At 37.7% G+C, this 72,089-nt stretch overlaps 1 long non-coding RNA gene across 1 annotated transcript; it reads right to left on the bottom strand.

The window, feature by feature from the left end:
- Positions 1-15,642: 15,642 nt before the first annotated feature.
- On the bottom strand, positions 15,643-43,695 carry LOC112674910 (uncharacterized). The gene is made up of 3 exons (XR_003145658.3): positions 43,564-43,695; positions 42,966-43,139; positions 15,643-15,715 (listed from the first exon to the last, which is right to left on the bottom strand). It is a non-coding gene; the product is annotated as an uncharacterized LOC112674910 (long non-coding RNA).
- Positions 43,696-72,089: the final 28,394 nt, after the last annotated feature.

The raw sequence follows: 72,089 nt of genomic DNA, 5'->3' as shown, positions 1-72,089 counted from the left end.
TAAACTACTCTGCCAGGATCATCTCCCACTGTGCTTCATCATTTACCCTGCACCTCACTGACATAGTTCTGGTTCTGTAAACATAACACACATTTCCACATCTTTTTATATTTGCTTATGCTGTTCCCTCTGCTAAGAATGTTTCCCTGTTATTTTTCTGTCGAATTCTTACTAATCCTTCAAAACCAAATTAAAATTTTTTCTCATGAAGTAATTAATGAAGAATTGCCCCCACCCCCATCTTAAATTTGGGATTAGTGACCCTTTTCAATGTCCTTTATGTATAACTCTATAGCAGTACCTCACTCTGCATGCATTTGTCAGTTCCCCTCTATATGCCAGGCACTGTTGTAGATGTGCAAGGTAAACTGTACAAAGACCCTGCCCCCAAGGAGCTTATACACTTACCTTTTGGCCTGAGTAACTAGAATAACAGATTTGCCATTTACTGGACAATGACAGTGAGATGAGTAAGTTTGAGAATAAAATCAATAATTTGGTTTTGGATTTGTTGGGTTTGAAACACTATTGGATATATACATGGAGGCATGTTGTAAGTAAATGAATATATGAGTCTAATATACAGAGGGAAATGTATATATTGGAAATTGCCACCTTAAATTAAGACACCTTAAATTCCTTAATATGGAGTGAGACCAGAAAAGGGAAGAGGTTTAAGAACTGACCCCTGGGGATACTTGATGTTGCAGAGATGAGAAACTAGCACATGAGACTGGAGGAGCAACCAGTGAGAGGGAAGGAAACCCAAAAGTCAGAGCTAAATGAATAGGATGTTTCAGGAAGGAAGGTATTATCCAACTATGCCAATGTTGCAGACTAAGAATTTGCCTTTGGATCAGCAATGATCTGATCACTGGAGACTCCACCACTGGTGGATTCATGGGTTCAAAAGCATGACAGGAGTGAGATGAATGAGAGGAGAAGAATTGGAGGCAGCAAATACAGACAAATTTTTCTAATGTCGTAGGATATGGAGAGGCAGAGAACTCAGAAAGTGGCAAGAAGAGATGTGAGTGGGCGTTTCGTGATGATGCACTGACCCAGTAGAGACAGAAACCATGATGTCACATATGAGAAAGAGGACAACTACAGTAGTGGTGTCGTCAACAGGTAAGAGGGGGCTGGTCTTAGATAGGACCATTTATCCACTGTAATGGGAAGAAAGTCAGAGTAGATGGGCCCAGATGCCAGTATCTTGGTAGATGGTGATAAAAAGGTGGCGGTGTTAGTGCTTGTGGAAATTTGATTCTCATTTCCTGTTATTTTTTCCACCTGAATGAAATGAGAAGTTAGTTCAGTTGAGAGTGAGAGATTGGGAAGGTAGGTAGAGAGTTGAGGAAAAGGCAGAAAGAATGAAATAGTGATCTAGGAAAAAAGAAGGAATTCTTCTTGCTTCTATTCTTCTATTGGTTTTTGTTGATCTTTTCCAAATGAACTCCTTTCATTGACCTTCCAGCAGGAGGTCTTCCCCAGAGAAAGGGCTTGAAAAATGTTGGCCTCATTAATTGACTGGAAACTCTTTTCTTTATAGCCTTGGCAAAGGAGGTCATGGCTCAAGGCCATTTCAGAGGTTTTAACTAATGAGACTACTCTCCCTTTTCAAATTTACCCACAACCCCTTCCATTTCTCTGTATTTTAAACTAGGAATTCAGCATACTTGCACATGAGCCACATTCTGCAAAAATATGTTTCTGTTGACATCAGATAAAAGTTGAGTTGTGAAATACATCTCTTTAGAGGATTAACCAAGCTTCCAAAAAGGCTCTTTGTTGTGGGATTTGCTACCAGATGGGAAACTCTAGGCTCTGGATGTTAACAGTATTCCGGTGATTGCAGAAAAATAGCTTCATTTTGTGTAAGCAAAATGAACATATATATGTAAAACACGATGACATTGTAAGTAGATATGCAAATAAGAGTGGAAAAACATAGTTAAATTGCTTATGGTTTAGAGAAATGGAAATGGAAAAAGATTGCTTGTTAATTAACCACAGCATACCTAGAAAATACTCTCTACTACTTACTTTTGTCAAATGGTTTTGGGCACTGGGCTGGCACGTATAAGAATATTTGATGCAGACCCAACTCTCAAAGATGTTAGTCTTGAAGAGAAGTAGTCTTTGTTTTAAAGCATTGGAAAACTGCTAAGTGAATAAGGTGTGGCAACAAGAAGGAAAGCAATACAAACCCAGTTTGGACTAGATCAGTTAGGGAAGGCTTGCTGGAGGAGGCAAGCCTTGTACTCCAGAGAATTCATTTCTCTGAGTGTGACTTTTGCTTTGAGGGCTTAGATTAAGTGGGGAGGCTCTGGTTTTCAACTCCTTTCACGCTGGGCTGGCTCTCCAGTTGATTTTATATGTGTGTTAATCATGTCTATGTGTGTAAATAATTGACTAGAAGCTCTTTTCTTTATAGCCTTGGCCAAGGGGGTCGTGGTTCAAGGCCATTTCAAAGGCTTTAACTAATGAGACTACTTTCCCTTTGGTTGACCTTGCCTAATGATTTCAGTCAAGATTCTGGTGGGTAAAAGTAGGCAAGCAATATCCTTAAAGAACTCTACCTTACAAAGTGTTATTTCTGTCTGGGTTCTACATTCTATCTTCCAGGTTTGAGCAATTGACCTATTTCTATTCCAACGGAGAGGAATAATCTGGTTCAGAATATTTTTATTTTAATGTCTAACTCTAGTATGTCTGAATGAATTAATGCAGACCCACTGTGGAATTGCTTGGGGAAAAGGTACTGGCATTTTGAAGCTGTGAGACTCAGATTTTGTTTAAACGAAGCATTGTTCAGACATTCATCATATGACAATATGAGGAATGATTGCTGCAGCCTCTGCTGTCAGGTGGCCTGATTCCTGATTCACTGAGATATGAAGGGGGGTGGGGAAGGCTACACCTATGCGGAAAGAATTGAACTATGAATGCACTGGTTTCTCTAGAATCAGGTGAAAAAATGAACTCTGATTTTGTGTTTATTCAGTCACTGAGAAAGAAGACAGCTGTAACATAATCCATTAGAGATAGACATTTGACTTGAATACTTTCTCACTTCTGTGAGCTGTGACTCGAAGGGAGGACTTCTCTCTGGTCTGTCTCCTTGCCCCAGGCCTCTTTCCCTTTGGAGGTGGGGGGGGGTCAATTGACTGGCAGGTGCCCAGGCTTTCACCAGCAGAGATGGGAGAGGAACAGAGCCCAGGAGAAGACGGTGGTCTGCTTTAAAAGTATGTGAGAGGAAACAAATTGCAATTCATCTTTCAATTATCCTATTGACAGGAAAAATTGCTACATTAGAAAATCACCTGTTTGTAAATACCAAGATGAATGTAAAATAACTTATGAAGACAAGCAGAGCTTCTGTTTCAGTGCAGGTAAATAGCTACGCAGAGAACACAGATATCGTCAACTGTAACTCTTTCGCCTGCATATTATAAAGATGAGAACAGCCATTTAATCAGCTCTAGGAAAAAACTACAACAACAAACAATAATAGAAGCCACAGGATCTGATTCTTTCTTTCTTTCTTTCTTTCTTTCTTTCTTTCTTTCTTTCTTTCTTTCTTCTTTCTTTCTTTCTTTTTCTTTCTTTCTTTCTTTTTCTTTCTTTCTCTTTTTTTCTTTCTTTTTGAGTGAAAGCTCTTCAGCTTCTCACTACTCTTGCCAAATGGTGTTTAAGCTTAAATGAAAGTTTTGTCATTATCATAGCTCAATTTTTGTTAACCCTAGGGCCTTCCCTCCTCATCTATTGCTGTAGATTACTGTACTATCTGATATGGTAGCCAGTGGCCACATGTGGCTATTTAAATTTAAATTAATTAAAATTTAATAGAATTAAAAATTCATTTGCTTTTAACACTATCCCCATTGTAAGTGCACTAGAGCCCCAAATGGCTACTGGCTATTGTACTGAACAAGGCAGATACAGAATATTTCTGTTATCACTAAAAATTTTATTGGAGTGGCACTGCTTGAGAAACTAAGGGCATATGTTGGAAGGAAGTGTAATATAGAAGACTTTTTCAATGTTTTTTTTTTTTTAGCAAAAAAATAATTTCTTAAACCAAGCTATGTATGAAATGTCAATATATACAAATGATCGTTGTATAGAGCTGTTCTTGCTGAAGCTAGAGTGGAAGGTTCTAGATCCCTACTCATTTGCCATTTCCATCTCCACCCCAATACCTTGCAGGTGACCACAGAGCACAGGTTGAAAATCATTAGTACAGAATGTTAACCTTGATGGTGAGCTGAACTGAATTTTGAATTTTGCCCTCCCCCCCCCCCCCCCCCCCCCCCCCCCCCCGTTTTTTACTAGCTTTGTGAACTTTGCAGTTCTTGGAACTTTCTGAGAGTTAAATGTTCTTGTCTGTAACATATACTGACTATCTCAGAAGGTTGTGAGAGTAGGTTTAGTTTTCTCATTTTCTGATGGGGAACTGCAACTTGGCAAGGCCACATGCCCACTAGGCGGCTACTCTACCAGCAAAGACCAGACCCAGAGCAAACTCAGTCCCTTCTCAGTGATATTTTACTCTACTGCTGTATAATTTCCTGTCCAGATTGAAAGTTTTCAAGCCAAACCACTTTTTAAAAACCAGTTATCTAGATGTCACTTGTGATTTTTTATTTCTTGGATCAATATGTGTGAATACTTCTGAAAGCATTTAAGCAGAAGTGGCCACCCTTGAACTAGCAAACACTGTTTGAGTAAGTGAGATCTCCTATGATGCCCTTCATACTTCTTTATATGCTTCATGCTCTTCTCTCTGCAGAGGGTGGAAAGTAAAACTAGCAGCCAAATAAAACTCCTTAAGTTTTCACACTCACTAAAAAGAGAAGGGATATTTTTCAAAAATCCTCATTTTTGGTGGTGGAATTAGGAACCAACCTGAATAAAAGTTTGGAGAACAGGCTCCTGTTTCCTAGGGTGGAGAACAAACTGAGGCTGTCTGTGACCTCAACCATCCCTAACCACGGATATCTACGTAGAGGAAGTTTTGACAGATACAGCCTAAAGGTTAGTGGCTTGCTTGCTTGCTTTCTTTCTTTCTTTCTTTCTTTCTTTCTTTCTTTCTTTTTTTTTTTTTTGTTAGTGGCTTTCAATATTGAAATGATTATGACATGATTTTAGCATAGGATATCCAGGAATTGCAGGAACTTCACGTTATCAGAAAAATCTGTGTAGTAACTGAGACACTGATGGACTACCGCTTGATACCCTTGAGTTCCTCCTTCCCTTATCTGAAGGTGAGAATCTCTGTCCCAAAAGGACGTTAGAAACTTTTGTCACTGGAAAAGTGCAACTTGCTGGCAGGAAGAAGCTCTGGGTGGAAGCCTGAAAATGGCCCTCAAGGGAAGCCAGGAGGCTTAGGCTTCTTGTTCTTTGCATTGTGTGACTTTGGACAAGGCTTTCTATATCTCAGTGACTCAGTTACCTCCTCTGTACTTTGAGGACAATGGCTCAAATAATTGCTTAGGTCTTTCACTTACCATTTTGTCCTTTTGTTTATTATGATCCAATTATGTCACTGTGAGCAGAAATTGGTAAATAGTAAAAAAAAAAAAAAAAAAAAAAAAAAAAAAAGCTTCTCTGTTGGAGCTGAGATCTTCACATTTCCCATGTGTCTCCTGGGCCTGCTTGGCAATACTTTTGAGGTCTACCTGTTTCTGAGGCAGACCAAGCAAAAATAAGTGCAGGAAACAGAGATAGTAGGAGTAGCAAATACCGGAAGAACACAGATTCAGAGAGATGCCTATATCACACTCATTTCTGCTGTACTCCATAACCACCAATCTGTTCAGGGTTCCATGCTATCTTTGAACCAGGTGGAGAGGGCAGAGGCAAAGCTAACTTGTCTTCCTACTTCCATGCTCCTAAATACAACTCATTTTGTACTCCACTCCTGGATACCTTCCCTAGATTATAACTCTTGGTGATAAACTCTTCTCAACCAAGCCTTCAGCTATTCGCCTGTGACCACAAAATGAAGCTCCAACTGTGTTGTATACATTTAACATGCATTCTACTTTGCTTATGCTTTAAATGCCTAGAATTCTTTGGCTTTTCCTCAATGTGGAAAAAGTCTGTGTTCCTTGCCACATTTCCCCCTCCAAGTCTTCAAGAAGAGGAGGCTAGAATTATAGCCTTCTTTAATTTGATCCAATGCTCCTTTCTCTATACCCTCAGCCTCCAAACAACAACTGTTTTTGAATCAATTAAATAAGTATAAATCTTTACCACCTTAGTATAAAATATTTTATTAAATTATATAGCCTGGCCCCAAAATGTCTCAGGATAGGAGACGGGAACAAGAATCTTTGACAGGGCACTGCCAAGAAGTGTACAGCCAGCAAGACACTTGCGTAGATGGATCCTGTGTGTCCCAGGTATGTGCATATAGTTGGAGGACAGGATGTGGCACTCAATATGAGTAGAATAGTTCAGGAAGGAAAGAAAGGACACAAGCTATGTTTCCTTATGAGATTTTTCTCCTATGTGGAACACTGCATGCCCAAGACATTTTAAATGTTGCTGTTTTGCTGAGTATAGCTAGAAAAGGGAATTTCCAGGTACAGAAGCAGAAGAATTGGGGAAAGTCCTTGCAATCATATATATAAGACAATTTTGATGCAGTGTCATCTGCTGGGGTCCTAAAGGAAAAGAAGTGTCTGTTTCCATGATTAAAATCAAATGAGTCTTTATAAGTTTCTCAGAAGCTTATGTTGGTTCAAAATCTAGAAAGAACAAAGAGCTAGAACTTTCCCAGGACTGAGCAGAGAAATGGGTGCATGGAGTTGCGAGTTATTCTGGGAAAAGATTAGGGAAGTTTACTCTTCTAAAACATAAGGATTATTTAACTTCTTTTTCTATCAGCTGGCTGTGTAGATATTACACATTATATGGAGGGTTATTCTTTATTTTTTTAAGATTTATTTATTTTAGAGATAGAAAAGAGAGAGCACAAGCCAGAGAGGGAGAGAAAATCCCAAGCAAACTCTGCACTGAGCACAGAGCTTGATGCAGGGCTTGATTCCACATCCCCAAGATCACAACCTGAGCCTAAGCCAAGAGTCGGATGCTTAACCAACTGTGCCACCCAGAGATACTTCCCAGTATGGATAGAAGGAGTAAATACTTTTAAAGTCTTTGTTATCTCTGTCATGAGGACTACTCAGGTATAAAAAGGAATTCTTCACAATGTGAATTAGGGGACTTGGGCTTCACAGTATAAGCAAAACAAAAATCAAAGTTCTACCATGAACAAATTGTCCTACCAGTGGGTGGCACCATTATCCACATCCTTTGTTAAGTGATGGGGTTCAGGGCAGTTCATCCTAGAATGTGCCACTTTGGTATGTGGATTATTTTGAGCTGAGGATGATCAAGGCCCAAGAGACTCAAGAAGAGTTTTTTTATCTCCCCATTAACTGCCTAAAAGAATTTAGATGAGGAGACTATATCAGGAAGAGAGCTACTACCAGAAATAACTTTTTTTTTTTTTAACATAAGAAAGACTCTTCCCTTGGCATAGCAAACATTTGTTTACCAAACATTTACTCTTCCCATCTTCCTATAAATTGGAAGCCCCAGACGACTACCCCCTTCTGTTTCACTCAAGATGCCATATGGACCTCAATTGACTGACTGTCAGGAGCCTCTCATGTCTTTGTGGGGCACATGTACATAGGTAATTAAATTGGCTTTTCTCTCATTAATCTGTTTTATAAAAAATTAATTATTAGGCCAGGCAAAGAACCTAGAAGAGAAGGGAAAATTTGCTTCCCATATATCTCTAGGGCAATATTGATAATAATGCAAAATTTAGTGAAATTTGGTGAAAGTGAATATTTTGGGGCTTTTTAAAAAATATTTATTCATTTGAAACAGAGAGTACATGTGCACAAATGAGTGCATACAAGTGAGGGTGATGGGGGGGCAGAGGGAAAGCAAGACAAGTAGACTCCCTGCTGAATGGGGAGCCTGACATAGAGCTCAATCCCAGGACCCCAAGATCATGACCTGAGCCAAAATCTAGAGTTGGATGTGTAACTGACTGAGCCACTGAGGCCCTCACCCTGTTTTGGGGCTCTTTATAAACTACTCTTACCCTTTAGTTTGTTTTTAGGTCGTAGTAGTCATATAGAGCTTTAAAGCTAAAGAGTTCTTGTCTTCTTACATAATTATTTCCAGTAGTGGTAGTGGTAGTTATCATAGTGGTGGCAGTACTGATAGCAATAACTACTCTTGTACTTCTGCTGTGACTCTACTAAATCTACTATTGCCACTTCCTTCCACTGCTAGTTTTGTTATATCATTGATTGTGCTGGTATGGTATACCAGAGGCTTTAGATACGTACATATGCTTACAAAAATTCCATAAGGTCAGTCTCATTTTGTAGAAGAGGAAACCAGAGCTCAGAAAAGTTTATACATCCAAGCTAGTGAGTTCCTGACTTGAAATTTGATCTTAGATGAATCTGTCTCCAAAACCCACACTTCTGCATCATTCTTTGTCCCTCATTTACTACTCACAGTATGGCCATAGCTCCACAATGCCTACCTATATAGAATATACATTAAGATATGCATAGCACAGGGAGTGTGAACTTCAAAAAGCTACACAGGAAGTCCAGATGGTTGCCCAAAAATGGTCTGTTTCCTTTGTGTTCACTGACTCTGGCTTGTCTCAAATGCTTCAAAGTTATCTTAATGTCATTTCAAAGGCAATTGAGGGAGCATCCATGGAGATAAATTGCGTCTGCAGCCTGTTGCTGAATGCATATTAAGTTCTATTCATGGATTTCCTAGCAACCAGAGCCTGATGACGCACGGAGTCAGTGAGCTTGCGTTATACTCATCTAGAGAAATTAAATCACTTGGATTTTATTATTAATATTTTTAGAAAGCTTCACTAGATTAGCTGTTTGAAACACATTGTTATCTGAGTTACTATCAGCAGCTGGTCCCAGTCACATCGGAAGTCACTGAGGACTCTGTAATTTTCACAAATGCTCCAGTGAGAGATTATCTCCATTTTAATATTTTTGACAATTAAGAATTTAGTTGGGGAAAGAAGGAAATTAAAAAGAGAAAGGTTGTTCTAGCAGCTTGTGATCTTGGCAAAGTTCTCAAACTCGAGACAAACATATTAGAAATAAGCAGTAGGCCTCCTGGTGAGAAGAGACAAGAGGCTACGTAGTCAGGCTCATTTGCATGAAAGGGACATATTGAAACCAAAGAACATAATTTTAACAAACTTGGCTCTCCACAAGACATTCTATAAGGTTAAGGGCATAATATTTTCATATTAGGGTTCCCTGAATACACTGTTTTGTAGACTCAAGGAACATTTGGGTTTGTTTTTCATAGTTCTAAACAGCCTGGAGTGATGAAGGCTTCCCACAATTTTTTTTTCAAGTTTTAATTTGTGCTCATTGGACCTACAAATCAAATATATATGTGATCTGCTGTAGTGTTGAGAGCATGGCATGCAAAGTCATGGTTAGGTTAGATATCCAAATGAGCATGATATATTTTAAAGGAGTCAACGTGAGAGAATAGATACTTAATCCAATGATTCTGTTTTGCTTAGAAATTTTTTTTTCACTAAGACTGTTTTCTAGGGCAGTTTAGGTTCACAGCAAAATGAAGAAAAGGTCCCATATATCACATATTTCCCCCACACATGCATAGCCTCCCCATTATAAACATCCCCTACCAGAGTGGTAGATTTGTTATGATCAATGAACCTACACTGACATATGACAATCACTCAAAGCCCATATTTTACAGTATGCACTATTCTATGGGTTTGGATAAATGAATAATGATGTATACCCATCATTATGGGATCACACAGAGTATTTTCAAAGCCCTGAAGATCCTCTGTGCTCAGCCTATTCATCCTACCCCACTCTCTGAACCCTAGCAACTATTGACTTTTTATTGTCTCCATAGTTTTGCCTTTTCCAGAATGTCATATAGTCATACTCATATAGTATATACCCTTTTAGAGTGGTTTCCTTCACTTAGTAATATGTATTTAAGGCCCCTCCATGTCTTTTCATAGCTCAATAGTTCATTTCTTTTTAGTGCTAAATAATATTCCATTGCCTGGATGCACCACAGTTTATACATTTCCCTACTGAAGGACATCTTGGTTACTTCCAAGTTTTGGAAATTACAAATAAAGCTGCCATAAAAATCTGTGTGTAGGTTTTTGTGTAGACATAAGTTTTCAACTCCTTTCGATAAATAGCAAGGAGTATGATTGTTAGATTATGAGTAGGTTTAGTTTTGTAAGAGTCTGCCAACCTGTCTTCCAGAGTGGCTGTACCATTTTGCATTTCTGCCAGCAATGAATGAGAGTTCCTGTGGCCCCAGGTCCTCATTAGCATTTGGTGTTGTCAGTGTTCCAGATTTTGGCCATTCTAATAGGTGTATAGTAGTATCTCATTGTTGTTTTAATGTGCATTTCCTTGATGGCATAAGTGGTGGAACATTTTTTCATAGGCTTATTTGTCATCTGCGTATCTCATCTGATGAGGTGTCTGTCTTTGGCCCATTTTTAAAACAGGTTCTTTGTTTTCTTATTGTTGAGTTTCAAGAGTTCTGTGTATATTTTACATAATAGCCCTTGATAAAAATAAGGCATAATGCAAACCAGAATTCAACGAAGGCATAGATCTAAATTCTTCAGGATAATCCCTGATTTCAACTTGTGCCCCTACCCATTTTCAGTTTGAATCATGGTTGGCTAAATATGCTAGATACTTGGACTCATGATGTGTGTAAGAGATGAAGCCACTGTTCATTAGAGCTTTTCTCTCCTATTGAGTTGAGGGTATGAGCTGCCTCCTGCCTAATTTTCCTTGCTACCATATTTAGAAGCCTAGTGAGCCCATAAGGTTTTGTCAGAAGAGTGTCTAATAAAATGTGCCCCAGAGAGCATCCACTAGGGCTACCATCATTGTGGTGGACCATCACAGTGCTTACTCTGCTTTTAACCAGAAGGATTCCAATTCTACATATCACTTTTCCAGGTGATTTAAGTGCTACAAAAGCAAAAAGTTTGTAAACCACTTCATTATAGCTGATGCCTATGGTCATTTTCTGTTTTTGAAGAGTTTGGAATGAAGGCTTGCTTGTTTAAAGCAATGAGCAGTTTTCATACTTTCAAGCACTCCTGCACTCTCCAAAATCACTGATTATGCATGGATTTCATTTCAGTGTTAGTATAACATTTCATATTAATGGCCACCTGTTGCCAGATGGGAAAGCAATGATGATGCCCAATGAAGTATGCCTTTACCAGTGCAGCACATGGCTCATAGGGTTGCTTTGGGAAAACAGACCTCTGAGTGTTTTCAGCAAAAATTAATTATTTTGGAATGAATCTGCCAGTTTTCCTCCAAGTGGCTAAATGTCAATAAACTTAAAATAACTTCTTCTATGGACTTTGATTATTAGTGCAAATCCACATGTATGTTTGTGTGTGTGTGCGTGTAAAATTAGGTTTACATATACAGATTTATATTAGATTTGTATATGTTTATGTATATACTTTCTTTGAGGCTAAAACAAATTATCAAGAATATTAGCCCCTTTCTGGCAATGTGCCAATTCAAAGGAACTTAAAAAAAAAACTCAATGAGAGACTGATCTCACATAAAATGTAATTCTGGATCTGAGCCATCATAGGGGCTATCTCTACAGCTGTCCTGTGGCTTTTATCTGGCAGTATGTATGGGAATAACTAGAATCATGATTCATTGCTGAAAGAAGGAAATCTAGGAGATGGAGTCCACGTGGTCTTGCTGATGGCAAGAGAAACTTGACCAGTGTTTGCTACCCAAAGCTAATGAAAAACTCTAGGGGAAATGGTAAAATCCAGTGTTTATTTGACTTCTAAAAATATATCTAGACATTTTGAAAAATATTTCTGAGTTTCAAAAAATCCTTTAGAATAACTCAGAACTTCAGATCTTAATCTAGACCTTACAAAACTTATTATCATCTTTTCTCTTTATATGTAATACTACCATTCATTTGAATATATAGATTGTTTTATAATTTCCATCCTCTAATCTTCATATTATTGACATACTGAAATTATTTCATTGCTTGTTTTAGCTTGTGAATATACAGAATTATGAGCTCTTAAAAACTTGTCAAGTAAATAATTTAATTAAACATCTAATATTCACACACTGTTATTCTTTTATATCACTAATCCCTTCAATAATCTTTGATAATCCCTACATCTCTATTTAAAATTGTAATTAGGTTATTGTGTTTTGCCATTTCCACCTTATGTTAGTTTTTATAACTCTTTGAATCATTTTGACCCATACATATGAGATTAAAGTATCTATAGAGTGTATGTTCAGGTTCAGAAATCTTATTTGCTCAGCCATAATGAGGTTTTCTTAAAACGAGGATTAAATGGTAATATTCATAAAGGGCTGAGTATTTTATCTCTCACAGTAGTGCTAAACAAACATTTATTAATAGATAAACCATCTTATTGTTAATATTTTTTGTTGTTTAATATTTTTGTATTATAAATAGTACTTCACTGCCTTTAAATATTAACGTTAGAGTTAATACTCTAGAATACTTCCTTGGGTTATGATTCTCCCCAAAGAAATACCAGGCAACAGATTTTGGTTGTTTTGACAGTTTCTGCTGGGCATGTTACCTATTTTATAGCAAATTCATAGTGCAATTAGTAATGTCCCTGTTCATAGTCCCATCAACTGTGGGTTATATAATATTTTCTTATTTTGTTAACTTATCAGGCATGTTTTGGGACTATCAAGCAATTTTTCTCAAAACACGGGACATGAAGCTTCTGCATCAGAATCACTTGGGATGCCTGTTAAATATTTCAGAAATCTAGCTTTCTTGCAGATCTTCTCAAAGTGTCTCTTGAGATGGGATCTGGAAATCCCCATGTTGAACAAACTTCCAAGGCAATTCTTAAGCACTCTAAAGCTTCAGAACTACTGCCTTATAATTATCTTAATTTGTATTTCTTTAACTGAGAATAAGGCTGAGCATAATATCCTAGACCTGCAGGTATTGTAGCAGCTGGCAGGTTTTCCTAGCAGTAAACAAATCTCTTAAATCCTTTCTTGCTCCTGCTCTCTGATTTGTTGGTTGTGGTCTGAAACGCAATTTTGAAGAGGGCTGCATGTTAGACAAGTCTAAATGTTAATATTTTAGGGAACACACAGATTGCAGTTGTACCTGCTGTAGCTGTTACAGTCTTCCTGTTATTATGACACTTGCATAAGCTAATGTTGGAAAAGGAAATGGATGGTGTGGTCATGAGTTTGAAAGAACTGATTGGCTGTCTTGGCAGAAGGAATAGTAGTTTCCTGAGAAAGAAAACAGGAACCTACTACCCCAGATAAATAAAGTAACTAAGACAATGAAATTAACAAAAGGCTTCTCATGTTTTTATGTACAATGGTATATTTAACCACTTTGTCCATTTCAATTTGCTTACCTTTAAAATTTACTCTATCTCTGAAACTTTAATTTTTTATTAAGAGATCAGTTAAGGGACACCTCGTTGGCTCAGTGGTTGAGCATATCTCCCTTTGGTGCAGGTTGTGATCCCAGGGTCCTGGGATCAAGTCCCACATCAGGCTTCCTGTGGGGAACCTGCTTCTCCCTCTGCCTATGTCTCTGATTCTCTGTGTCTCTCATGAATAAGTAAATAAAGTCTTTAAAAAAGAGAGTGAGAGATCAGTTAAAAAATTAAAAAGAAAGAAAAATAAAAACAAAGTATAGAAGGACTGAAGACTAAGTGTGTGTATGGGTAAGGGGGAAGTGTTAGAAATACAGTTTAGCAATAAGAAGTAGATTATCAGTGGACTCATAAAAATGCTTAATGACTTCAAGAAATATAGATGAAAAAGTGAGTTATAAAATTAATATATTGAGTAAACCTATTATAGGCACAGCTAAAAAGCAGTGCTTTCCTTCATATCTCATACACTCTTTCTCCCAAAATGTGTCCAGATAGTATATTTGTATTGTTAAACCAAAACAGAGTTAGATAGGCATGGAGTAATAAATTATTGTTTTCTATTTTTAGCCTCTACCATCAGAAGGTAAGTGGATTTATCTGGAAGTCTTCTTCAGAAAGCCATTTTGAGAAAAGAGATTAAATTATGGAGCAAGAATGCAGGATTCCTTTTTTTTTTTTTTTTTTGGCCTACTAAGTAGAGCCTCACACAGACAGAGAGCGGAAGGGAACTAGCTCTCCTTCAACACTTAGTGTGGACAGGCACTGGGCTGGAGGCATTAGTATGTATTTTCTCACTTAGTTTTCTCAGAAAATTGTTGAGCAAGCAATAACTCACATTTACAGCTTTCAAACAAGAAGAATTAGGGAACTCTGCACCTGTAGAGACACACTTACCTAAATCTGTTAGCCTGACCCTCAGAGTTTTTAATGTATTTTCAATTCCTTACTATATCCTCTACCTGATTGAGTCTTTGTGTCCTTCTATCTCAGAAAATGCCATTATTACTAATGTCTGGACTGAGTGTGCATGTGCCTGTGTGTGTGTCCATAATGGATATGTAATATGTTCATTTTGCAACAGTTTTCATCAGTATCTTTATATCTAATTAAAAGTTTTCTACTACATCATTTTAATGAGCCTATTGTATTCCAATGCAGGTACCATAACTTGTTTAACCAGGAGAATTTTAAATGTAGAATTAGTTGAAAATCAGTGGAAGAGCATATTCATGAAATGGGCTTAGGCCTCTCTTTTTCTAAGGCCTCTCTTTTTCTTAGGTCCTCCACCACTGACCTTTGCTGGACTGGGGACTGGTCACACAGAATTTCAGTTTGCCCATCTCTAAAACATCTGTTGACTACTCATCTCCCTCTGAGATATACAACAATGTTTCATATCCATATTCTCAGGCAAGAAAGAAACATTCAGAATGTATAAATAACAGTGACATAACTTATACAATATTAGGCACAGAATCGATTTGAAAAATGATCTAGGCTACCACCTTATTTTCAAGAAAAGATGACAGAGGCCCAGGAAATTTATGTGCTTCGTCTAGGATTAGAATGGTAAAACCAAGATTAGAACTGGTTCTCAGATCTGAGTCTGATGCTCACTCTACTTTGTTACTACTGCTTTCCTAAGAGACTACGTTTTGGACAGTGAAATAGTAGCATTTGTACCTAGCATTTGTATTGTATTTTCACACTCACTATCTTCTCTGAATTTTTTTTACCCCTCTCAGGTAAACCTCATGACCTCCCTTTCTTCCACTGGAAGCCAGGGTAAAGAGGGATAAGAAATGCGTTGAGGCAACATAGATAGAGGTGGGGCAACTCACGGGAGTAGTATCTTTGATGCCAATACTGTGCCACGTCTTTTATGTGCATTACCTCATCCTTTCCTCACCTCAGTGAGATACTGTTACCAAACCCGTTTTACAGATAAGGAAAAGAAATTTCAGTGAGATTGTGGTCACTCACTAGGATATGACCTAACTGGGATTTGAATCTGTGTTGCCTGACCACAAAGCCCACACTCTTAATCGCTTTATCAGGTTGAATTCATATGTTCAGTCTTTTCAGTCAATTTTTTATTTGCTCACCAAACAATTGTGAAGGTCCAGTTTATGTCAGCCTCTGTGTCAGGTGCTAAAAAGAAAAACAACAACAAATGAGACATGTTCTAGGGCCTGGGGGAGAGAATTTTATATGTAAAAATATAATACTATGTTGCAGGAAGTTTGATAGAAAAATGTCCAAGGTCAAGGTGGTAGGGGTAATTCAATTTGTACCACTGCTTCTTTAGCATTGAATGCCTTTCCAGAAATCTATGACTCATAAAGGATGAGTTTGAGTGAGCCTAAAGAAACAAACTTTAACCCCCAAGTTGAAGTCTGTAGTTGGCTGAGTGGCTAATCTGGCATAGTATCATGATATTTCAATAGCCCTGTCTGCATCAAGTTTCTTTACAAAAAGGAGGTGAGACTCTTGACATGTTACTTGTGACACTGGTAAAGACTAATAATGACAATGACCAGTAAACATTTGCTAAATGTAAAAATAAAACACAGTCCTAATCATCTCATCAATAATGGACTAAATACAATTTAGATTTTAAATTAAAATTGTTGGCGCATGGCTGTTATAACAAAATACCATAGACTGGAAGGCATAAGCAACAGACATTTATTTCCTCATGATTCTGGAGGCTGGAAAGTCCAAGATCAAGGTTCGGCCAGTTGGATCCTGGTAAGAGTTCTATTCCTGGCTTGCAGGTGGCAGCCTATTTCCTGTGTCCTCACATGGTGGAGAGAGAGTAGTATCTTTCTCTTCTCATAAAGCCACTAATTGCATCATGAAGATCTGACCCTCATGACCTTATCTAACTGTCTCTCGAAGGCCCCACCCTCAAATGTCACCACAATGGGGGCTAGGGCTTGGACACATGAATTTTTAGGGAACACAGTTCAATTTACATCACTGGGATTCTGCATTCAACACTATAAAACAAATAGTATGAGCGCACATTTATTATTCACTGTATGCCTGAGGAAACCACATTACCTTCCATGTATATGTCTTACACCTTGATGGATTCTTATTTTTACTCTGATATTTCTAAGGGGTTTGAATGAAAAATTCAGTTATTTGTTTATGAGCTAAAATGAGTGATGTGGAGAAAGTGGCAACAATAAAAAAGTAAAGAATCATGTCCCTTTGGTTTGAGTTGCGAATGAGAAATTTCTGCTCTTGGAAACAAATTAAGAATTTGCATGAAAAGTTAAATACCAAAGTCATGCCTTAAAGCTGCTAGTAACACTCAACAATGTTGGTGTAATTTTGGGAAATGTTTGCAGCTAGAGTTCATGTTTCATTACAGTGAGTGGAATACTAATAAAAATTATCAGAAAAAGAGACTGGTAAAGAGGGACGCCTGGGTGTCTCAGTGGTTGAGCATCTGCCTCAGCTCAGGGTGTGATCCTGGAGTCCCGGGGCTCGAGTTCCACATCAGGCTCCCTGCAGGGAGCCAGCTTCTTCTTCTGCCTGTCTCTGCCTCTCTGTCTCTCTGTGACTCTCGTGAATGAATAAATAAAATCTTAAAAAAAAAAAAGACTGGTGGAGAAATGAATACAAATGTTATAAGTGAACAACAATTTGGAGATCACAGATAATAATATCATGATTTTCTAGAAAATGGAAAATTTTATTTTATATACTAGGCAGAGCAAAAGTCATTTTGAGTAATAAAGGATGGTGGATTTAAAGACTCTGGGTTATTCCTGCAGCCCAGTATGCCTTGACAAATCTCCAACTCCTCTGAATTTTCTCATATGTAAAATGAACCTTTGTCTCTCTCCTTTTTTTAATGATTTTATTTATTCATGGGAGACACAGAGAGAGGGGTAGAGACACAGGCAGAGGGAGAAGCAGGCTCCCTGTGGGGAGCCTGATATGGGGCTTGATCCCAGGACCCCGGGATCATGACCTGAGCCAAAGGCAGATGCTCAACCACTGAGCCACCCAGATGCCTCTCTTCCTTTTCTGCCAATGAGTATACTTATTAAGACTCTATTATATACCCACTGAGGGCACCTAAGCTAAGGGAAAACTCTCAAAGCTAAAACAAAAAACAAAAAACCTTTCTCATAAGATAGGTTTAAATAAGACTTTGTATGAGAAAGGCCTGTAAAAATGTTCAACATTTTAAGTATATTAAGTACTTTTCCCTTTGGAGTTGACTTCTGATTTCAGGATTAATGAGCCAGGGGAGTTTTGTTCATGCCCTTATTAAAGGAAATAAGATTAGTGACTTAGATAAGTTGAAAACCGAGTTCATTAAACCAAATAATTTTGTATAGTTCCTCAAGTCCTCTATAGTTTCAGAACAATTAAAGTAAGCAAGGTAATACTAATTATACATTCTGAATTTTAGAAAAAGTTGAAAGCTAGCTCCTTCAGCCTTATCATGTATTCTGAAAGTTAACCATAAAAATCAACTGAGCCTCAGAGGGTTTGATGATTTGGCGGGTCAATAGCAAAATGATCAAAACGACACACATTTCGTTTTCTTACTCACCAGCACCGCATCACATTAATTGCGTGCCTCCCAGGCATTGCAGTGCCAGTCACTGGACTTTTGGTTTCAGGGTACTGAGTCTTCAGGGAGGGTGTGATCACGGTGCTGCGCAAAGCCCATGTCTTTTCCAACCCTGCCCCTGTTTTTCTCCTTGCAGTTATGTGATTTAGCATATTGGATGTGAAAAGAGAGCATGATGGAATGACTGAAAGAAATCATACCTTCCAGTTTCCTCCAAGAAACCTCTTGGGAAATGGAGGGAGAGAGAGACTCTTTGCTTATTAATATGTATTTCCTATAAATGCCTTAGAAATGAATGCTGTTTCTGAATCACTGAAGCCAATTACATCAATCTATCACAAAAAAGTTCTAAAACACATCTCTTCTTCAGAAACACAAAGGGACACATCCCAAATGTATACTAGAAAAGCCTCTCCCTCATGGCAGAGTTGCTTAGAATGAAGAGCCTCATAAATTGAATTTCAAATTAAATAGGCCTACTAGTAATTGCTCAAAATGGGTTTCTAGGCTTGAGGTTGGCAATGCTATGGCATATTTACAAGGTCCGAGCTTGTCCTTGACATTTGACTACTGTTTTCTTTTAGGAGATCAAAGGGCCAAAAATATGTTATAAAATCTATGTCTATTTCATTCAGGTTTTGACAGTTCAGAGGGAACAAACATTTCTAATAGGATAGGACTACTTAGCCCAATATTCAAAATTGTAAGACTGGCTTATTTACTAATAGGGATTTGGATCATTTTTGGAACTTTGCTGGGAGAAGAGAGGCTTGAATAAACTAAGTTCAGTTTAAGTGGGAAAACTGCAAAATAAGGGTTTTGGTTTATTAGCTCTTTATATCAAGCTTTTGATTAAAGAAAACAGTTGTATAAAAGAATTCCATTTTAAGCAAACACCTTCATTATTGATAGCAGTCTCAGGAGAATGAATCAGTGTGTTTCTTTGAGCAATTGGTTTGTTTTTATCTCAATGGACCCTGTATATTTTATAACTGATGTTTCCTTCTGCATTTTATCTGCTAGAAAGATTAGAGTCCAAATTCATAGCTCATTTTTTGCAAATGTATCAGACTTTATAGCAAGTACTTTGAATACAAACATCACTCCTAATTCTATCTTTTCTCCTTTTACTTTTATCTGGTTCATCCCACATACACCAAATATATTTTATCTTACTGCACGGTATCTTTTTATGAATTTTCCTAAGCATTTTTCTTGAAACAAGGCGGAGTGCACATAGATAACAATTATTCATAATAATGTTTGCAGGGTCAGTGAATGCATAGAAAATGACAAATATTAATATTCAAAACGAAGTGCCATTCTGTAATACTAGAATAAATTACTCCAAGCTGTAGTTTAGAAACAAAGTCCTGGTGATTTCAACTAATTCTAAAGTACCTATAAATTCTGGCTACACAAAGCTAGGCAAAAGGATGGAGAGTTCTATTTTTTTTTTAAACCTCCACATATAAGAGGGTGGCTTATATGTGGTTCAGCGGTTTAGCGCTGCCTTTGGCCCAGGGTGTGATCCTGGAGACCTAGGATCGAGTCCCACATGGGGCTCCCTGCATGGAGCCCGCTTCTCCTTCTGCCTGTGTCTCTGCCTCTCTCTCTTTCTCTCATGAATAAATAAATAAAATCTTAAAAAAAAAAAAACTGGACTGGATTCCCTGCAAACTCTGCTTGATAGTTGTTTATTTTCCCTGCTTACAATTGTTGCTTTTGAAGATTTTAGGGCCAGGCCAAGGTTGGTAATTATTAGTTTGCACCATTCTAACAATACTAGTTGTTAAGCTATTAAAAACTATTAAACTACTTTCCATATCTGTTGGTAAAGAGACCTTGCCCTGCTAGTTATCCTCCAATTGTTCTGGCCATTTTGGCCATCCCCTTACACAGCTGAGCCCTGCCTGTAATTCGTCAACTAAAGGGTTAATGCCAGACACAACAGGTGGCCTCTGATAAACTGCTTCATTCTGATTGGTCTGTACCCCAACATAATGATTTTAAATATTTTGAATATCATCCTTGCTCTACATGTACAAACCAAGGTAAAATCTTGTACAACTAATGAGTAAATTGGAAAGCCAAAATGGTAAAGGAAAAAACCCAGATCATCTCTGTAAAGAAGAAAGATTGGAGGTTGGAAGAAATATTTAAAATGATTTTGGATAAAACCTTCAACCAATTGATTATCTAATCAGTAAGTATTTTTGAGTTCTTACTATGTCTTTATCACTGTGCTAGGCATTTTAGAGGATATAAAGAAATTTAATACCTGGTTGAGGAGGTGACAATATGTCTTTGACAAGATAATTGCCAACCCAGGCAAGTACTATATGTTATAGACTTCAGAGGATGAAGAGAACACTGATTGAGTATAATTAAGAAGATTTGTTTGGGGGAGGTAGAACTTGAGCTGAGTCTCAAAGAACGAGAAAGATTCACAGAGGTGAAGATTAAAACTTAATTCCATTCTGCAGAATCAAAGCTAAGAATGCTGTGCCACTGTCTTTACATGTGGCTAATGTATTTCTTATCAGATTAAGAACATTAATGATTGCTTTCAGCTTGCATCCTTGTGGGACATCAGGTGTAGGTCCATGGACACAGGAGTCTCCAGACTGGTCATGGTAGCCTAATGTGTCAGTAACAACTCTTAGGGAAAGCAACAACTGCCCTCCAGTTTAGGTTGGCTTTGAATTCATAGGCTACTCATATAAGATTCCATTTTTGCTTAAATGAAGAGATGTAACTAGCAACCCACTTTTTTTTGAGAGAGAGCACATAAATGGGGATGGGGGAGTGGAGTGGGGGAAAGGAAGGGGCGCAGATAGAGGGAGAGAGAGAATCTTAAGCAGGCTCCATGCCTAGAACAGAGTCTGACATGGGGGTAAACCTCATGACCCTGAGATCACAACCTGTGCTAAAATCAAGAGATGGATACTTAACCAACTGAACCACCCAGGTGCCCCTCTAGCAACGCATATTCATAACAAATCTGTGGAGGTGCTGATTATATTCCCTCATTTTGCATTTAGCTATATTCTGCTTTTGGTATGCAGACTTGACTTCTTGACTGAGGTCTCCCAAATCAGAATGTGGTGCTCTCAGGGCGCCTGGGTGGCTTAGGTGGTCAAGCGTCTGCCTTCCACTCAGGTCATGATCCTGGGTCCAGGGATTGAGCCGTGCATCGGGCTCCCTGCTAAACGAAGAGCCTGCTTCTCCCTCTCTCTCTGCCGCTCCCCCTGCTTATGTTCTCTCTCCTTCTCTTTCTCTGTCAAATAAATAAATAAAATCTTTTTTTAAAAAGTCGCTTTTTTTTTTTCACGCTTTCTAGGCAAGTTTAAGGGAAACTCAAACCTGAAGCCCACTGTGTTAATAAGCAAAACAAAACCAAATCAAAACAAAACTTCAAAGAGCCACCATAGGCAATTATAGAGATGTAGAAGAATCTGTTTCCCAAAGATGAAGAAGCTGTGAGACTTCTTTGTAACACACAATATGTCAAGAAACAGCTGTTCAGAAGTGACAGTATAATGCTGATTCTTGGGATGGGTCTTGTTACATTTGCATTAGTAAATACTTTTTGGGTGAAAAGTATGGTTAAAATTGCACAGAGCAGGGCACCTGGGTGGCTCAGTGGTTGAGAGTTTGCCTTCTGCTCAGGGCATGATCCCGGGGTCCTGGGATCGAGTCCTGCATCAGGCTCTCCACAGGAAGCCTGTTTCTCCCTCTGTCTATATCTCTGTTTCTCTCTGTGTGTCCCTCATGAATAAATAAATAAAATAAAACAAAAATCACACAGAGCTTTATCCTTACGCTCTGGGGTTTTTCAACTTTAGCTGTTTCCCATTACACTTTTTTCCCCCATTGGCTCCTGACTGTGAAAACTGAAACTTCCCAAGAGTTTTTCAGGGGGTAGAAATGTTTCCCAAAATCAAATGAAAGGCCTATGATGAGCATATATTCTAAAAATCACAGCACTTAGAGAGGACTTTAAGGGGACGATAAGAGAAAGACAAAATGGAAAGAAGGCAAGATGTGTGACTTTTTCCTTCCCCTTGTATCTGTGTTAATTACCTACATTCAGAAACTTACCAAGAGGCAAACATATGACATACAGGTAGTCCTGAAACATTGAAAATACTGTTATTGGGGCTTTTATAACTAATTACTTTTGCTTCGAAAGCCCACTGTTACTTGGGATACTCTGAGAATTTTCTGGGCTAAGAGGAAAAAGCCAATCAAACTTGTATCATAGGACTTAAATGTTAGATTCAGAACACTGCATGGATTTGGGGAGAAGAAATGTACGGAAATGAGAAGTAAGTGTGGTATACATATACACAATGGAATGTTACTCAGCTATCATAAAGAATGAAATCTTGCCATTTACAATGACAGGGGTGGAACTAGTGGGTATTGTGCTAAAGCAAAATAAGTCAATCAGAGAAAGGCAAATACCATATGATCTCACTCATATGTGGAATTTAAGAAACAAAACAGATGGACATAGGGGAAGGAAGGGAAAAATAAAATAAGATGGAAACAGAGAGGGAGGCAAGCCATAAAAGAACTCTAGGAAACAAACTGAGGGTTGCTCGGAGGGGAGGTGGGGGGAGGGAGTAACTGGGTGATGGACATTAAGGAGGGCACTTGATGGAATTTGCACTGGGGGTTATATGCAACTGATAAATAACTAAATTCTACCCCTGAAACTAATAATACACTATATGTTAATTAAATTGAATTTAAATAAAATATTAACAAACAGAAAAGGAGCAGCATGCAGGAATACCTGCTGACTAAAAGGTCTCTGTATTTCCATTTTCACTTTTCTGTTCTATTATAAACTTGATCAGAGAGTTAGTCTCCCTCAGCTACCTTTGGATATTCCAGACTGGAAGTTTACATAAATGCAATATCGAGCAAAGAAATCTCAGAATGGTGTTAGACTAGAATATTAGGAGAATATTTTTTAAAGAATTGTGCTTCCAGTTTCCAGAGTCTTTGATATCACATATTGGCTAGTTCACCTCCCTGATGACACTCCACTATGGAAACAGTTGGTGCCTCAACCCTGCATTAATTAATTCTTAAAATTACTTACTTCTCACGTTGCTTTTGGCATATCACCTAGGAGGCCACTACATTAGTCAATTATAACTTGTATCTTTTTTCCAGGCATTTTAGAGATCAATTTCTGGGTAATCAATTTGATCTCACAGGCAATGGGGTTGGTCTCTGTTGCTTCTGGACTCTAAGATTAAACCTAGCATGAGGATGCTCCAATGCACAGCTCTCTTTTACCTTTCTATTTATTGCCAGCTGTTGCTAGAAGCATTGAATCTTGGTATTTGCAGAATACTAAATCGAATCTCTTCTACAATAGTCCTTTTTCACTAACCATCCTAGCGAAGGATTCTGCTAATTGTAAGAAAGTTCTTTGCCACGGAAAATGAAGTTCGGCTTTGCCATGCTGTCATGTTCTGGACCGCTTAGTTCTACCCTCTTGGTAACTACTAGTAGTATAGACTCTCTACCACATGGTAGCTCTTGGAAGACTCAAGACAGTTGCATTTAAGAAAATGAGATATTTCTTCCCTCATTTTCTCATTAGACTTAAAGTAATAGTCATAAGCTTTGTGCTTTAGTTTTCCTCATTCCAGTTTCTTTAGGCCACCAACTTTACCTATTTCTCCACACGTGCTCTCATTTTTACTTTGATGTCAGGGTATAGTTAGGAAAACCAAAAACACAGTAAGGCCTTCCTTCCCTTCCTTCCTTCCTTCCTTCCTTCCTTCCTTCCTTCCTTCCTTCCTTCCTTCCTTCCTTCCTTCCTTCCTTCTTTCCTTCCTTCCTTTTCTTTCTTTCTTTTTTTAAGATTTTATTTATTTATTTGAGAGAGAGACCACATGAGCCTAAGCAGAAGGAGAGGCAGAGGGAGAGAAAAAGGGAGAAGCAGGCTCCCCATTAAGCAGGGAGCAGATGTGGGGCTGGATTCTAGGACTCTGGGATCATGACCTAAGCTGAAGGCAGACATTTAACCCACTGAGCCATCCAGGGGCCCCAGGCTAAGGTATTTCACAGATAATTTAATACAGGGAACTGGTTAAACCGGAGTTGGAGGATTACAAAAAGCAAAAAGCAAACACACTGAGGTAATGACAGCAGGATGCAGCTATCATTCTAGGGCTGGTACCCTCAGGGGAATCCAGTGTTTGGGAGCTGGGATTGAAGAGAAGATGCTGTCTGGACTCCTGGTTTCTCAGGAGCCTGAAGAGGAACTTCAAGGAGTAGACCTCAGACTTCTGAAGAGAGACGCTAGGCTGCTGCTACACCTCATTGGCTCGAAAGAGCCCTGTGACGCTGGTGATCAGACAACTGGGAAGGCAGTGATGCCCACTGGTGCTGGCCTCCCTGCAGCTTGGAGGAGGGCCTCTGTTAAGCTGGGGCTCAGCGCTTGAGTTTGGGGAACTGCCTGCCTCGTGGCCTTATCCCCGAGGAGAAGGTAATAACCCTGGTTCTGAGAGTGCCAGAGGAAGTCTGAGACTGAACCCAACAGGAAGAGGAAATAACGGCTCCCCTTCTCCGGGGAAGGGGAGGAAGCCAACTGGCCAAGAAGAAATACATTTTGCAGACCTCCAGCCCCACTTTTTGCAGACAGAGCAAAGAATAAAGAAGGATGCATTTGGAAGTGAGAAACTGGCCCAGAAAAATTACTTTTAGAAACTCCTTTTTCTTAACTTTGCTTAGAAACTCAAATAAAGATGGATCAATTTCAATTACATTTTCAAAGTAGAAGTAAATTTCTAATATGAATGTTAGCCTATTTATTCATATGTAGCCATACAGGCAGAGTTGCTCCTGTCATCCCTATTTATTTTACTTGGGTTTTTTGTTGCTGTTGTTTAACTTTCTTATAAATCAAATCTTCTCTAGCTTGAAGATTATGAATTTCTTCTTTGGAGACTTCTTCATGTCTCAAATGTATTCCATCTAGTGTTTAATTTCATGGAATACAGAATATCAGAGTACAACTTAACTGCTAAAACTCAAAATTACCAAAATAGAAACTCTACAGACTAACTCACTTGGGAAGGTAAATTGAAGTAAAATTAACACCACTGACCTCATTCAAAACTTTCCTTGTCAGAGAGCTAAGGATGAAAAAAAAAAAAATATTGATGTCAAAATATAGCCTGCTCTGAAAAGTGACACATCTTCTCATGTAATAGCTTTGATTTTCTCTGTCCTGGGGGAAAGCACTAACTGTAAATTCATGCTCTGGGTGTACAAAGAAAGAGAACTTTGCCATTCTCCAAATTATTCTAAGACTTTCTGGAGTGAGGACCATGGAACCAGGTGAAAAATGAAAAAATGCTTTCATTTTTTTGGTATGAAATTAAGAGCATTGGTCTGGGAATGTGTACTATTTCTAGCCCTAGTTCTGCCATGAGAGACTGAGACCATTTATAAGCAGCTCTTTGGGCCTCAGTTTTCTCTATTTGAAAGAGGAATATGGGCAATGATCTTCAAGGTTTTTCAGTTCTAGTAGTCTGAGCAGAAGTCATTCATTCTAGAATGTTCTTAATTTTGTTTTCTCTTTTAGAAGTTGGGGTTTGGGGAAAGAGAAGGAAGGACTTCAATGCCTGATTATCAGTAGTATTACCATTTCAGTATTGGTCTTCTCTCTTCTTTCCAAGTTACAATGGACTCTGGAGTTGAAAGTCTTTGTGATGTTTTAGAGTCAGACTTTGGTTTTAATTCCAATTCTGTCTTATTAGTTGTGGTCTTCACTATTACCTGACGTTACTGAGCCAAAGTGTCCCCTCTCTGAAAGAGGGATAATAAAATCCGTCCCAAATCTTTTTGGGGAAAACATCAGATGATAAATGAAAGGTCACCAACGTCATCCTTCATACCAATACTATTAATAAATGGTTGATAGCAATGACCAACTGATTGTCTTGCCTGTGCTTCTCTGGTATACTGGCACAGTACTATCAAAGCTATTCTTTGCCTACTTATTTCCATGCTGACATGTGGCCAACTCATACAGACCGCAGGCCACAGCGTGCATAGGTGCTGCTACATTTACATCAGCCTCGACTTCTGTTCACATCTCTGTGTGCGGGCATGTGTGCACAGGTGCGTGCCCACAGTGGAGAACTGGCAAGGTGGTCTTCCCACTCTGTTGTCTTTCATCTTCTAATATGAAAGAATTTGATGACAAAACTGGTCTTTTTCTCATGTCGAACAGAAGATAAGTCCAAATGCTTCTTAAATCAGACTAGCTCTCCACATGTAAGGATAGAGGAAAAATATTATTGACATTGTCATTTTGGAGATTGGTGGGGCTATGGGATAAGTTATGGGAGTTTAAGAGTAAAAGGTTCACTCTACCTCTTGTCAATGACATCTGCAAACAACACAAAATTCTAGGATGATTTACTGATGAAGCTTCATTAGGAGGCAGCTTCTTTTTCTTTTCTTTTCTTTTTTTTTTTTAAGATTTTATTTATTTATTCATGAGAGACACAGAGAAAGAGAGAGAGAGGCAGAGAAACACAGACAGAGGGAGAAGCAGGCTCCATGCAGGGAGCCCGACGGGGGACTCGATCCCTGGACCTCGGGATCACGCCCTGGGCTGAAGGAAGATGCTCAACCACTCAGCCACCCAGGCTTCTTCTCCCCCCCCCTTTCAATTAACATCTAGAAATAGCATTACATAAATATTTAGGAAACCACGACCAAGAAAGTTGAAGTGTCCTATTCCCGGACTCTAGCGAGTTTAGGGGACACTCAGAACGGAGAGTACTTCTGGGGTTGTTTTTCAGGTCCCAAGGGCTTAACCTTTTCGAGAGCTGTGGGCTCTGTCCCAGCCACTTCTGCCCCGGGCCCCAGGCTCCCAGCCTCCTGTGTCTGGGCGCAGCAGGTGGCCCCCAACATGCGCCTTCGGGGCGCACCCCCTTCCCCTGCGGGTGCCGGGCTCCAGAAGAGTGGTGCAGCCGGGCTCCTGGTTTCCTTCAGGCGCAAGGTCTCTTGTCCCCACCCCCCATTTATTCTGAACCCTTCAGCAGCTCAGCACAGCAAGCTTGACAGGACCGGTCTTCCTCGACTGTTAATTTCACAGCCGGATGAGTAGAAAGGTAATTTATATGGGTCAGTCAGATTTAAAATGCTGCTGTGTCTCCTGACGAGGTGGAATGAGAGGATTTAAAAGAATTATTAGTGTGGTCCAGAGCGGCAGTCTGTGGTTTCTTCGACACAGTCCTATACCTTTTCCATTTGGTAAATGCCCCACGTGGCCTCCACATGTTGACTGTGGATTACAACCAAGATGAGAAGCGAGCCACTGGGGGAAGATTTTTGTTTTCATTTATTTTTAATTAATTGCAAACTTCCTCTTTCATTTGGCTTGCCACGCTCTGCAGATCCTGGTGACACAGGAGCTCTGCCAGCATTAGGAGCCACTGTGCCGAACTGTGAGCGGCTTAAAAGTACCAGCCAGCTGCTTTGCACTCAATCCTCAGGGAAGGTTTGAAATAAATTTGCATGCTTGGAATTCACCTTCAAAAATGATCCACTTGATGTTGTTGAAATCCATGCTTCTCTTTCCTTCATCCGCTCCTTAAATTATAATATTAATGATTATAAATTATTATTATTTAAACATAGTTATTAAATTTTAGGGGATAAAGGGAGTGTCTAGGAGGCACTTTAAGGCAAAAATCAGAAAGAGTTTTTCCTGCCCTTCAGATTTTTACTGAAATCCCTGGAACTAGCAGGTTTGTATAAGGAAGGGGTGATGCTTAACAACAGAAGAGCTAAAAAAAAAGCAACCCAAGGGGGGAGAAAAACCCAGGGGCTTGAGAATCAGTTACATCTCTTTTGAGGTCAGACAGATGTGAGTTGAATAACTGTGTGAACTTGGGTGAAATGATTTAACAATCCCAATCCTCAGCTCTTTCACCTGTAAAACAGTTGTTTCAAAAAGTAAATATAACGATCAAGATGAAGCATCTTGCACCCACATTGCATGTTCTATAGATGGTAGCACTTATTAATACAATCTAACAGAAAAACGGAAGCATGAGTTCTTTAAATATTGAATTCATGGTCTTAAAATGTAAATTGAAAACTTCCTGTTTCAATAAGCTGGTCAACTAGGGTAACAGACATACTCCCTTGAGTTAAACAGTTAGAAAACGGGAAGAGATAAAATAATGACAACAAAATTATTGGATATCTGAACCCCCAAAACAGAAGTGGAATTCTCCCCCCATGAGTTACAACTGAAGAAAGAACTAGAAATTTGAATGGCAACTGAAGGAGGCTAATCCTGCCTCAGGGAGGGGCCTACGAGGCCCTGGGAATCCCCATGTTTGGGTTCTAACACCTAGCTGGAGTCAGGAGAGAGGGCCTTGGGTCCAGACAAGGAAGGGAAGGTAACACTGAGAATGCTGCCTAAAGTCCAGTGCCTTGGAAAAATGAAAAGGTGGCCTTAAAAAAACTCACCCAGGCAGCATGGAGAGATAACAAGAAAATGCAGAAGCTGAGTGAAAATGAAGACATCTCCCCTGGAAATCACAAGCCCTTGCCTTTGCTTCACTGGAGCTTAGATATGACTTTACAAAATTCTGTTTGGGAAACTCCAAGCCTAGAAATTTGTATATAATTTGTCCCCCAAATGAGTAAAATGCAGTGAATAATGAAGAAAATGGGGGAAAGGAAAAAAAAATAAGGAAACAGTATTGCTGATAAAGCCAAAGAGCGGCAAAGAACCAAATTAGGAAGATTTTGATCAACAGTAATAAAGAAATAAAGAGTGTTTATAAACAGATAAATCATATTTGGAATAAAAAGGACAATTGCAGATCGAATGTGTGTATGTATGTGTACGTATGTATTCAGAAACTGTATGGAGATAAATTTGAAAGCTTTAGTCAAAAAATAAAACTTTTTAGAAAAATTACCAAATTTACCAAATGACTACAAAAAAGATGAATAATTTTATAACTGTTAAAGAAATTGAATCAAAAAAAAAGAAATTGAATCAGTAGTTACAAATAAATCCAAATGAAGTCATTCAGAGGGTTTTAAAGCCAAGTTCTCCACATTTAAGAAAGATAAGTAATTATTTTTTCATAAAACTCTTCCAGAGTAGAAAGAAGAAAATACTTTACGCATTCATTTCTTGAGTGCAGGAAAATCTGAAACTCCAACTTGTCAGAACTGTAGTACCACAAAGGAATACTGTTGGTTAATATCATTTATGACAATGATGCAAAATCATAAATAAAATACTCATAAAACAAATCCAACAGTGTATTAAAATTTATAGCATGACCAAGTGGGTTTCTTTTTAGAAATACCAAGAGGGTTTAAATTAAACAAATCTACTAATTTTATTCATTCTATAAAGAAATTGAAGATGAAAACATAATTATCCCAATAGATTAAAAAAGTGATTTGATAAAATTCAACACCCATTCAGGGTAGCAACAAAAGAAGAGCAACCCACATGTTTATGCTAAAATTAGAACAGGAGAAGAATTCCTTAATCTGCTTCAGAATATCAACCAAAATCTTAACAGCAAAATCATATTCAATGGGGAAACATTAGAGGCTCCATTTAAATCCCTTGTAAATGATGCTTGCAATCACAACTTCATTTTAATTTTGAACTGCAGATTTTAGCTAGTGCAGCAAGAGAAATTAATTAATTAAAACTTTTAAAATGTGAACAAATCAGAAAGAAAAATAAGACATGGCTGATGATATGATGGTCTCATAGAAAAATGTAGGAAAATCTATAAACTATTAGTACCAATAATAGTTCAGCTAGATCTCCAGATGCAAGACCAATGTACAAAATCAGTAGTGTATCTTAATATCCTCCATAAAATGTAGCAAATGTACCTAAAGGTAAATATAACAAAAGAAGTGTGATACTTTATGAAGATAGTCACAAAATTCTATGAAGGACCTAAAGAGTTAAATACATGGGGAGAAGGCATGTCCAAAGATTGGAAGACTTTTTTTTTTTAAAGATTTATTTATTTATCCATGATAGACAGAGAGAGAGAGAGAGAGAGACAGAGAGAGAGAGAGAGAGGCAGAGACACAGGCAGAGGGAGAAGCAGGCTCCATGCACCGGGAGCCCGACGCGGGAATCGATCCCCGGACTCCAGGATCCCGCCCTGGGCCAAAGGCAGGCGCCAAACCGCTGAGCCACCCAGGGATCCCCTGGAAGACTTAGTATTAAAAGGATGGCAATTTTCTAATTAATTTACAAGGTAAATTTAATTTCACAGGACTGTATAAGATGACCTAAATGTCATACAAAAGTAAAAAGCACTAAGGATGAACTAAAATAATTTTTTGGAAAGAGATGAAGAATAAGGCTCAGGAAGAAAAGAAGGAGAATAAAAAGCGGAGACAGATTCCACGAGGAGTAAACTTTGATATAATCATATTAAGTAAGGCAGTGTTATTGACATGGGGAGAGACAGAAAGGTCAACAGAAGAGAACAGAGAACCCAAAGACAGACCCATCTCTATGTAGGAACTTTGTGTAAAGTGGAGTGGCCTTACAAATGCATGAGGGAAAGTTGGTCTGGTCGGCAACTGGTGCTATGACATCAGGCTAATCCATAGAGAAGAGAATGGCAGACTCTTACTTATTACCATACACAAAAACAAACTGCAGATGGATTGAATACTAAGTGTAAAACTTGAAAATTTAAAAATTTCAAGAAAGAGGGATGCCTTGGTGGCTCAGCGGTTGAGCATCTGCCTCTGACTCAGGGTGTGATCCCCGGGTCCGGGATAGAGTCCCACATCAGGCTCCTGCGGGGAGCTTGCTTCTCCCTCTGCCTGTGTCTCTGCCTCTTTCTCTGTATCTCATGAATAAATAAATAAAATCTTTAAAAAAAAATCCAAGAAAGAATACGGATAATATTATATGACTTCAAGTGAGAGGTATTACCTAAAAAAAAAAAAACAAAAAAAAGCAAAATGAAAGAAAATGCTGATCAATTTGACTTCATTAAATTAAAAACTGTGCATGCACAAAATATACCATAACAAGAGCATAAAACAAAGTAAAACAGAACAATTGACTCTGAGAAAAGATATTTTCCATCTATATAAGTGCCAGAGGAATAGTATTCAGAATACAGAAAGTCTTCTATAAATCAGTAAGGAAAAGAAAAACAACATTTTAGAAAATCGATAAAGGATATTAAAAAGCAGTTCACAGAAGGGGAGACTGAAGTATTTCATACATATATGAACATACACCCAACTTTGTTGTTATACAGGGAATGCAAATCAAAATAATAAGAGAAACCATTTCATCCTCAACAGATAAGAAAGACAAGTGTGATATCAGGAAATGTTGATGAGGATGTGGGGAAATAGGACTCAGGGAATGTTACCAGTAGAACAAATTGGCACAACCATTAATGAAATATTGAAAGCAATATTCAATATTTCAAACATTGCTTTCAATATTTCATTAATTAGGATGCATGGAAACACATATCTTAAAATTCTATCTCTAGTTATACATCTTAGAAAAACTTTCACACGTGCACAAGGGGCCATATGTCAAGATTTTCATTGTAGCACTGTTCACAACACAGTCAAAACAATGTAAGTGTCTCTTAGCAAGGGACTGGGCAGGTAAGTTGGGTTTACTTATACAGCAAGTCAAATGAATTAACTAGATCTACATATATCGATATGAAAAAACCCTCATGAATAGTATATGTAACGAGAAAAACAAGTTGCAAAAAATATAGGCACTAGTAGTATCTTTTGAATAAAATTTAAAAATATATCAAACAATAATATACATTATTTATGCATCCATGCATATGTGGTAAAAGAGAAGGCAAAAATATTTACATACTTGATCAGGGTGCTTGTTGCTCAGAAAGAAGGAAAGGAAGGCACACTGTTGCTGGATTTTTATCTGAGTCTGTACATATTACTTCTTTCAAAAGGTTAAACAATAAAGAGATGTATTAAGCAGATGTGATAGAACAATGTGTTATAAACACGGTGGGGAGGAATGTGAAGTTATGCTTTTTCTGTATTTTTTTTTTATCTTTGAAACATTTCATAACCGGAACCAACATTTTCAAAAGATAAATAGCCAAAATATCTTCCATATTTCAGATAAAGCTAGGTGCCTCGTTCTTCCTGCGGAGGGCCTGATGTGCCCCCAGGGCCTCCCCCCACCATCAGTCTTTGAGAATCACTGACATGGACAGGATGGAATTGCTACCTGCCGGTATCGTGTTACAAGTTACTACTGGTAATTCTTGCTATCAAAGCAATTGCATTTTCATTTCCCCAATTTGGAAGTATATTCTAATATTTTTTTGCTTCTTAAATCTGAACATGCCTTTTGGAAACACTTATATATGCTCTTTCCAACCCCATCTCACCTCATCCCACTGGAAATCACAGATAGAAAGAATTAGCAGTGCACGTATATTTTTCTGGAAAGCTCATTAACAGAGTCTAAGAGATAAGGGGACAAGTGTCAGAACTGGAGCCAGGAGTCCTGGCTTCTCTCTCTGTTCAGTAACTGCGGGATGGTTTTCTTAACTTTTCTGTGCTTTAGTTTCTTTATCTTTGCAGTAGAAGTGTTGACTTACCTCTAAATCCTTTCCAGCTCTAAGGTTTTGTAATTTTATGAAATATGAGAGTGAAGTCAGTTATAAAACTAAGTGGTAGGTGGAATATATGAACTGAGGAAGAGCCAAAGGGCTCCTCAGTGTCACAGTATCTCTTCCTCTGTCTTTGCCAGAGTGTCACTGTTTCAGATTAAGGTATTAAAGGCTGAAATTTAGCAGCAAATGTTTTCTGAGAAAGATATGCCACTGTTGTTCATGAAAGCCTTAGTAGAAATACATTTTAAAATAAGCATGTCAAATGGCTGGCTTCCTGAAAGATTCTGGGACACAGGGCATGTAGTTTTGTTGAAAAAATGATCCGGGATTGGGCTAGACTGTTGAAAGGACTGCCTTAGGAGAGGATCCTTGTTCCTTCAGAAGGATGCATGGGGCACCATACGCTTGGGAATAATGGACCCTAAAGAGGGGAAGGAATGGACAGAGGAGGGCACCTAGGTGGCTCAGTGGTTGAGCGTCTGTCTTTGGCTCAGGTTGTGATTCTGGAGTCCTGGGATCAAGTCCCGCATCAGGTTCCCCATAGGGACACTGCTTCTCCTTCTGCCTATGTCTCTGCCTCTCTCTGTGTGTCTCTCATGAATAAATAAATAAGATCTTAAAAAAAAAAAAAAAGAATGGACAGACGAAGGTGGAGTAGAATTAAAGACTGAGCATTGTCACAAGTTCACAAGGGCAGTTCCCAGAATCACCTTTTAAGTTCCAGTTGATGAAAGAAGTGCTTCTTGGAGGCAGGTGGAGTTTACAAGACCACCCCCAAAAATACTGGCTTTACTGGAGTTGCAGGAGGCCCTAGCATTGGCAGGGCAGCTGGAAGAGGGGTGCCAGCTGACTGTCCAACTCCCCAAGTTCCTGCTGGATTAGCAGGCCTTGTCCAAGGGGTGGGAGGGCCACCCCAATAGGTAATGACCCCACACAGAAGAGGCAGTAGCTGCTGCGGTTGCTGCTACTGCCAGCATTGCTGGAGCCTCAACTCAATACCCACCGGGAGGAGGGACCCCACCCAGTCCTGTGGGCTGGGCAATACCAGTCCAGGCATTATGACTCCTCCACCTGGTAGGAGACCACCCATGAACCTCCCAGTTGTGTCCCCTTACTCAAAGGATGCCAATAGGCATGCCCCTCCAAGAATGAGACCCCCTCCGCCAGGAATTAGAGGTCCACCTCTCCAGGAATGCATACCCCAAGGGATGTAGGATACTGTTGATCCTTCTTAAGTCACTTTTCCTCCTACAATGTGTCTTGTGAAACTGTGTAGAGTGTACGTTTTTGTTTCCTCTTTGCTACACTAATATTAGCCAGTAAACATACAGCTGTTTAGAAAACCCAAGGTGTTTGTTTGTTTGTTTGTTTGTTTGTTTTATGTAACGAAGCAGGATGTTTTAAAATCTTTGGATCAGTGATGGGGTAGATTCTTATTTTAGGATGAAGTTGAAATGGAGTCATTATTCATCAAACTGCCAAAGGAAATGCCACAGTGGGTGTGCCTCTTCACCAGTTCAGCGATCCTGGAACCACACCTAACCACTTAATGCTCATTAGAGTTATGTTTAAGGCAGGTTAGATTTAATAAAAAGGTGGAGAAAAAGGAAATTCAAAAACTTTAACGATGAACAATCTATTCTTTTATCATATGGGAACTTCTGAATTGGTGTGGAAGTTTTCAAGGATGCTATGGGAGTGATTTAAATGTAATTTCCTGGAGTCTTAATTGCTAATTATTTTAACTAAGAGTTCTAAATTAAACTTTCTCTATTTTGAAGGCTTTAAGGAGTTTAAAGCAATTGCTGTCATTGAGAATGTGTTTAGTATCTGTTCTCAGGAGTGGAATCTAATCAGCCACGTAAGCATGGTGACCTCAGAAATACAGCCAGAAGCAGCAGCTTTAATTGTATTGAGAAATCAACATCCACTAGGGTGAGATATCACCTTTGACTGGTGGAAAGTTTTGGAACTTCATGTTCAGTGGATTCAAAAATCGCCTTAAAATTTATTTTTTTGACAGGCTGATCTGGTCTATAGATCAACTCTTAATAAAAAAAATGAGGTTAGTGATTTGGAGTTGACACAGCCACACAAGTCAATTCTTTTTTTTTTTTTTTTTTTTGGCCTGATCATATCCTAAATGCCATTCTTATAGTTAGTTATGCCTCTTCTTTGCCAATCCTATATATGTATATGTATATATACATATATACATATATATATAAACTACTATTATGCTAAGCGAAATAAGTCAGTCAGAAAAAGGCAAATACCATATGATCTCACTCATATGTGGAATTTAAGAAACTAAACAGATGAACATAGGGGAAGGGAAGGAAAAATAAAATAAGATAAAAATAGGGAAGGAGGCAGACCGTAAGAGACTCTTAACTATAGGGAACAAACTGAGGGTTGCTGGAGGGTGGTGGTTGGGGGATGTGATAATTGGGTGATGGGCATTAAGGAGGACACTTGATGTAATGAGCACTGGGTGTTATATGCAACTGATGGATTACTAAATTCTACCCCTGAAACCAATCATATACTATATGTTAACTAAATTGAATTTGAATAAAAATTTAAATAAATAAATAAATAAATAAATAAAGTACTTATAATAGTCACTGCTGACTAAGTATACACGTAAAAGCATAAGCATTTCAATACTTAAGACTGTATAGCTCAATTAAATGCTCTCAGAAGGTAGATAGCTAACCCGCCCTGCCATTTTTTTTAAAGTGTACTGCTACAATTTTATATTCCCATATTCAGGACTTTTTAGTCTATAAAAAAGAATTTTATAATAAAAAATTTGAGTTATTATAACAAGAGGTTGAATGGAATTTTAATTTTTGCTCCGAGTAGCCAATCCCACATCTGTGCAGGAATGGTACCAGGTGCCCAAAATTCTGAATGCAAGGAAACAACCATTGCTGAGACCAAACAACTTTCTGCAGAAAATAAACCTTATAAATACAACTCCCTGGTACCCCCAATCTGTAGGAAAGGACTTCTGTGGGGGAGAGAAAGAGTTCCCTTTTGGGAAACTCACTGTTCCTGAAGACGGCTGCACTGCACTTAAATTTTGTTTCCCAGCTGGTCTTCTGCTTAGCCAGTAGACTTGCTACCTGCCTCTGTACTATTGCAAAGAAGGATAAGGCCATATGGGAAAGAAATGATAGAACTCCTAGGTAAAGGAAGGCCTGGGGCTAACGCACAGACACCCTAGTTTTCCCTAATTCAACATTTCCTGATTCTAAGAGTTGTCTGGAAAAAGATGAGATGGGAGCTGTAGGCTTGCCAGAACTGCTGTGCTGTAAGGGGTGAAAGGACTGGATCATGGCCAGTCTATTGGGCATCTGCCAGAAATCAGAGTCCCCCTCTGAGTTTTATGGAGAAATCGACCGGGGACTCACTGATCTTTAGTTGTGAGACACATTGGAACTACCGTGCATTCTCACGGAACCCATAGGCTACAAGCCAAAACAGCAGTCTTGGCCAAACTGGTATGAAATGCAACCTCCTCAGGCAGGTAACAGGGCATTTTCCCTCTCCCAGACATGATATCCTCCTCCTTTTCCATAGCCACTCTCCTAGTTTAATCTCTCTCTCTGTCTCGCTCACAATGCCAACAGATTTCTGATTGGTTTCTGTACATCTAGACCAGTTGTTCCATGTGTCATTCTCCAAACAGTGACTAGAATGATCTTAAGGAAGGCAAATCTAATCAAGTCACCTCCCAGATTAAAATTCTTTGATGGTTCTTGATGTCACCTTAATTGAGCTCCTGGTCTCCCCAGCATCATCTCTTAGCTATGGTGAACTTCTTTCCCTGGTTCCATATCACCAAAGTACTCTTTCACTTCTAGGCTCTCATAGTACCTTCTACTCTGCCGGAGACAGTCCTTCCTCAGACATTGTATCCTGCTTCAGACCTGCTAAATCTCATTTGACCTTCACTTGTGAGATGAAATGTTACTTCTCCACAATACACCTGTCATGAATTCTTGCATCATTTGTTGCTCTCTCCAAGGTACAGTTGAAAACCTGCCTGTCTTATTCATCAGCCTATCCTGTCCCAGAGTATATAGTTAATAGATATTTGCTGAAAAAATAAGAGTTAATTAGGGACCATTTAATCCTTGGGCACTAAAAAGAAAAAGTTAGTTACCTTAATCAGATCAAGCCTGGGGGGGAGGGGGGAAAGATCAAGCCTGGGCCTTCTGCCCACGCCATATTAACATCTGACTCTGATCAGATGCTAACATTATATCAAGGTATTAACAAGAGAATAGTGAATATAATCCATCATTTTTTTTTTAGACAATGAGCAAAAGCACAAAACATAATTCTTATAACAGTTTAGCAACTCCTTTCCTCAGGCTGTCCAGGTCTTTCCTAACCAATCACTTCATGCAAATATGTTCCCTTAAGCTCCCCAGGAATATTCATATTTATTTTATTTTTAAAAGATTTTATTTATTTATTCATGAGAGACACACACACACACAGAGAGAGAGAGAGAGAGAGAGGCAGAGACATAGGCAGAGGAAGAAGCAGGCCCCATGCAGGGAGTCCGACATGGGACTCGATCCCAGGTCTCCAGGATCAGGCCCTGGGCTGAAGGCGGCACTAAACTGCTGAGCCACCTGGAATATTCATGTTTAAAAAAGAAAAGTCAAGTTGGGTCTTTTGGTTGCCCCGTTAGTTGGCTAGGGATGTTGTGATCAATTACCACAAACTGGGTGACTTAACAACAGAAACTTATTGTCTCCGTTCTGGAAGCTGGAGGTCTGAGATCAAGATCAGCATCTTGGATTTCTTTGGCCTGCAGAAGCATCACACTGACCTTTGCCTTCATCCTCACATGGCATTCTTTCTGCATGTGTGTTTGTGTCCAAATTTCTCTATTTATAAAGATACCCAGTCATATTGGATTACGGGCATATCCTATTCCAGTCTGACCTCTTCTTTATTATTTTTAATAAAGATTTTATTTATTTACTTGAGAGAGTAAAAGAGAGAGCAGGAGTGGGAGGGGAGGGACAGAGAAAAAGGGAGAAGCAGGCTCCCCACTGAGCAGGGAGCCCATTGTGGGGCTGGGATCATGACCTGAGCCAAAGGCAGATGCTTAACTGACTGAACTACCCAGGCACCCCTGACCTCTTCTTAACTAATGATATCTACAATGATCCTATTTTCCAAATAAGAGCATACTGAGGTCCTGGGGATTATGATTTCAACATACGAGTTTTGGAGGGACATACTTCAACCTGTAACTGTTTCAAATAATGGAAACTTTTACTTAAGTGAAAAACAGAATTTACTGAAAAGGGAGCAGTTTTGAAAGGTCTCAGTGATTGGAATTGCTTGTCTCTATCCCAGTCACTGCAGCTGTGAAGAGTGGACTCTATTTTTTTCTATCTTCGGACAACTTGACTCAGGATTCAAAATCCCAGGAAAGTTCAACTGGCCAATCTTGGGTCATTGACCCACTTCTTGGCTGCATGGTATGGTGGTACAGTGATGAGAGAGTTTTGGCAGGAATCATCTCTTTGGTTTTCATAGCAGGAGAGCAGGTACTTGGGCTGCTGTTCTGCTCACAAAGAAGGCGTGAAGTTAATTCCTCTGAAGAAATCTGAGATCTGGGAATGCCAGAGGGAAAATAGATGCTAGGTAGCCAAAAAGAAAGAGAAAAAAAAAAATGCCTCCAATTTCTTTTCTTTTCTTTTCTTTTTTTTTTTTTTTTTTTCCAAAAAGAGAAACTCAAGAGGAATGCTTCTTTCTTTCTGGTGTGAATGTTAGACTTGATAATAATCAAGTATGGGGATATTTCTAAGCAAATATGAGTTGGAGCTTTGGAAAGCATTATGATCATACTACATGGTGACTTTTTTTCTGATGATGTCCCTTTAGAACAGATTCTTTTCTATTAGAATAAGTCATCTTTAGTGGGGCTCAGGATATTTCCATCTTTTATGATAAAGATTTCCTGGAAGGGGACAAACATTAGGCTTTTGTAATTCATTTGATTTTTGCCTTTTCTTTTTTCTTTCTTTTTCTTTCTTTCTTTCTTTCTTTCTTTCTTTCTTTCTTTCTTTCTTTCTTCTTTCTTTCTTTCTTTCTTTCTTTCTTTCTTTCTTTCTTTCTTTCTTCTTTCTTTTCAAGATTTTATTTATTTATTCATGGGAGACACACACACACACACATAGAGAGAGAGAGAGAGAGAGAGAGAGAGAGAGAGAGGCAGAGACACAGGCAGAGGGAGAAGCAGGCTCCATGCAGGGAGCCTGATGTGGGACTTGATCCTGGGAGTCCAGGATCACACCCTGGGCTGAAGGCAGACACTAAACCACTTAGCCATCCAGGGATCCCAACTTTTGCCTTTTCATACCAATCATTGGACCTAGACAGTCTCTTGTGTGCTTATATATAGGAAGCAGAACCAATCCTAGGTAAAATGCAATCTGGTTGCCTTTCAGCCCCAGTGACTCAAGGTCTTTACTGTGACTGCTAATTTACCCACACCCTGCTCCCTGAAAGTAAAGGCTCTAGCTCATCTTCTTAAAATAGCAGTGAGATTAAGGGTACAGACTTCAGATTCCCTTGGTTCCATAGGATGGTCCAAGCTGAGTAACATATTTCTTCTCTCTGAACCTCAAAACGCTCTAGTGTGAAATGGCAATGATATCTCCCAGGGGATAATACTCTCACAGGGTTTATGTGAGATTACAGGCAGACATATTTGCCAAGTGTAACTCAATCAACCTGAGAATGTGCATTTCTGTGGTGTCAAGTCAGCGTGTGTTAACATTTATCATTAGATTTTGTTGGCTAGCTACTTGCATCTTAAAAACCACAGTACTTCACACCTTGCTTTCTTCCCTCCAAAAATCCATCCAAGTGTTTCTAGAATTCCCAGGGCAACCTCTCATATGTCCACAACAGCTGCCAGTTTCTTCTTCAAGGATATCTTTTTTTTTTTAAAGATTTTATTTATTTATTCATAGAGACACAGCTAGAGAGAGAGAGGCAGAGACACAGTTAGAGGGAGAAGCAGGCTCCATGCAGGGAGCCTGACGTGGGACTCGATCCCAGGTCTCCAGGATCACACCCTGGGCTGCAGGCGGCGCTTAACCGCTGCGCCACCGGGGCTGCCCTCTTCAAGGATATCTTGATGACATTTGTCTCTCACCTTCTTAAGAAAGACATCTCTCCCTCTGCTGCTTTTGCTGTAAAGACACTGCTTTCACCCTCTACAAATACACTGTCAGTCTGAGCCTTAGAGTCTTTGGACATCTTGAATCTGGCGAAAAGTATTAAATATTCTCCATGGGATTCTGGATTTGGAAAGTGAAATCAAATATGTGGTTACAGCCTCTTGTATTGCCATGCTGACCATGTAATGAACACTGGGGTTGTTTGATATATCATTGGAGGAGTACCATCAACACCTATAGCTCCCCAAAATGTGACTTGGCAAGATTGGAAGGTTTATTGGATTAGCTCAAGGATCAGTAAATTTGAAAATTTACTTAGGAGATTAAATAATCTTTTATTGTGACTGCTCTTACCTTTCCACTCAAATCTTCTCTAATAAAATTTTGCAGCCAGTGAAAGTAGCAAGGAAGATTATAGTTTTGAGAGTTCTGGAAATGTGTTCACATTAGACATTCACTACACACATCAAAACTCAAGACTTGGTAAATAACAGTGAATGATTTCATGAGGCTCTTGACTTTGCCCAAACAGAAAATCTGTGCCCTCTTTCCTTGTTTGTGCTTTCCCTAACAAAGGCCTGATGAGCCCAGACATGGCCTTTCTTCTCTTTGCCCTCATACTACCATGGCCCTCTCTGCTTATTTAGGCTACCTTCCCTATGTACATACCTCTGTTCTGTACATCTCACTCCTCATCTTGTCTACCCAGTTAGTCACTTTATCTGATAATCTTTGTTAGGAGGACATTAGATGCTCCAGGATAATACTGGAAGCTCTACCCATTCTTTTTAATTTTTATTTTGAAAATCTAACCCCTCACTTCCCAATCATCCCTCATTCACCTACCACTTTCACAATTTTGTCATATCTAAGTAACGCTTGCACCATGTTTCTTTGAACCAACTGTCATTTTAAACTTGTGTCTATTTTAGCTTTTGTCCTCAGCAATAATACCTATGAAAAAATGGCTTTAACCCATAAGTTATATAATTTCTAATACATTAGAAACATTAAATGTATTAACATACATTAACATACATTAAATAACTTAATACATTAAGTTATTTAATTTCTAATTAAAATAATAGCTGTTAAAAAAGATCCATTGTATACCACCTATAATCACATAGCACTAATAGCACCCTCCTTATTCTATATCAGTGCTATCCAACAGAACTTTGTGATGATGGAAATGTTCCATATTGTTACTGTTCAGTATGGTAGCCACTAGCTTCATGTGGGTATCGAACACTTGAAATGTGGCTAGTGCAAATGATGAACTGAATTTTAAAGTTCATTTAACCAATTTATATTTAAATAGCCACATGTGGCTAGTGGCTGCTATATTGGAAAACATGGGTGCATGTTGGGAGGTGGTTGTATTAAATTATCACTCAATTTTCTTTCATAAGTAAAGAATATCCACATATAATAGAAGGGAAGGGCACTGGAACTAAAACTTTTGGGTAAGAGGAACTTTGTCAATATGGCTAGCAAATGTCATAGCACTTGATAAAAAAAAATATCAAGAGGTGGTAGCTTTCATCAACTCTCAAGTCACCTCATCAAGATGGTGGCCTTGATGATAGAAACATAAGATTTAAGGGGCCTTGAGTAATTAAAGTTGGAGTTTTTTTTAGTCCCCTTATCACAACAATTTATCCAGGGCTCCCTGGGTGCAAAGCAGTTTATAAGAAAGTGATGCAGACCTCAGGAGCATAATCCCTGGTATGTGGTCAGGGCCTTCCAGTCAGGGACACACTTTAATGAAAGTTGTAGTTTGTACAGCTTAGAAAACTTTCAAGCACAGTTTTTCCCCCAACTTAGTTTCAACTTGAACAAACACAAGAGCACTTGTAGAGAGAAATTCTCCTCCAAAGTGCACTCTTCTGGTGATTACCAGCAGGTCCACTGGCAGCAGCTGGATTGAGTGTCTGAATCAGACTGGCTGATTACCTTAATCACCTTAATCATAGAATCTACTCTCCCTGGAATGGTCTCAACATGGTGAGTGGCAGAAGAGCCTCTTTAAGCTCAAAACTCCTCGTTAGAACATATTCTGATGCTTTTAATGAAGAGCTTACAATTTATATTAGGGACAAGATAATTTCAAGGCTTTGTCAATCTTTTGCTAGGTCTTTTGTTAGTGATGAAGAGTTTTCCAAGAATGTCTTGCTTAGAATAGTGGGTACAACCTTCAGAGGTGTTGCTGAGGTCACAAGGTGAGTGTCTCTTCCCTGACTGCTCATTAACAGTTTAAAGCAGTACATGGGACCTTTTCTTCTCTAGTCCTACCTTTTGAAGCCCCATTAATCCACATATATTTGGGAATGGGGGTTGGAGCTTGATACCCACTCCCAGAATTAGAACATTCCTTGTCATGAATCCTTCTAAGTAGGTCACTCAAGAGACATCACACTCCAGCGGGTCAGGCTACCTGAATATTCAAAACTGTGCTGGGTTTACTATTTTTTTTTTAAAACATGGTACATAGGGATATAAGGAGTAGTAAGTATAAAACAATATAATACATTCATGCCTGTAACAATATCACTGGAATTTTCATATCTTTTCATGGTTGTATGGTTTTGAGTTTGTGAGAGAAAGCCATCAGGGGCTACTTTCTCTCCTTCTTTTGGTAAAAGTCACCACAAAAATATAGTGACAGGGCTATGCAGCATTGTTCAAACAACTAGACGTCGAGTAGGAATGACAAACATTTGATGATTGCTTATAATAAATGAACTCTTTGCTGAAATAATAAGCAATGTCAACTGATCCTTAATTACTAGTATCCAGACAAAATTTTAAAGAATATTACAAAATAAATTATAAAATGAACAATATTTGAGTTATAGCTAGGACTAATTTACTATACTTACCAGAAAGGTTAATGGCCCATAATGATTAAGGACATTGATCTTGGAGTCGGGAAGGCCTGATCTGGAATTCTGGTGTTTGACTTCCTTCTTCTGCAACCTTAGGTTTCTCAAACTGTGTCTTTCCAGTTTCCTTGTCCATAAATGGGGATAATAATGTATAACTCATCACGTTTTCTGTGAGGATTAAATAAATATATGTAATGTGATAAGGACAGTCTCTAGCACAAGGTGAAAACCAAGTAAATGACTTAACTAATTAGCAGTGTATTATGCTTTTAAAATCAGTCCTCGGGGCACCTGGGTGACTCAGTTGAGTGTCTGTCTTCAGCTCAGGTCATGATCCTGGGGTCCTGGGACCAACCCCTAAGCCCCATGTCAGGCTCTCTGCTAGAGGGAAGTCTGTTCGGCCCTCTGCCTCTGTATCTCTCTCCCCTCCCCCCTGTCCCCAGGGCTTCTAGGCTTGCTCTTTTAATTAAATAAATAAAATCTTTAAATCAGTCATTGGGAATCTCTATTATCCAAAATTGGTTCTAATTTTTAAATTTTAGTCCCCTAAGTTTTCAGAACTAAACACATATATTTAGAACAAAATACTTACAGTGACTTACACAGCACTTCCTATTTGGAAGCCAACTGCTCTGTACCCTTCACATACTTCACTCATTTAATCATTGCAACAATCCAACGATGTAGATACTCTGATCACCCCCATTTTACAGATGAGAAAACTGAAGCACAGAGAGGATAAATAACTTAAGATTACCCAGATAATTTCAACAGAGCCAGAATAGGAACCAATGATGTAGATACTCTGATCATCCCCATTTTACAGATGAGAAAACTGAAGCACAGAGAGGATAGATAACTTAAGATTACCCAGATAATTTCAACAAAGCCAGAATAGGAACCAGACAGTTGGCTCCAGAATTCGTGCTTTTACCCACTCATCTAAATATCCTGTCTTTTAGGGCCAGAAACAGAGATTGATTTATGATTATAATTATATTATAATATATAAATTATATAATATGTAAACATATACAAAATTATATTATAATTTAAACAAAACATATTGTTAAAAAATTTTAAAGCCTATATAAATCAACAATGAAATCCTCAGTACTCCTTCAACAGGGATTACCACAGCACAATTTGCTCCTCCTAGCCCCTTTGAATGAATATTCTTATTTAGTGGATGCTCTGCATTTGAGATTTAAAATTCAACTTTTTCTAAAACTTTTCTAGAACAAATTGAAGTTTGCTTCTTATGAAGAAACTCTTTTTCTTTCCAATCTCTTAGCTTTTATAGAGTAAGAAAGTTCTTGTTTGTTTGTAAAAATCATCCTGAAAAGAAAACAAGCATCCAGTGCCAGGAACATGGAGAGTGGACAGTATGAGAAATTATGGTCATTCATTGGAAAAATAAAATTTTATTTATTTTTTATTGTTTTTTTTTTAGGGGTGGGAGGGGCAGAAGGAGAGAGAGAGAGAGAGAAAGAATCTTATGCTGACTCCATGCCCAGTGCAGAGCCCCATGTGGGGCTTGATCTCACAACTCTGAGATCATGACCTGAGTCTAAATCAAGAGTCAGACACATAACCAACTAAGCCATCCAGACACCTCTGAAAATTAAAATTTAAACCAAACTAAAAATAGACTGGGGAATTTGGCAGTGACTTGACACTGTGATAGAAATGGGTCTAAGAAACCCACCCCTCCTGCCCCCCCCCGCTATGTATATACCAGACTAATGAGTTCTGGATTGTAAAAAATGAATTTGGGGGAAAGTATATGCCATTGTACAATTTAAAAATGTGGGGACTTCCAAAGTATATATTTCTGAAGTAACAGATCTTGTGAGTAAATATATTTATGATCCTATCATTAGGATCATAACTGTAACTGCATATACTGTTTATTTTTTATTTACTTAAACAATATCATATACCGTATTTCTGTTTAAAGCTTATTGTAACAGTTACCCTTAGGAAAATTAGAGTATTTCTGTTTTTCATTATTCCAAATAATTCTATGAGAATTAATTATCCTTGTGAGTGAATCATTTCACATCACTTATTGCCTAGGATAGCATTAACTACTGAGTGGAAAGCTCTGAACTTCAGTGCCTATTACCAAATAATTTTTCACAAAAGTTATGCCCATTTATACTTTTGCTAGACATAAAATTGTTTGCCTATATCACTGTACCTTGGCTGGTCTTAAATATTCTCGAGTAATTATATTTCATTTTTTAACTTGCAAATTATTATAAAATTAAATTGGCCATTCAACCTATTCAAAATTAGTTTTCTTCTGAGGATTATCTGCTTATGCCTATATTTCAATTAGGATGTTAACAATATTTCTCAGTAATTTGTATTAGCTCTTTCTATATTATGGGTATATATATTTTAACTTTGGGAAATATTCTTCTAAGTTTGCCATTTTTTAAAGATTTTATTTATTTATTCATGAGAGACACAGAGAGAGAAAGAGGCAGAGACATAGGCAGAGGGAGAAGCAGGATCCATGCAAGAGCCCCCACGTGGGACTCGATCCTGAGACCCCAGGATCACGCCCTGGGCTGAAGGCAGGCGCTAAACCACCGAGCCACCCAGGCATCCCAAGTTTGCCATTTTTTAAAGATTTTATTTATTTATACATGAGACACACAGAGAGAGAGGCAGAGACACGGGCAGAGGGAGAAGCAGGCTCCCTGCAGGGTGCCCGATGTGGGACTTGATCCCAGGATCCTAGGATCATGCCCTGAGCCAAAGGTAGATGCTCAACCCCTGAGTCACTGAGGTGTCCCACAAGCTTGTCATTTGTTATTTAAGTTTGCTTATGACATTTTTTCACATGTTTCAAAATCAAGGTATATAGTCCTTATTCATAAACATCATAACCAAATATTATATTTGCTTTAACAAGACAGATATTAATTTATTTTAATATATTTGTTTCAATAATGTATTTAATAAATTTAATTTGAGAGAACAGGTATAGTCTTCTAGACTACTATTACCAGCAATTAGCATCAAGGTACTGAAGGAAGAAAACATGGAGTTCTTAGAAGTGGTCAGAAGTTATTATTGTGATAAAGCCATCATATTATGCAAAAGACATATATATTTTTCTTCCCATCACCATTCTTACTAATACCTTATTACTTCTTTCTTTTTTTGTTGCATCTACATTCAAACTGCATTAAAAATCTTTTGTATCTACAATAGAATACTATTCAATCTTAAAAAGAAGAAAATTCTACCATTTGTGACATGAATGGAACCAAAGAGCATTATGCTAAGTGAAATAAGCCAGACAAAGACAAATACTGCATGGTATCACACTTATATGCAGAATTAAAGAAAAAAGTCCAACTCCCAGAAACAGGAAATAAAATGGAAGTTACTAATGGTCAGGGAAGGGGGGAAATAGGGAGAGGTTGGTAGAAAAGTACATGCTTTCAGCTATAAGATGAATGAGGTCTGAGGATCTAATGTAAACCATGGTGACTATAGTTGATAATACTGTATTGTATAATTGAAATTTGCTAAGAGAATTAAATGTTCTCATAAAAAATGATAAATATGTGAGGGGATGGATGTGTTAAGTAACTATATGGGGGAGTCCTTTCACAATGTATGTGTATATCAAATCATCACAATGTACACTTTAAATATCTTACAATTTTATATGTCAATTATACCTTGATAAAGCTGAAATTGAAAAAAAAAGATGAGTAGGTTCTGGGAATGTAATGTACAGCATGATGGCTACAGTTAAGAATAGTGTATTATATATTTGAAAGTCACTAAGAGAGTAGATCCTAAGTGTTCTTACCACAAAAAAAGAAATTATAATTATGTGAGGTGATAGAAGTATTAGCTAATGCTACTTGGTAATCATTTCTCAATATGTAAGTATGTCAAATCAACACATTGACTTAAACTTCAATAAAGCTGAAAAAAATCTTCTCTAGAATATGTCTATATTAGATTGTAATGCTGGAACTTCAATACCCTGCTTTTTCTGTCATTTCATTTCTTCTGTGCTATTTGGGTTAGAAGAAAATACAAAGGGGAAAAAATCCCTCAATGTTTCCATTGCATTTGAAAAGCAAATTAAGTATCCTGAGGGCTCTCCACCGTGGGACAGCATGGGGGTATTGTTAGCAGAGTGCATGTCACTCTGTACATGAACCTTGCATACATAATTCCCCCACGTGCTTAGAGAATAAGAACTTTTGACATGGAAAGGTCTGCAGAGACTGCTCATTATTTTGTTTCTGTTTGAAAATTAGGTAAGGGTCCTGACCAAAAGAAGATAGCACTTTGAAAAAAGAGCAGTCTCAGCAGGACATGATCTGGATCAGCTGGAGAGAGCAAGAGTCGTAGTCTTGACAAATAGGATCTCTGAACACAGATGAGCACTGTGTCCCGCCAGAGATGGCCAGAAGGTGATAGATGTTACTGAGAGTTGTTGCCATCTTGTTCTACTCTCGTCCAATCTTCAAATCCCAACTCAAATGCCCTTCTCTGTCCAGCTCTCTGCTCAGCTGTTACTGGCACACTTAGTCAAGGGAAACTGGGTGGTAAGCTCTCTAGAGAAAAGTGCAAATGACACCAGATTATCCCCTTGTTTTAGACGTGACTCCAAGTGCTTCCTTCAACTTTCCCTTTAGATTGCTTTCATGAAGGCCCAGGATAGATATACTAATGTCACTTCCTAATGGGGAAAACTGGGCTGATTAAAATAATACTGCAGATTAAATTTTATTCCTTTGAGATACTTTGTTTTGCATTGTTCAGAGTTTTAAAGGAGCATTTTTAATGTTGATTCACTTGGTGCATAGCAATATGTTTGGGGCACCTGGGTGGCTCAGTCAGTTAACTGTTCAACTCTTGATTTCGGCTCAGGTCATGATCTCAGGGTTATGAGATCCAGCCCTGAGTCTGTTTGAGATTCACTCTTTTCCTTTGCCTCTCCCCCTGCTCACGCACACTCTGTAAACAAACAAACAAATAAATAAAATCTTAAAAAAAAATTTTTTTTAATTTAAAGTAAAATTTTTTACTTTAAAAAGTAAACCTGGCAGTATCATTATATGTAATATTCATTTCCTCATCCAGATTTTGACCTACTGTAGTCCTTCTCTACTGGGATAGGGCTGAGGAGACAGAAATTCAACTTTAAAAAAAGAGTACTTCTGTAACTGTGTGTCCAGGGCCTCACTGTCATGTTTAGTCTCCAGTCCATCCCCAATGTGGTGATTTTTGCCTACAGAGCCGTTCTCATGCTCTGCAGATTCATCTGCTCTGATTGCATTTATTCTCTCATGCCAATCAGCAAGAACGTACTTCCACTATGCTTTACCAGTTTTCCAGGTAATAACATTCATTAAGTAGCCACCATTAGCCTAATGTACTATTACCATCAGGAACCAAAATAGAAAAATAGTCTAAAAGGCAACTCATTAAACACTCACTTCTTCCATGAAGCCTCTCTCCTGGTATCACCATCTATGGGCTATCCCTTAACACATTTCCGAAACTGCTAGATCATAACCATCATTTGGGGCTCTCTACTGAAAAAACACATAGTTCTACCCCCATCCTGGACAACACTGTTTCAGAGGGTTTGCAGAGGGTTTGCAGTGGGTTTGCCCCGGAATTTATATTTCAAAAAGGCCCAAACACATTAAACATATTGTATTAAAAAACCATCCCAGGTTGGGTCTTATGATCCAGCAAACGTAGGAAACTATTTTAATTATTGCTTCACATGTTCTGCCTTAAGGATCTGATGATTTAATTACATCTTAAATCTCATCACTGAAGTGTGCCTTGTGGAGAGATTTCAAAGAAACAAGAAGGGCAGTTGGATTTTTTTTAAAGGTGGTCATAGGAACTGGAGTGTGAAAAGATAATTAAGTAGGAGAGACGGGAAAAGTGCTTCACAAAAGAAAAAGGGACAAAGTGGGAGCAAGTGGGGAGATGCAGCACTCTAACAGCCAAGCAGCATGATAATGACCTCCTTATTGGTCTGCCTGCCTCAGCCTCTGCACCCTCAAATCCCTCACAGCTGTCACAGTCATCTTCCTCTGGCCTCTCTTTGATTGCATTATTTCCCCTCTCAGAAAGTCCTGTACCAATGCCCAATTACCTCTTAAGCCAAATTAGCACTCTTAATCACAGGTGTCAAGGCCCTTCACCCCCTGGTTTCCTGTAGCTAATGGCCATCCTCACCCCCCCACTCACCCCCACCTCCATCCCCCGCTCACACTGTCTCCCAGAGCTCCCAGGCTCTGTTTACCAGTCCTTGGATGAAACTTGTCAGCTTGCTCTTGGCAGAGCCCCATCAGGGCTTCATACCATTTCCCCTTCCTTCTCAGAAGACTATGTGCCTTTCTTATTTGAAGATACTGTTCAAAAGTCACTTTTTCATTGTTAGATTTCCCCTTCTCTTGTTCTGGACCAAGATGGCGTTACAGGTTCCCTCAGCTTGATGGAGCTTTAATCTTCCTGACTCTAGGACCATAGTCTCCCTTTTCTTAGAGCATTTACTTTAGAAAACTAAAGTTATAAATTCTTTCTCAACTTCTTTGAAATGATGTAAATTTTCTCCCAGCTTCTTGCTGGTTTTACAACTCAAGAAGTGTCTTTCTTAAAGGACCAGGGAATCATGTCTTTGAAATGTAAACATCAAAGGAGATAGCACCCTTGTCTCCCAGTCTCTGTGTCAGATGAGGAGTAAGGAGTAGGAGCTTAACTTGATGGGCTAACAAACACAGATGGCCTCATCACAGAGGAAAACATTTGTAAGCTCAGCACAGTCCACAAATCCAACTGATCGACCTTCCACTATGTCCTCTAGAACCTTTCGACTAGCTCACCTTGACTCTCAGCAAACTCCCAACTTTTCTTTCTGTAGAATTGAGTTCAATCTCTCTCCCCTATTACAATAACTTGAATAAACTCTCCGTGGCCTGTTTAGCTTTGTCCAGTGCAATTTTTGCTTGACATCACTTAACACCAGAAATGCAATAATTTGTATAAATACATAACCAATACATTTCAGAAAAGACAATGAATGTATGTCTATCACTGTATCTGCATATCAAAGGTGTAAAGCTTTTGAAGTTGGTGACCATCTCTCTCAGTACTACATTCTTCTGAACAGAAATCTCTGTTAAACCAAGGAAAGGGATAATGGAATCTCTCTATATGATTGGACTGTCATAGAAATGATGATAAGTTTTAAAAATTCGGGCAGCCCCGGTGGCTCGGCGATTTAGCGCCGCCTTCAGTCCAGGGCCTGATCCTGGAGACCCGGGATTGATTCCCATGTCAGGCTCCCTGCATGGAGCCTGCTTCTCCCTCTGCCTGTGTCTCTGCCTCTGTCTCTCTCTCTGTCTTTCTCTGTCTCTTTCTCTATCTCTGTCTCTCATGAATAAATAAATAAAATCTTTAAAAAATAAATAAAAATTCTGAAGACATATTAAAACTTTTCTAATAAAAGACCAAAAAAAAAAAAAAATCCATTCTCTTCTTTAAGGTCTGGAAAAAATTTCCTAGGCCAGAAAACGCATTTTCTTCTCAAAGCTACATGCTTCTGTGATTCTAAAAGTAGGGAAATTTGGGACGCCTGGGTGGCTCAGCGGTTGCGCACCTGCCTTTGGCTCAGGTCCTGATCTCGGGATCGAGTCCCACATCGGGCTTCCTGCATGGAGCCTGCTTCTCCCTCTGCCTGTGTCTCTGCCTCTCTTTCTCAGTCTGTGTCTCTCCTGAATAAATACATAAATCATAAATAAATAAACAAACAAATAAATAAATAAATGTAGGGAAATTTGCCCCATATGTGTTTTGGTGCACATCTGTTGCCCAGTTAGTAGAACCCCAGATTCTAGGTGTCTTGTTAGGAGAAAGTATTAAACAGAAACAGAATAAGGGTTTTAAAAGAGAAAAAAAATCAATATAACATACATACCTGAACATTTTATATGCAACATATGCACATAAATATAACTGTAGGCTTATATTGATTTTGTTGATTCATCAAGAGAAAAAATAAATAAATAAATAAAAATGCTTCTGTACCCCACAGTTTCTTCAAATAAACTTGGGAGAGGAATGTTATAAGTGTGAAAAATGCCCATCAACAGGAATATATATGTGTTCTTGTAAAAATATCTTTTGTAAGATTGTGTCAAGTTTAAAAATTTTTCATTTTATACCTTATCAATATGGTTTTTCTGTTAAATATGTGGGAAAGTTGTTAGTTAGGTAATTTGACTTAGAATGATGAAGATCCACAGTGTTTCTTTTCTGATATTCAACTTTTCCCGGGCCATCCTTGTTTTCTCCCAGTAGAGGCAAAGGACCACATGACAACATTTGCTATTGAGTTGGGAATGAGGGCTCATTAGTTTGTGGGGGGACAGAGATTTTTCTTGGCAGTGCTCAATTGCCTTGGGGATCTCAAGTGCTCTCTGCAGCCAAAGGTGGTTTGAAACTACATTCTCTAAAAACTCCAAAGGGATCTCTGTGCCTGTCTTCCTTTTCCTGGGAATGTGAAGAATCAAACTCTACAAAAAGTATAGCCAATCAATTTATTTTTAACCTGAGAGCCTCTTGGGTTTTTTTGCTTGTTTGTTTTGGTTTTAGTTTTGGTTTTGGTTTTTTTTTTTTGTTTGTTTGTTTTTGAACACAGAACTCCTGGATTTTACATAAGTATAATTTTGGCTTCTAGGTATTGAATTGAAATGAAAAGATTGCCACATGAGTTGAAGAGAACCCTGGGATGTTGATTCAGTATCAGTTAGTTAATTTTCAGGACTTTGGTAAATCTTTAGACCCCGTTCTTAAACTAAAAAAGAGAGAATACTTAAGATCACTAAAAAGCTGTTGATGACATTTAACATTTATTTGCATATGGATGTGAAAGTATACATTTGAAAATCACTTCCAAAACTAGGAAGTGCAGGTCAAATTTGAACCAAACTGCTAATCTCTTGCATCAGGCCAAGATTATACAATTTTCTGTTATCATGTAAAATAGTCCCCCAACAATTTACAGAATAAACTGTTCTATGGCCAAGTTTATTAAACCTCTTAAAAAAAAAATGACCTCTAGTAAAAACTATTTCTGTTCTTTCCATTTCCTACCTAGAAATACAGATGGGAAATTGATTTTGTGGATGCATTTCATATTTTAAAGCTTAGTGAAAATCAAGTGAATCGAACTATTTATGAATAAGCTTAATATAAGAGATTGCAATTTATCACTTTGGGGGGGGGCGGGATTTAAAAGATTTCTTTTTCCCTTAAGTTAAAACGCTGCTTATTTGAGGAGCCAAACTCCGATTGAGCACACTTTTTATATAGACATTTTAGGCCCTGTGAAGAGCTGAACCGTGTAAGCTATATTCTAAATTGTTAATGATATCACCTACCTCCTACCCCATCTCCTGCTGTGTCAGCCCCTCTTTGTTCTTTTGTCCCCTCTCCTTTCTCTAACTATTCTATATTGAGTCCACTGAAGCCTGACCACTTCAGGTGTGTTTCTAAGCCAGTCTTCTAAGTTGACCTTCCCTGAGTCAAGGCTTGAACTGGGTCTGTAAGAAAGGTTATATTTTGATTTCAAAGGTAAAGACCAGGGTGTTCATACGGGGGTTCAGTCATAAAAGCAAACCTTATCCCAGGAAATTAATGTGACCTGGGCAAAGCCACACTAGAATCCTATGCCTACTGCCCCACATTCCTTGCTACTGTACATATGCCTTCTGTAACACCACATTTCAATTAATGTTTTATAAAACTATGTAAGTAATTAATTTAATGGAATGCAATTGGGAGGACATATTTCTCCATTTCAAGAAATCTTGAGAATTTCTCAAACAGAAAAAATACTTTATATCAGGGATCTCTAGAACCTGAATATTTTTATTATCTTTGTACTGTTGTTTTCCTTGGAGAGAAGCTGTTGATTTGAGGAATTTGAAAGTTTCTGGAGGAGGAGCTTGTAAAATTTGCAAGAGAAATATTTCTGGGATTAAAAAGGTACCACAATACCAGTTTCTTCTTTCAGAGAATGGGGATGATGAGTTATAATCTTGGGAGTAAACCCAGGTGCTCCGAGGTCCTTGTGGCAGAGATAGACAATTATAGAGAAAGAAGATATTGCATAACTTTTCTGTTGCTGCTGTAACAAATTACCACAAATGCAGTGGTTTAAAACAACACAAATTTATTATCTTAGAGTTTTGTAGGTCAGGAGTCCCACATGGGTCTTACTGGCTAAAAATCAAGGCTACGATCAAAGGACTGTATTCCTTTGTGGAGATTCATTTGCCTTTTACAGCTTCTCAAGGACTCCTTGATTCACTGTACCCTTCCTCCATCTTCAAAGTCTGTAATGACAAATTGAATCCTTCTCACACTGCCACTTCTGGGTTTCTGCAGCTACAAAGAGTTCTGTTTTAAAGGCTTTGTGATTAGATTGGGTTTACCTGGATAATCTGGGATAATCTCCCCATCTTGAGTTTCTTGACCTTAATCATATCAGCAAAGTCCTTTTTGCGGTCTAAAGTATTCACAGGTTCTGGGGATCAGGGTGTACACATCTTTAGGGGTCCATTATTCCATCTACCATCGGGATCATGGGCTACAGTTGGTTGTTAGGCAAGGATGAATGTAGACTCTTCATCTCTAGGACAATGTCCAAGGTGAGGTGAATGAGGTACTCTCTTCAAGTGAAAACTCTAAGCAGATGCCAAAACACAGTAATCAAAATAAATAATACTTTAAAATAATATTTTAAAAACTCAAAATTGTTAAGAAAGGTAGTCTCATGCATGCAGTCTTTGAGCCTCATCCAATCACATAAGAATGGGCCTTTGGCCTTGAATACATCCTTACTAAGAAATAAAGAGCCCACAAAGTCTGTGCCAAGGTTATCAACTTGTGTGGAAATATCTTTTCATATTTCAGATGTATGCTCCTTTGTTCTTCTTAAACATGTATGTCAGTGGCCTTAGGGACATCCCCAGATTCCAAAATTCTACAGGGAAAGGGGTGGGGTGCTACTATGGTATGAGAAGGGTACACAAGCTAGCTACTAGCCACGAAGGACTGATGGAACTGATAGAGCGTTGTTACTTCCAGTGTTACACTGTGTTGTTTTCCTTGGCAATTCCAAAGGCAAGATGCAATGGGCAGAAGTCTGGAGTTCTCCCCAGGAATGGTAACCAATGTATTGTATTCTGCTCCCTTAGGATTGATTCAGTGCACAGTGTTTGGTTTGACAAAAGTAAATGCAGAAAATCCAAGATGAACAAAATATCAAAATTTTAGGGACACCTAGGTGGACAAAAGTAAATGTAGAAAATCCAAGATGAACAAAATATCAAAATTTTAGGGACACCTAGGTGGACAAAAGTAAATGCAGAAAATTCAATATGAACAAAATATCAAAATTTTAAGGACACCTAGGTGGCTCAGCTAGCTTTGCACCTGCCTTTGGCCCAGGACATGATCCTGGAGTCCCAGGATTGAGTCCCATATGGGGGTCCCTGCATGGAGCTTGCTTCTCCCTCTGCCTATGTCTCCGCCTCTCTCTCTGTGTGTGTCTCTCATGCATATATAAACAAAATCTTAAAAAAAAAATTAACTAAGGATGGGTTGTTGTTTGTTTGCTTTGTAGCCTTATATTATTATGCAAAGAGAACAGTCACCTCCACTTAGCCCACAGGTGAGGGTCTATAATAGTGTATAAAAAGATTAGGCAGTCCAGGGCTTTATGTGCCATCATGTTTTTTGTCTGTAGAAATGTTATTAATTTTTTCTCACTTGGTTCAAAATATGGAAAAATATTTTGATAAATGTATGAAAGGGTGCACATTTTTCCTTTTGCCTCAGGCTATGGTAAGGTTTTGTGTGGCCCTACCATAAGCACCAGTGTTTGTGCTTTACCAGGCACTGTGTAGAAGCGGCCATATTAAAGTGGTCTTAATTTGTGGAAGCAAATCACAAGGCAGAAACGCTGGCTCCCAGGTCAGTTAAGTGAGGTATCCTTGAATAAATGAGATAAAAACTTGAAGAACTCCTGTATTCTGATAGGACTATGCATCAGTATTAATATCATGAACTATAGCAAGACCATCCCACACCGTAAGACTTGATTGGCAAAGACATATTCCATGACCAGCAGTTATAGTAGCAGGTTTCCTTATTAACACCACATCAAGTCTCTGGCTTCCTATTTTTACTGTTTGGGGGTATTCTTCAAGCTCAAGAGCTCAAGATACCTTATCTGATTTATAGGCCCATCAGCAAAGAGGAAAACTGTGAAGATAACCCTTTAAAAAGAATTTTGAAATTCCTATCCTAGAGAGTTCTTGGTATCTCATGGCATAGTGATAAGAGACTAGAGTTATTAATCTTGTGTGATATGATTTAAGAATATTGCTGTGGAGCATTTCTTGCTTTTCAGGCTGGTATATATAGACCCTGTTTCCAGTCCTGTAATACATTTGTATCCAATTGCACAAAGACAAAAAGCAATAATGGGAGACATCAGCCTGTAAATCAATTCACCACTGGGACTTTTGAAAATTTCTCTCAATTTTTTTTTTTTTTTGTGGGTGAAAGGTAGAACAATTTATTATTTACATGTATAAAGAATGTGAAAATAGAAACCAGGATGAGTCACAGGCAGGAAGATAATTCCAGCTCAGTTGGTGATGATGACCTTGTCTACCCTGCAGTCTTCATAGCTCCCATCTGGCAGGTAGTGGCAAATGGTGACAGGGATCTTTTGGACTTTGAGCTTTTTCATGGTAATGAGCAAGGGATCTGAATCCCCCTCTAGCTCCACCATCACAGGTGTACACATTGCTATCTGGAGGGCTCAGGTGCCCAGCATGTATATGCCCATATATGGTCATATTTGGTCATATACGGTGTGGTGATTCACTTCTGGTTGGTCTGTGGTTGCTCTCCAGAGATGAGGATCTCCAGAGATTGAGGATCTCAATCTCTAAGCAAACACATAAGATATGTATTCAGCCTATCAACAGTTCCTGGAATTCTGATATGTGCACCAAATCTTCCTAGTCAATCTCACACTTCCTTTTTCTAAGGCACTTTCTCTTTATCCTTTATTTCTCTGTTAAATTTGTCTTGTCTTTGTTTTTCTGCAATTTGGTTATAATATGCTTAAGAATGATTTTCTTTGTATTTATCCTGTTTAGAGATTGCTGATCTTCCTGAAGCTGACATATTTCTCAGACCTGGGGAAATTTTTGCATTATTTTTTCTTTTTTTTCCCCTATACCATTCTTTTTATTCTTTTCCTCTAAGGTTATCAGGTATCAAGACTATCAATATACTTGGTATGTCCTACAAGTCACAGATGATCTGTTAATTCTTTCAACCTTTTCCCTCTGTGTTCTACAGTGCACATAATTTTTATTGATCTATCTTTAAGGTCATTGATCTTTTATACTGCTGTGTCCAAGTGCTAGCAAGCACACCAGTAAGGTTTTTTTTTTTAATTTCATATATTGTGCATTTTAACTCTAGAATTTCTTCTTTTAAAAAATGTTTTTCTCCTGAGATTCTGCATCTGCATTCTCATTCCATTCCATTCTTTTCCCTCTAAGTCCTTAGACATATTTATAAATATATCTTTTAAAGTCTTTGTCTGCTATTTCTAACACCTAGGGCATTTTGATTTTCCTTTCTATTGACCAACTTTTACTCTCGATTATAGGTCAGAGTTCCTACTTCTTCACTTGTCTGGTAATTTTTATTGTATGCTGGACACTGTAGATTTCATACAGTAAGGAATCAGTCTCCGTTTAGAGACTGTTGAATTTTGTTGTGATAGATAGCCAAAATACTGGCACAATTTCTTAATACTCTCATGGTTGGTCTTTTAATGTTTTGTTAGGGTGAGTCCATTTCTGTACTGTCCTTAGTGTTGTCCTAGGGTATGACCTTTCATCAGGGCATGATATTTTTGAATCCCCAAGTGAATGCCTGAGGTGCTCACCGAGATTTTACTTTTGCTGGGCCAGAATTCCAACATCTCCCAGAAATGCATGACCATCAATATCTCTGCTCAGCTTTTAGTCTGATTGCAGTGATTTTCTGGTTGGCTTCCTGATATTTCTCACTTTGTATGACATCTTAGTTCTTAGACATCGACCTAAGCAGAAGCCCCATGCAACCTTTTGCTATTTTTGCCCTAAGCAAAGCTTCCTCCTACCCTGCCCTGTAACTTTCAGCCAACTCAGCAGCACTGAACTCCTATTTCTGTTTCCTCAGCTCAGTGAGACTCCTGCTCTCCAATTCAGCTTCACTATTCTGTGCTGAGGCCAGGAAATTGCCCTAAGACAGAAAGCTTAAGCTAGCATGGGGCTAATTTCATGCACTGACTGATATATAATAAAAGTGATGAGTTTTATAGTTGTTTATGGTGGTAGGGTAAGATGAAAATCAATTGCTCACTCACAGCCCAAAGCAGATTTCTGTTGTATTTGGACGTTATTGCTTATCACGTAAACTTTGGGAGTCAGGAGCCTGACCTTAGCTCTCGACTGTGTTGTCTACAGCAAATGCACAACCTGGGAAAAGTTAAGAATTATAGGAACCATCTTTGTACTTAAGAATAAAGAGAAGCAGAGAATCAGATGTGAGAGAACACAGCAAAAACTTAATTCCTTTCACTTACCGTCACTGTCTTTTCTTTCCTTTTCTTTCTAGAAAATCCTATCTTCTTCATTCAGAGCTCTCTGCTGATCTCCCTACTCTTCTACAATTCCTACACTAGAATCTTATTTCCCAGATCTTGGTCTGAACTAATTTTCTACTTCTTACATTGACATCTTAGATTTTAACTATTTTGGCATTTGACCTCTGACCAGTTTACTGCAAATTTTCTTGCACAGTTAAGCTTAAACCACCTTTAAACCCTCAGGTAATGTCTTGGGGGGTGAGCCTATGCTCATGTGTGGGTTCCTGTACTCCAGATCCCTGACTCACTCTCTCGGAGTCTTTGTTGTTTGTTTGTTTTAAGACTTTATTTATTTTTTTTGAGAGAGAGAAAGAGTGAGAGAGAGAGAGAGAGAGAGATATCACAAGCAAGGGGAGGGGTAGAGGGAGAGGCAGAGCAGGGAGCCCAATGTGGAACTTGATCCCAGGACCTTGTGATCATGACCTGAGCTAAAGGCAGATACTTAAGAGGTGGGGGTGAATGGGTGACGGGCACTGAGGGAGGCACTTGATGGGATGAGCACTGGGTGTTATTCTGTAAGTTGGCAAATTGAACACCAATAAAAAATAAATTTATTATTAAAAAAAAGGCAGATACTTAACCAACTGCGCTTCCCAGGTGCTCTCTCAGAGTCCTTGTTAACATCAACTCTTTTCCTTGACCACATTTGCCTGTAAAGTTGGATCCTCTAAAATGATACTGTCCAATTTATAAAATGCAGCTAAATTTGGTATGTCACATAATTTTTTTCTGGGGCAGTCTGTATGGCTGGGGTAGATAAAAGGAAAACAAGCCCTTCAGATCATTCTAGTATACCCTAAATCTTGAGAGCTATTGCTGTAGGCAAAAGTATACAAGACACAGTCTTTCATTTCTTTATATCTGCTCCCAATCCCCCATGCTAAAGAGAATATTACTTGGCTTCTTCCAGGTTATGACTTGCTTGTTTCCTTCCATACTCCTTATTGCTTTGTACTGATCACTCAAATTACTCTAAATTAGAATGAGAGGTTGTTAGCTTAGTATATGTAATTTTATTTATGTAAAACAATTCTATGAATGTGTACAGAATTTTTGAGAATTATGGTACCTTAACAATCTTGAATCTCTAAAACTGTTAGCGTATGCTTTATTAATGATTTCTCACTATTACCTGTCACATAGATAAGACACCCTAAAGATGTGGACAAGTTGATAGCACTCTCACTGTAACTTTACATATTTCTCTGAATTTAGAGAAGTATATCAGAATATACATGATTAAGTGAGACATTACTATAAGGATATTCCTAAACTCATTACTATTTACATGAAGATAATTTATAAAAGTCATTATTTTAGCATTAGTAACATATTGCTTACCTCTAAAATAATGTCAGGCCAGTTTAGCCTGACATCAAGGTTGAGGACCAGTCCTACAAAGAATCTTTGTAGAGAACCATACTGGGAGCATTTATGGACTTTGCAATGTAATACTGCTTTTCATCTCCTTTCTGAAAGCTACTGCAGTTTGTCCAGGGAAGTAGGAAGAGGAAAATCATGCCTTTTGTCCATGCTTTTGTCTATAGTAATAGTTCTCAAATGTAGGGTGTACTACAATGACCTGAAAGGATTGTCAAAATACAGACTGCTTGGCTCTGCCCTCAGTTTCTGATTTAGTAGGTGTGAGATAGGGCCTGAGAATGTGCATTTCTATCAAGGTTCCTGGGTGATGTTGAGAACCACCATCCTAAGATTTTCAGAGTCTCTAACGCCTGAGAATCCCCTGGAACTGATTCTTATTTTAGATACTTATGAAATATAATGCTAGTGACTCAGCTTTGGCTGACCTTCTGTGGCATTGCCAAAATCACTTAATGCTTCTGTGTTTCTATATCAATGTCTGCAAGATGGAATATGTCATGTAAGGCTTAATGACGCTCAGGCTCACATGAATAGTGCTATGGATTTGCAAGTGCTTATTCTAAAGTATTATTTTGCAGACTTGGAAAATTCCCCAGAGAAGTTATGGTTAAGACTCCATACAGAAATTGAAATCCCTCTTTGGCTTCAAAATCACTTACTGTGGAGCATTGGCTTATTTGGAGAAAAAAAAAAGTCAGCTTTTTTGTTATCTCAGCCTCCATGAAGTTATAGCTAAAAATAATTTTTAAAGTTAAATTGTCATTAAATCCTAATGCTTATTGATGCATTTGGTCAAATTTTGCAATATTTGAGGAATTTAATTAGGAAAATTAAAACTAATTTTTTAAAGTAGTAGGTATAAAATTTTTTTTAAATATCAAGGATATTATTAATTATTAACTGGAAAATAGTTTGTTTCATTTGAAAGCAAAACACTGATTTGATAACGTCACATTACATTGTAAGTTTCTTTGGGTTAGAGTCCTGCAATGCAAAAATTCTATTTTATCTCCAAAGTACCAGCCTTGACAAATGTTTACTCTTAGCATTTTGTGTCCTTAGAGTAATAACTCACTTGAGACTTAACTTTCTTATCTGATATTGGTGATAATGCAGCACCATACTCAAGAAAATTGTTTTAAAGCCTTAACAGGGTTATGTAGTGAAAGTATTTTGGGACAATGTGGGTCATTAGACATTTGAAGTCTTATCCATTAAGTATATATTTAGGATCTGCAATAATTAGACAAACAGAATTTTTAATGGATTATTGCTCTTCTTAGGAAGTAAGGGAAATCTCCATGCCAGATCAACAAAACAAAATGACAGTTAAAAAATAAAACAAAAGAGCAGTGAGCTAAATATAAAAGAGGGGGGAAAACCCAGAGGTGAAATTCAAGGTTGTCTAGGCAAAAGTAGGTATCAGTTTTGTGAATGAGAATAAGCCTTGGGTAAGTAGCAGTAGAAGAGATGAACCCGAGAGTCTTATTATTTAGGGCCCTTGAAGCGGGATAAGGTGTCCTAGCTTAGTAGTAATTTTTGACTCTCTGCAGACATAAGTACAAATCTCCTCTGAATATAAGTATGCCCATATTAGACACTTAGCACTCCCACAGAATAAATTCAACAAAATAAGTTCATAGTAAAAATGTCCAAACAAACTAGCCACCATGAGAGATTTGGAAGGACAGCAAACAACAGATATGTGTTCCCAAGGACTTCAAACATTAGAATTTGCAAATATGCCAATTGTATATATGCAACCCTAAATTTTTAAAAGTAAAAATGGAATAAAAAATTAGGAAACAAGAATATATAAAAATAGCCAGGCATATTTGAAAATCATCCAAATAAAAAATGTAAATGGTGAAATTAAGAGCTCAATGGATATCTTTACCAGAGTTAATGCCACTTAAGGGAGACTGAACTAAAATATAAATCTAAATAAGTACTCCAAAAAGCATCACAGAAAGAAAGGGAGGTGGAATTTAAAAGTTCCATGATTATGGAAACTAGAAGAAGAAAAAAACTAAGATGTATCTAAATTGAAGAAATAGTTAAAAACATAATGGCTAACAAAATTTCACATTTGATAAAATACAGAAATCTACCAACACAGTAATCTCATTTTATTCCAACTAGGATAAATAAAAAATAGCATGTAAATTTTTTGCAATATGGTAGAATATTAATGGCAAAGAAAGAATCTTGATAATAGCCAGAAAGAGAATACATATTATGCATAAAGGAGGAACAATTACATTTATAGCAGATTTTTTTTTTATAGCAATAATAGATGCCAAAAGGTAGTAGGGGTACATCTTCAATATGCAGGGAGAAATTAAGACTTATCAAAACTAGGTTTTATTTTATTTTTATTTTTTTAAAATATTTTACCCATTTATTCATGAGACACACACACACACACACAGAGAGAGAGAGAGAGAGAGAGAGAGAGAGAGAGAATGGCACAGGCAGAGGGACAGGCACAGGCAGAGAGTCCCCAGGAGGGACTCAATCCTGGGACTCCAGGATCACGCCCTGGGCTGAAGGTGGCGCTAAACCCCTGAGCCGCCCAGGCTGCCCAAAACTAGGTTTTAAACTCAAGAGTAAGGGACGCCTGGGTGGCTGTGGGTTAAAGGTCTGACTCTTGGTTTGCAGTTGTGGATCGAGCCCCTTACCCGGCTCTGTGCTCTCTTGCTTCAGATTCTCTCCCCCTTTTCCTCCCACTGACGCGCTCTTCTCTCTCTCTCTCTCTCTCTCTCTCTCTCTAATGAAGAAATAAAATCTGAAAAAAAAAAAAAAAAAAAACCAGAGTAAAATCAAAGTATTTAAAATAAATAAAAACTGATAGAATATACCATTAAAGGATCTTCACCTTTTATTAAGCTATATTTTAGGGGAACAAATGAAGGCCTGAATTGGCAGAAAAAATAATGAGCAAAGAAAGAAGAGCTATTTAAAGAAATCTAAAAGAAAAGATGAAAAACAAGATAAAAATACCTGTATAAAATATTAATTTTTATAACACCTAATTTGGGAGTTAAAAAGATATAACTAACCTACTACAAAACAATGGTATGTTAGGAAGAAGTGATTGAAATCAAATTAATTCTGAAACTCTTGTTTGTTTGGTTTCTTTGGAAAGGATAAGATATTAAATTTAGACTTTAATATTTATGATAAAAATTTAAAAATATTTATCAAAAAACAGAAGTGGAACATACAACCTCCAAACAAATAGAGGGAGGCATTACAATGAGAAAAATAAATAAACAAACCAACTGAATCTCAATTATGACATATTCTCTAAAGGAAAAGAAGATAATGGGACAAATAAGCACAAAGTCAAAATAGAAACAAAAACTCATACACTAAGAATTTTATCATTCAGCTATTGCCACAAATTTCTTAACAAATCATTCCACAACTCAGTGAATTAACGCATAAGCATCCATGCTCATGGGTCTTTAGATGGATTGAGGATTGGTAGTCAAGGCGTGCCTGAGCTAAATGGTTTGGATCTGCTCCATATGTCTCTCATCCTCCTCCAAAACCTGCTGGCTAACCTAGGGATGTTTTCCTCATGGCTACAACAGAGAAACACACAAGCATAATTCAGTCCTATGCTGCATTAAATCAGCTACATCCTATTTGCCAAATCATATTGTATGGCCAATGACAAAATCAATGGAATGGGCAAGTATTCTTCTTCCATGATATGAAGGTAACAACGTAAATATTTATAAACAACAATCAGATACAAAGAGCAATACATGTAATTACATTAAATTCACAAGTTATTTACATCTTAAATAAAAATGTAATGATTTCCCAGTTATAGCAATTTAACTACTACCAGTTAAAAGAGATTATCAGATTGAATTTAAGAGAAACATAGGAACCTGGAGAGACTGACCATAAAAAAATGGAAAAAAAAAAAAAGATAACCAGGAACATGCTAAACAAAATAAAACAAGAAGTTGTGAATGATTACTTTTGGGAGTACAGAGGGATAGTGATTGATAAGGAATACCAAGGGGCTTCTAGGGAACTGGTAATATTCTATTGCTCAATTCAGTGAATGTAATATAACCAACTCTTGATTTCATCTCAGGTCATGGTCTCAGGGTCATGAGATTAAGCCCCATGTCAAGCTCCATGTTCTGCAGGGAGTTTGAGATTCTTTCCCTCTTTCTTTCTCTGCCCCTCCTCTGCTTGCCCTTGCTTTCCCTCTCTCTTTCTCTCTAAAATAAATCATTCCTTTTTAAAATGGAACTACAAAAAAGTAAAACATGAAGCATTATTAAGGATAAAGTAGATCCCTGTAGCACTGTAAAGAGTTCAATTTACCAGAAAAATATAACAGTTTTAAACTTTTGATGAATCTGTCTAAAGAGCACCAAGACATATAAAAACAGAATATGACAGAACTCCAAGGGAAATTTACAAATCCACAAATTCCTCTTATCTTTGGTTATTTTTAGGACAAGCAGAAGAAAAAATGTAACAATATGGAGCATTTGAACAAAGCAACAGCAAGCTTGATTTAATGGGCATTCATGGAACCATATTGCCAGTAACTGGAGAATATACATTCTTCTGCATTACACATGAAGCTTTACATATGAGGCCCTTATGCATTTCAAAGAATAGTATCATCTAGATCTCATACTCTTAAGATGGAGATCATACATTAAAGGATAAAGTTTGCAATCATCATCTCTTTGGAAAGTAACAAATACCTAGAGCAGAATAGTAATAAAACTACCACATAATAAAGAATACTGAATATTTTGAAGGTGATATGTGCTAAAAATAGAAAAAAAAGGAAAGGCTGAAAATTAATTTGCTGATTATTAAACTTAAGATTTAGAAACAAATCAACAAAATAAATCCAAAGAAAGCATAAAAATTAGATAATGAATTAAGAGAAATTAATGAAATAGAAAGCAGATATAATGAAGAGAATCAACAAAGAAAAAAGTTAGTTATTTTAAAAGACTAGTAATATAGATGAACGTCTGGTAGAATTTCTCAAGCCAAAGAGATTACAAGTAAGAGTAATATTTTTTTATCAAAAATTTCACTGAAACATACATGGAATAGATAGATTTATAGAACACTATCACTTATGGAAACTAACTCAATAAGAAATAGAAATCCAGATCAGTAGCTAAAAATCTTCCCATACTGAAAATAGCAAGTCCAATTCTATCAATGAATTCCTTAAATTTTTAAGGAAAACAGGAAATTCTAAACTTATACAAATTCTTCCAGATAACAAAAAGGAAACTCTCCAAGACTTATTTTCTAATACAAGCATAATCCTTTTACTAAACGCAGATAAGGACTGTATGTGAAAGGAAAATTATAGGTCAATCTTACTTGTGAACATTAATGCCAAAATGAAAAACACAGTATTATCAAATCCAATCCAATGGTTTTTATAAAAATGATAATATATCATTATCAAATTGAACTTATCCGAGGAATATAAGGGTGTTTTAACATTATAAAATCAATTAATATGTTTCACCACATTTGCAGATTAGACAAATACCATTTGATCATCTCAGTTGAAGCAGAAAATCATTCCATATAATTGAACATCCATTCATGATTATCACCCTTTCCAACCTAGCAATATAAATATTTACAAAAACTGCATTCAAACATTCCTAATGATGAATTTTGGAAATACTCTTTTTAAAATTAGGAACTATACAAGGATTTCCATCACTACTCCTTTTTTCCCCTATCATTGCATTGGAGTTTCTGGCCAGTGAAATTTAAGAATGAGAAATAAATATAACTTTTGGAAAGAAAGAAACAAAACTGTTATCTACAAATAAATAATTGTATATAGAAGCTAAACAAAGGTAGATATAGTTTATTATAATTAATAAGAAAAATTAGGAAAGTTACTAGATATGAGATCAAATAAAAAATCAATTGCATTTCTAAATACCAGCAACAAATAGAGAAAACAACTTTAAAAAAAGAAACTATTTTCAATATAAAATATTATAAAGTACTCAGGCATAAGTGCAACAATTATATTGTTGGTGGAATTTTAGTATGGAGAAAATTATAAAACATGATTGAAAGACATGAAAAAAATAAATAAATGCAGAGATATCCTCATATCAGGGTTAGGAAGAATCAATATTGCTAAGATGTCAATTTTCTCTAAATTAAATGAGAGTTTCAGGGCAAATCCAATCAAACTCCCAAAAGGGGTTTTTGAGGAACCTGACTAGCTTATGATAATATTTGAATAGAAGATCAAGGGGTCAAGAAGAGTCAGGATACTCCCGATGAATAAGAATAAGGTTAAGAGAATTGCCCTACCAGCTACCAGATCTATTAAGCTAAGCTAATTAAAAGAGTGTGGTATTTGTGCAAGGGTAAAAATTGATCAGTGAAATAGCCAGCCTAGAAATAGATCTTATATATGGAAATAAGATACATAAGTGAGCTGGTGTCTTATAAGTGTTCAGTGATAATTATTTATCTATAGAGGGAGGAAAAAGAAGAAATTAGAATACTCTCTTGTAACATACACAAAAATTATTTCCAGATGAATTAAATATATTAAGAAAGGTAAAATTTTACAATTAAGAGAAAAAGATTTAAAAGTATATCTTTATGATTTCAGGGTAGGAAAGTCTTCTTAAACAAAATGTGGAAAGGATTAACCACATGTGAACAGTTTAATACATACATTTAACTATAGACACAAACTCCGTTAACTACAATCGCAAAATCCATATAGCCATGAAATACAAAAGCTTATTTATTTTTTATTTATTGTTATAGAGAGGGAGGGGGTTGGGCAAAAGCAGAGGGAGAGAGAATCTTAAGCACGGTGCGGGCCCCGACTGGGGACTCCATCTCAGGACCCTGAGATCTCAAGATCTCAACCTGCACCGAAATCAAGAGTCAGATGGTTAGTGCACTGAGCCACCTAAGCACCCATGAAAGTTTCTATTTTTTTTTAAATTTATATTGAGAGAGAGAGAGAGAGAGTGAGAGAATGAACATGAGGGAGGGGCAGGGGGACAAGGAGAAGCAGACTCCCCGCTGAGCAGGGAGCTCCACGGAGGGCTCTGGGATCATGACCTGAGCCAAGGCGGACCGAGTTTATTTTCATATGCAACCTTCTTATTTAGTGGCAAAAATCAGAGATAAGGCTATTCATGGTGTTTCTTTATAACAGATGTGAGTATTTATTCATTTTGCCTTCCATATAGTAATGAGCTTGACTACAAATTCTCTCCAGATTCTGTTGAGAGTGTTCATAATATACAGAATATGACCTATGTGATCTTCCTGGGTAAAAAGAAAAAAAAAATTGAACCTGAAACACATCTGATTCTAAGGGTTTTCAACTAAGTGATTGTGGTCCTGAATATAAAGAATGAAAAACACATACTTCATAAGAAATTACTGTTGGGTAATGATGGGGTGGCAAGAGATGGGTTATGAAAGGACCACAGGTAATTTGAACACAATATAGGGATAGGTAATATTCAACTAAAGGGTTTGGGGTGGGTCATGATTTAATTTGCTTCATAACTTATGTGTATATGTATATATATTATGTTATAATAAACGATACATGGTTAGAAGATGTTTTAATTCATCTCTCTTCTGTTTTCATTTTTTTTTTAAACAGATGATTTTCCCTCTCACAGAACTGATTTCATGGTTCACTAATAAGCCATAAGCTACTTTCTAAAAAGCTGAACAACCCTCACCCACGTACACTGGGAGTCCTGAATAAGGATGTCAACTGTCTTTATTCTTAAGCGCTAAACTGGTTGATGTTTAGTGGACGGATTTCATGTTCTAGAACAACTTGAACTGGACCTACTGGAAAGAAAATCTTCTTCGTTGTTCTGAAGGTTTTGATTTATCTCTCTTTTTTTTTTTTTCAGATGTGGACTGATTCCTCTGTAGATAACCTCACTTCTTTCCTAGCGAGGCCCTGACTATCACGCCTCCTGTGTTGTGAATTTAATGCCCTAACAGAGAACAGGCACCTCAAAGCACACTATCTTGCTAAGAGGCAAGAGAGCCCTCAGGGCAGCAAGGTGCTGGAGTTTGACAACCTCGATTTCCGCCTCAGGCAGTCTTCCTCAAGGTTTGGGCACTTAGACTGGGAGCAGGGGGTATTTAAACAGACAACATCTGCCACCTCAGCCAGCCTTCCTGCCGCCTCTCAACGGGGAGGACATTCATCTCCCTCCCATCTCCTGTGCATTAATTTAGCAGAACAGTCTTCCTGCTGGTAAGCCAAAATAATCGGAACACACAGGAGGTAAGACTTCAAAAAGATTGTTTGGAGCCATTGGAACAACTCTATGTTTCTCTGGTTGGTTGAGACTTTGGGGAACATGCTTTGGGCATATGCACTGAACATGTGTAGACAACCCTTTGGAAGTTGGGATTTTTACCCAGATCATCAGAGATTGTATTTATCTGAGGACTCTCCAGCCTCCAGTTTGAAAAGCAGACAGGAGTTTCCATATGACGGGCACCCTTAGGGCAGCGGAGATTCCACAAGATGGGGATATTCTCAAAGGAAAGTAGAGTAGCCCTCTTCAAGGGAAATCTACTCTGTCCTTAGCTCAAAGCAACTAGTATCTTGTTTCTCTTCTCCAAAGGAAGGACATCACAGTGGATGCTCTTGAGTTTATTTATAGGCTTACTATAGGAAATCAAGCATTACTAACAGGAAATCTAACACTTTGTCCAGTTTTCTTCTGAAAGGGTCAACATATGTTATATAATTTGCAATAATCTTCTTTGTTAAAAACATTTACAGTTAAATATTCTGTTCATTTTAAAAATTACTTTAATAAAAAAATTACTTTAATAATGTGAATGATGAAAATGAAATAGAAAGGACTATTAGCTATCATGAAAGAACAACTAAATTTTTTAACCTTCTAATCATCAACTAATAAATTCTCTAGCCTCTATGGAGCCTAATGTATTTTATTTATATTTGCATAATTTTACATTGTTACTTCATGTATCCTTCTATGGGTTCTTCTCTTTATCAAAACCATATAAGATCTTTGAATATTTTTAGGGACGTATTTTTAGACTTCAGACTCTCTAGGTTCAAATCCCAGAAGGTCTACTTACTAAACTATCAACCTTGATCAAAGTACTTAACATTTTTGAAGTTTTCTCATTTGTAAAATAGAATATCATAAAAAGCATTTGATTCCATAGCACTGTAATGGGAACTAAGTGGGCTAACCCAGAAGTGCTTAGAACTATCTGCTTGGTACATTACTAGATCCTCAGTATTTATCATTTATTATTATTACTTTCCCATAATTACAGCACTTAAAAATGCTTGATCTTATTACATGGTGCTAATGAAATATGGCTTTGTGAAAGAGACTTGCAATAGGAATTCAGGCCTACTTCTTTAAAATCTAGTTTTAAATAACCAGCGGAATGAAGCCACTAATTAATAAAGCTATTAAAGGTTCCTTCTTGATTTATCACTTCATCTATCAGCAGTTGCCTTCAATCTTTGCCTGATATGGTTTTGAAGAACCTTGAATTTGTATTTGGGGTCATAGAATATTAACAGAAATAACTGTGAGGTGGGTGCAGTTCTGCTCCCAAACCAACCCTAACTTCAAATGGAATAGCTTTTAATAGTTGAGTTTCTGGGAAATTTTCATTTGAATGAACAGCATCTCATCAACTGAAACAATAAAAACTTTTGGAACCTGCACACTTAGTCTACTCATCTTATTTATTTATTTATTTATTTATTTATTTATTTATTTATTTATGAAAGACAGAGAGAGAGAGAGAGAGAGGCAGAGGGAGAAGCTCTATGCAGGGAGACCGACGTGGGACTTGACCCCAGGACTCCAGGATTACGCCCTGGGCCGAAGGCAGGCGCTAAACCACTGAGCCACCGAGGGATCCCCTTCTCATCTCATTTATTAAAAGACAGAACTGAGATGTTGAAATGTGACATGGCTTGTTGGCTGAAGGAGATGCACCTTCCCTAGAAGGTATATAATAAAAAGGGTCTAAACATTATTTGTGGTGTTTTCTTGTTCTTTATCCTGAATACTCATGAAATCCCAAGCTATGTGCATTTTTTTCTAATGTTTCTGCAAATTGTAGAGAAGAAACATATTGATTTTTAAATGGGACTGCTCTCTATGTGATAATATTTAATACTTATCTTGTATATGTTATGTCTTTATGTGGATTATTGCATTTACTCTTTGAACAACCTTCTGTGTAGGTTTTGTTTTTTTTAAAGGTCTCATTTACAGATGAAGAATGTGAGGTCCAGGATCATCCAGTTAGAAGTAAGCTGTAATTCAAAACTAATCTGAGAGGCTGCAAAATATATGCTTTTTATCAGTTCTGTGCTAAGAGAAAGACCCTTAACACCTATGTCATTAGTAATGAAATCATACTAGAAGCTTCTGATGGTTCATTAATTATAATCCAAAATTATTAGGATTATAATGAAGACAAAAACATGCAGTGGGAAATAAGTCATTGAAAAAATATATAAAATGTACGATATAAAACATTTCACTCACAGGAATAATCAGTGATGGGAATTTTAGGTACTACATTGTCCTAGTGATAAAAGCTCTTTTGAGTGCTCTTTACATCCTATCACTGAAGCTGTTGCTACTCCACCTACTTCCTAGTGTCTGACTAGCCAAATACCACCTAAACCAGATGTTTGCAAGAAAGCCTTGGTAAAATGCTCCTTTATAGGTGTAAGGTTTCTAACACTTGCCATCCCATTAGTGATTTTTTTTTCCTTTCCCTGGAAACAAATGGAATTAACAAATGGTAATTTCATCTGTGGCTCCAGAATTAGTCACACGAAGATCATTGTGCATATTTCCCAGAAGATATATTTTACATCTTGTAATAAATGAACCATTTAATTCTTAAGATTTTCCAATGAGAAGTTTCTCTCTCAAGTTGCAGCTTAGTGTTTAATGTTATGAGAGAAAAGAAAGGCCTAACTATTGCATCTATCCCATAAAAGATAATCGAATGTTGAGGTTAACTGAGTGATTCATTTCTGACCTATAAAACTGGGGCCTGCCTTTTTGAAGTAGTCAGAAGGTATAAGCAAAATACACTGTCTGCAACCACTTGTCCCCCTACCTGCCAAAAACGGGAGTGAGGGAGTTTTGATCTATTCAAAAACTTGTCTTCTTGAGCAACTGGTAATTGTGAAAAGCCTTAACTCCTTTCCTCATCACCACTTTATGATAATCACATCCCCCCACAGCCCAGTCTCCCCAACATATAGAAAATACTACTTTCTTTTATGTGAATATTTCTTCAGTTTTTACATTACCTTAACAATGTCCCAAAGTTAGTATATTCCTATTATATTCTGGTAACCCTTTCATTTTTAAAAAAGGGAAAACATTTCTATTACACAGATGGATAATGAGTATTCAGTTGGACACAGAATTAGCAGACTAAATGAGCTACTTACTGATCATCGAACATACATCCAGGGTTAGGAGGTAATCCAGCCTTGAAGCTTTGGAGCAGTCACACTGTTTTGCAGTGTACCTTCTAAGGAAGGGATGAATAACCCTATGCAGATAATGCTGGAAGTGGGATAGGGGACTATAGAATATCAAGAATTCAGAATGCCTCTTGCTGAATTATGTCTCAGAATTTTTCTCAATTCTTGAAATCTCTTTTGAGTCTCTTGTCTGTCCAAAATACTAAACCCTAAGGGCTGCACCAATTGCAAATTGCACAAATATCCTTTGATATAGCATATGAGTCTCTCTCTCTCGTTAGGACTAGGTTATAGTCATGACATGACTTTTCTCCACAGTGGAGAACATTGCTGTAGTATGTTTACTAAGCAATTGGCCTGCCTGCCAGTTATACAAGTGTTAGACTCTTTAAGAAAGAGGAGATAACAGGAGATAGCCATTGATACTCACCTTTAATCTGTCATTAATACTAATTTGATGGTGTTTAGGAAATGGTTAATTTTTTTAGGAAACAAACGTGGTTCTTAACGTTAATATTCCTTATGTTTGGGAAGACAAATATAGTTTCAGTTTTCAGAGTTCAGCTAGAAATAGACTTTTCTAGGAAGTTTCAAAAGTTTTTCAAACTCAGTTTCCTCTAGGGAACAGTGCCATAACTTCATCTAGTATTTAAACAGTAGATTATTTTTTAAGAAGTGGTACATTATAAAATCTTTTTTTATTATACATGCAATTGCTGCCAGTTTTGGCCTACCTAGAGGAAAATTGCCATTCAGCAACAAAAGGAGCAGTTTATCTGGTTTACTCATTGCAGGCACTGGAATCATAACTACAGTGATGATTGAAATCAGGTGCTTGAATCCCATCTATAATAAGATCCAAGGGTTCTTCTATTATGAACTTCATCAAGATAACTAAATGAGATTGGCTGAACAATGAACTCTATACAAGTTGTACACATTTAATGTGCAACATAACAAATAATATACAGTGGAGCTCTGATAGTAACTTTCAGTCATTTCTCAATAAGAATTTATAAAATCACAGCCAGATAAGGGCAAGACACATATTGTCCTCATTTCGTCTTCTTTCCAATTTATCTACTGTTTCCCTCCTTACTCATATGCTTTAACCTCCTATATCAGGCAGTAGAATTGTACCTCTATGGATATGCACACACCTGTTTTGTTTGCTATTGTACCCACAACAAATAGCACAGTATTTGGCACTTTTTAAGTTTTCAATAGGCAAGTGTGAATGAACAAGCAGAATTTCTTCATTGACGCTAATGGGCAGGCCATACTGGCTTTCTTGTGGTATATCTCCAGTGCTATAGCCCCAGGTCCTCTCTGGTTACTTTGCATGTTTCTTAGCTGATACTGACACTTGCTGTGGTGG

This window comes from Canis lupus, chromosome 14 (assembly GCF_003254725.2).
Source record: "Canis lupus dingo isolate Sandy chromosome 14, ASM325472v2, whole genome shotgun sequence".
NCBI classification, from domain to species: domain Eukaryota; kingdom Metazoa; phylum Chordata; class Mammalia; order Carnivora; family Canidae; genus Canis; species Canis lupus.
This window is presented reverse-complemented; position numbering and strand designations above follow the sequence as displayed.